The following is a 60,063-nucleotide window of genomic DNA, read 5'->3' on the forward strand; positions in this document are numbered from 1 at the left end:
CCCTGAAACGCGAAGCACCTGCCACCGGGTGCTTCTAGTGGGTGACAGGTCAGATAGGGGTCACGGTGGGAGGTGGGAGGCCGAGGAGGGCTGTCATCTTGAGTGCAGTGGGGCCTGTCCCTCCCACTCCCAGCAAGCCGAAAACCCTGCCCATCAGGCCTAGTGGGCATAATGTACTAATTAAGGGGGGGGGTAATTACCAGCCTGGATTGTTCACCAGCTCCACCCTGGCACCCACCTCAGGCCCAGGTGGAGCCGGGGGTTAGAATGTGTACCACCGTGGCTGCCCAGAGGCTCGGGCACCCAAGCTCTGTCCATGCTGTGGTCCTCAGGTTGACCGCGGCTTTGCGGCTTTGCGGGACAGACCTATCTTCTCACTCAGAAGGCCGAGGCCCTGGATCGGTTCAGAAATCTAGCCTGAGCTACAGGAAATTCTGGCTCAAAAGAGACACAGAAGTAAAATCACAAGCTTATTACCCCCAAACTTTCGTGCCATAGTGAGGCGGTGGTTTGTCACTCCAGCACTTTATCACGGAGGCGGACGGTCACCCCTAGTCCGAGACCGGCCGGGCTTACACATTTTACACGGTGGCCTTTAACCCCAGCACTTGCCAGGCCCATATCTGTAAATTCCAGGACAGTCAGGGCTGTAAAGCGAGACCATCTCTCGAAACACAAAACTCAAAACAACAAACCCAAGACCCAACTCCCATGCTGAGAGAGTGACTGCCTATCCTAACAGTTAAAGCAAGGCCCAGGAGCACACATGGTACTCCAGGACCCAGGAAGCAGAGCTAGGGTTGCTGGGAGTTCAGGAGATCAGTCTGGGCTACAGAGCGAGGTCCGGCCCCAAAGCATCAGAACCAGGGCCTTGGGGGCGGCTCTTAAAGGTGCCTGCGCTGGAAGCCCGACTCCCACAAGCTGTACTCTGACCTCCACAGGTGCGCTGCACACACACACACACACACACACACAGAGTAAAATGCAAAACAAACAAAACCGAAAACTTCAGGCCGAGGTGAAGCGGTCAGGCCTGTTACTGAAACACTTGGGAAGGGGAGGCAGGAGAATTGAAGTGAGTTCATGGTTAGTGGAGGTTACAGAATGGGACCCTGTCTTAAAACAACCCAAAACAAACCTTTAAACTTTTTTTCTCACATAGATAACAAAATAACCACAAAAACTGGCGGCTTCCTGGAGCCCTGACGGAGTGGACTCCACATAGCCCACCCTCAATTTCCCTTCTGAAAGACAGGAAGTCGGGTTTTAGGCATCTCTCTGAATGACAGGACGCAAAGCACTTCCAACAACTTCTGGGGACTCTCCAAGGGACCCCCCCCCCCCCTTCCCCATCCTGCCCTGCACCTGCCTGCCCACAGCCTGGCCAAAGGAACCCAGGCAGCCGCCCAGCCCCCTCAACGGGGCGTGGTCTGATATGAGCGTGGCCGCAAGGGGCGTGGCTTCTGTGCGGCCCGGCCCATCACGCCATAGGAGAAGTGCCAGAGACGAGGGCAGAGACCCACACACGATGAGAGCCGGTCAGAGAGATACAGTGAAGAGAGAGACACAGAGAGAGGCAGAGAAAAAGGAGGGAGAGAGGAGAAGCGGGCAGAATGGAGGAAGGAGGGGAAGAGAGACCAGGACAGAGTCCAGCACTCCACGCTTGGCGTGGTGACCCGGCCAGGCCGCGTTCAGACCCACCCCCATGACATCAACCCACAATGCAGCGCGCTGTTGTGCCTTGTAGCGAGCGTCGCCCGTGGCAACGGCGGCCGCAGCAGCCACGGAGCGAGGGCGTCCGGGCCCCCGCCCCCTCATACAAATCTACGACGTCACCTCGAGCCAATGGCGAACGGGGGCGGTGAGCTCATCGCGGGGGCCGAGGTTATAAGGGTGCGCGCCGCCGTCGCGGGGCAGAGCGGCCGGCAGCGGAGCCGGGCAGCACGGGCAGCGGACTGGGGGGCGCACGGGGCCCCCCGGGGAGGCCGCGGCCACTCCCCCCGCCCCGGGGCCGAGCGCGGCGGGGGAGGCGGGGATGGAAACGCCCTTCTACGGAGAGGAGGCGCTGAGCGGCCTGGCTGCGGGTGCGTCGAACGTCGCCGGTACTGCTGGGGCCCCCGGCGGTGGTGGCTTCGCGCCCCCGGGCCGCGCTTTCCCCGGGGCGCCCCCGACGAGCAGCATGCTTAAGAAAGACGCGCTGACGCTCAGCCTGGCGGAGCAGGGAGCGGCAGGATTGAAGCCCGGATCAGCCACTGCACCTTCCGCGCTGCGCTCCGACGGCGCCCCCGACGGGCTTTTGGCGTCGCCGGACCTTGGGCTACTCAAGCTCGCGTCGCCGGAGCTGGAGAGGCTGATCATCCAATCCAACGGGCTGGTGACCACCACCCCGACCAGCACGCAGTTTCTCTACCCGAAGGTGGCGGCCAGCGAGGAGCAGGAGTTCGCCGAAGGCTTCGTCAAGGCGCTGGAGGACCTACACAAGCAGAGCCAGCTGGGCGCGGCCACCGCGGCCACATCAGGGGCCACCGCGCCCCCCGCGCCCGGGGACCTGGCGGCCACTCCTGGAGCCACCGAGACCCCCATCTACGCCAACCTGAGCAGCTTCGCGGGTGGCGCCGGGCCCCCTGGGGGCGCGGCCACCGTGGCCTTCGCCGCGGATCCAGTGTCCTTCCCGCCGCCCCCCGGAGCGCTCGGGCCGCCGCCACCTCCGCATCCACCGCGGCTGGCCGCGCTCAAGGACGAGCCGCAGACAGTGCCGGACGTCCCGAGCTTCGGCGACAGCCCTCCGCTGTCGCCCATTGACATGGACACGCAGGAACGTATCAAGGCGGAGCGCAAGAGGCTGCGCAACCGCATCGCCGCCTCCAAGTGCCGCAAGCGCAAGCTGGAGCGTATCTCGCGCCTGGAGGAGAAAGTCAAGACCCTCAAAAGCCAGAACACCGAGCTGGCGTCCACCGCCAGCCTGCTGCGCGAGCAGGTGGCGCAGCTCAAACAGAAAGTCCTCAGCCACGTCAACAGCGGCTGCCAGCTGCTGCCCCAGCACCAGGTCCCCGCGTACTGAGCCTGAGCGCGGGGCGCATGCGCGGACTCGCTGCGGTGGGGGGGCGCCCAGGACTCCTCCGAGACTCGGCGCCTCCGGACTCGACAAGCTGGATCCCCCTTAACTCCGGGTGGGGACCCCGAGCGCACAGCCCCCGCCCTCGCGCCACCTCTGTCTCCCCAACCCCGCGCGTGTTGCACAAGCCCGTGCCCCGGCCGCCCCTTTGTGCCGCCGAGGAGGGGCTCCGAGGGGCGCGCAAGCCTCACGCTCTGCCTTTCCTTTTTTTTTTTAATTTTTTTTTTTTTTTTTTGCCTTTTGGAAGAGAGAACGGGAGTGTCCGATTCCGCCCTATTTATGTTTCTACTCGGGAACAAACGTTGGTTGCGTGTTGCGTGTGTGTTTCCTTGTGTTGGTTTTTTAAAGAAACGGGAAGAAGATTTAAAAAAAAGCCTCCCTTTCCCCTCCCCCCTCCTCCCTCCTCTTCCCCCTCCCTCCTCCCGACACTTGTCCCTCTCTTTTTGTTTGGTTTTATTTTGCTACGAGTCCACATTCCTGTTCCGTAATCCTTGGTTCGCTGGTTTTGTGTTTTCAGTAAAGTCTTCGTTACGCCAGCTTGGCTGTCCGCCTCCTTCTTCCCCCGCCGGGGCCGGTGGTGGGCAAGGCCTGGCCCGCTCCCATCCCCCCCCCTTCAGCCCCTTCCCGCCCCCCACTCCCCGGCGAGGCGGGAGCGTGGCGTGGGCGCGGGCCGGGACTGCAGGTCTGCGCGGCGAGCGCCACCTAGGTGCAGGCTGTCGGCTCTGGTTCAGGTGTCATCAGAACTGGGCTCCTGGGCTAGTCTCGCAACTTAGCTGGTATATCCTTCTGGGAAGAGGGCGATGAAATGAAGAGGGACGAAGGGGTGCACGCACGCTCGCCTTATCCTTGGGGCCTCAGTTCTGATCTTCGGCCTCCATTTCCATCCTGGTGTTTGGTCTCGCAGTCTGCGCTTAGAAGCAGCTTTTATTTGCCGTTACTGGTTTCAGGGGTACCTCAGGCCCACAGCCTTCTGTCCAAGATTAGGAGAAAATTGGCGCCTTAGGATCATGGAGGTGCATTTAAATATCTCATCGACACGCCCCCTTCTCCCACCGCCTGTTATCCCGTTTGAGGAAACAATGCTAAGCGATATTAAACACCTGACTTGAGTCACACAGCATTTTTTTTTTAAATTTTGTTTTGCTTAGACAGGGTCATTCTATGTAGTCCCGGCTGTCCTGGAACTTGCTATGTAGACCAAGCAGGCCTGGAGCTGACACTGCCTCTGCCTCCTGAATTCGATCAAAGGCCTTAGCTCCTCCCCCCCCCCTCCTTGAATGGACCTAGAGCACTTTTGGCAAGGTCCTCCTTCACTCAACCCCACCCACCTGCCTTTGGGTTCTGCCACCCCCCCTAGGGTGTCAGTGGGTGCTAAGATCCCATGGAAAGTCCTAGTGGGAGATGTGTCTGAAGCTGGCCTTGCGAGCCACTGGGTACTTGTTCCCCTTTGGCTACAGAAAAGGGGCTTTCTCTCCTGCTCCAATCCTGCCCACCCTGAGCAGAACTGTTTTGTAAGTCCAGCTTGGTGGTGCTGGCCTGTTGCCCAGCGTTTTCAGGCTGAGGTAGGGGGCTTTTCAGTCCTGTACAGCCTGGGCTACAGAATGAGACCTTGTCTAGAAAAACAAAGGCCAGTAATAAACAAGGAGCTTGAGCAGAGGTTTCCTGACCCGGGTTATGTAGTGGGGGATGGAGCCAAGGCGTCATCCATGAGGGGCGTTCTCCTGAGCCCAAGCTCCAGAGTTCCAGCTTGGGTACCATGGTGTGGCTTGCAGCCATCGGGCACTCCTCTGTGGGTCTTGAAGGCTGTGAAATGGGAGTGTCCTCCCCCCATCCTTTTCAGAATGGGCCAAGATTGGTGTGTCCCCCATTACAGAGAAGGGAGGCTTGGATTCCTATCTCACACACACACACACACACACGCAGTAGGAATCTGAACTCTCCCTTGGCCTTTGGAATGCTGGGATGCAGGCCAGGAAATCTGCTTTGTTTTCTTGCCTCTGTAGTGCTGGATGAGATCTGGGTCTTCATAAAGATTTGTCCTGTTGTTTGAGACAAGGTGTCACTCTGTAGACCACGCTGTCCTGAAACAGATCTGCCTGCCTCTGCTTCCTGAGTGCTAGGTTTAAAGGCGTGCACCACCACCACAGCCACTGATGATGTTGGGAGCTTTTTTTTTTCTAGTCAGCTGTGAGCTGCTGGGCACTACAGCCTGTGATTCAAGTCCCCAGGATGCAGACGCAGGAGGACTATGGAGTCCCAGGCCAACCTGGGCTGCACTGGGAAGCCCTGCCTCAAAGCACTCAGTACCAGAGCACATGCCAAGGGTGCCTCTATCCCCAGCACTGAGAGGTGGGGTCAGCAATTCAAGTACTTCTCTCTCTCTGAACCTCAGTTTCCCAATCTGTCACTCAGGCTAAGGCCACCTTACCCAAACTTCCAAGGAGACATACCAAGCCCACCAGAAGTGTTCAGAACAGCTAATGGTCAGAGAGAAGCGGGGACAGACGGGTGTGCTCCTTGCCATGGCAGGCTACATCGTTCTGGCTTGAGCTGCTGTGCACAGGCCAAGGTGTGTGTCAGCCTTGGCCAGTGCCGCTGTGGCTGACGTTGGACATTGGGTGCTAGCCCAGACTGGGGAGGTGGCCTGGAGCCTGGCCTCACTCCACCTACCCTTCCCAGAGCCATGGCTCATAGTCCATGCCCACTTTTTTGTTTTTGTTTTCTGTTTTGTGGGGTTTTTGTTTGTTCCTACACAGGACCTTGCTATGTAGCCTAGGCTGGCCTGGAACTCTCTGGTACCCTCCCACAGACTCCCAGGGGCTGGGATGGCTGCCGTGGGCAGTAAGACGTGTCCCACAGGGATGTCTCTAGGATAGCTTGTGGGTCCAGCAGATACCTGGGTGACAGACTTCTGTCCCGACACAAGAAGGGGAGATGTTGGGGGGTCACCTCTATGCTCAGAACCCTACGTTTTGGTATCGGCTGTAACCATAGAGGCATCTCAGCCCAGTCTGCCTTCTAGAACCTTCCCTTACACTCTGCTGGGGATTGGCCGGAACTCAGCTATGAGTCACAAAGACGTTTGCGTCCCAGGGTCCCAAGGCTGGCCAGTGGGGCTGGTGGCGTCAGCTCTGGGGACAGGTGAGTGGGTTGGTGGGGTGCTACTTTGTCACCCTGCTCTTGCCAAGACCATGTGTCCTCTGGGCTGTGGTAGCTCAGCTCCTCAGAGACAGTTTGGGGTCCCCCAAACCTTGATGGCACTGTTTCTTGGGCACCAACACTGGTGAGCTAAGATGAGGTGTGCTCGCCCTGTGTGACTCGCAGGGAAACAGATGTGCTCACAACTGTCCCAGCCTGCCCTGGGGCCTTCCATTCCTTCTTCACCCCACAGTTCTGTTCCTCAGTTTCCTCCAGTGCTCTCATCAGGTCTTGGGTCACATGGAGGCCTTTTAAAAAACTAGGGTCTCATATAGCTCAGGCTAGCCTTGAACTCAGTATTTGAGGATGACCATGAATTTTTTTTAAAGATTATTTTGTGAGTGTTCTGCCTGCATGTACACCTTCAGGCCAGAAGAGGGCGTTAGATCTCATCACGGGTGGTTGTGAGCCACCATGTGGTTGCTGGGAATTGAACTCATGACCCCTGGAAAAGCAGCCAGTCCTCTTAACCTCTGAGCCATCTTTCCAGCCACGAGCATGAATTTCTTATCCTCCTGCCTCCACCTCCTGTGTGCTGGGCTGAGAGGCTTGTACCACCACCACATCCAGCTTTATAGCCCAAGCTGTCCTGGAACTGGTGACAATCTTCCTGCCTCAGAAACCAACATGCCTGACTTTATGGGGTCCTAGAGAGGGAACCCTCTTATACATTCATTGCGGCTCTGTCACCCAGGGGACAATGCTAGCTGCTGCTTTCCAGTTCCCAGTGTCCAACTCCACTTTCCCTGTGCAGTTGTGACATGCATATCACCAGCTGTAGTGACAATTACTGATTGTGAGCCTGCTGACAGTCCCCAGTATGCTGGGGTGTCTCTCTCACAGTGTCCTGTACAGACAGATGAGTGGTCTGGGGTTTGGGTTGCAGAGCACGCAGGATGGGGGCTCAGTTGCTGAACCCATGCTGGCTCAGTGTTGAAGCCAGGGGTGTCTTGAGGGCCTGGGGGTCACAGAGACTGCTCCAGGTCTGAGGACACCCCTAGAACCTGTCCCTAAGGTGAGGCCTGGAAGTCACCCTGCTGACTGGACTTAGTGAGCCGGGTTCTGCTGTGGACGCTGCAGTGAGTGTGGACAGGTAAACCCCACTTCTTTGACTCAATTTCTTTTCTTTTGCTTTTGCCAGACAGGGTGACATTATGTTTGCCAGGTTGACCTTGAACTCACAGAAATCTGCCTGCCTCTGCCTCCCAAGTTCAGGGACCAAAGGTGTGCACTATCACACGCCTGCCCCCTTATTGTTTTTGGAGACAGGGTCTCACTGGCCTCTGGCTCAGTGATTCATCAAGGCAAGGTGGCCAGCTGTCCCAGGTCCCCAGCACTGGTTTATAACCATGAGCCTTAGCTCCTGTCTGGCTGTTGCTGTTGCTGTTTTTGAGACAGGGCTGTTCTGGAACTTGCTCTGTGGCCTCAGACTCAGAGATCCGTCTTACACAGCCAGCCTTTTTCTGGGCGTGCTCAGGATAAGATCAGCTGCATGCGTACATGCATACATGCGTACAGCTAGCACGGTGCTGGAATGCTGAGCTGCGTCCCCGCTCTGTCTGTTCTAATAATCATGAAGAGGCCTTTTAAAGCCCCCTCTACAGCTGCTGTGGTAGTGCACCTAGGGCTTGAGAGAGGGCTGCCGTTTAAGAGGACCTGAGTGGTTTCCATGCCAACGGCAGGTGGCTGCAGGAGCTCTCTCCAGTCTTCCAAGGACACCTGTGTGCTCATGGCATGGGCTTAGTGTTTCTGTAAAACACCATGCCCGAAGAAAATGGGGAAGGAAAATGTCTGCACTGTTTATCACTATAGGAGGTCAGGGCAGGAACCTGGAGGCAGGAGCTGGGCAGAGGCCATGGAGGGGTCATCAATCACTAAGAAAATTCCCCCAGGCTGGCCTACAGCTCGACCTCCCTGGGACATTCTCTCAGTTGAGGCTCCCTCCTCTCTGGTGACCTGAGCTTGTGTCAAGTTAAACTATTCAGTGCACAAATATAAATAACACTAAAAATAATTTTTAATGAAATTAAATGCTAAAGGGGGCTGGAGAGATAACTCAGTAGCTAAGAACCCCGATTGCTTTCCAAGCACCCACATAGGGAGCACAGCCATCTCTAACTCCTACCCTGGGGACCCGATGCCCTCTTCTGACCTCCAGACAGACACACACAAAAACACTCATAGATGAAATAAACTGCGAAAACCAAAACCAACAGAAGGTGGGGTGGGGCGACTCAGGCTTTGATCCTAGCGCCACAGAACCACCCGAGCACTCGCACACGCCTGTAACTGAAGCGTGTGCACGCATCACACAAGCACGCTCATAGATACTCATGTAAAACTTTTTTTAATTTTTTTTTATTTTTTTCGAGACAGGGTTTCTCTGTAGCTTTGGTGCCTGTCCTGGAACTAGCTCTTGTAGACCAGGCTGGCCTTGAACTCACAGAGATCCGCCTGCCTCTGCCTCCCGAGTGCTGGGATTAAAGGCTTGCGTCACCATCACCTGGCATAAAACTATTTTTAAAACATTACAGCCAGATGTGATGGCTCACGCCTTTAATCCCAGCACTCAGGAGGCAGAGGCAGGCGGATCCACAGAGCAAGTTCCAGGACAGCCAGGGTTACACAGAGAAATCTGTCTCACAGAGAAAAGTGAGTTAAAGCCTCCACCTGTGATTACGAATTGGCCTGCTTGTGTCTGTAGCACTGCTGGGTTTGCTTCTGTGTGGTTTGCTGTTAAGTGTGAATGAGTGTATTGTCACTTTGTGTCGTTTCTGTGGACAAGGCTGTGACGCCTGAGAACTCAAGCCCTTTGCCTGGTACATTTGTCTCCATTCATTTATACCCGGCACCCTTTGTGCTTAGACCGCATGTTTGGGGCTGCAGAGATGGCTCAGTGGCTAAGAGCACTGGCTGCTCTTCCAGAGGACCGGCTGGTTCAATTCCCAGTACCCACATGGCTGCTCACAACTGTAAACTACAAGATCTGACATCCTCACACAAACATACATACAGGCAAAACACCAATGCACATAAATAAAAACAATTTTTAACTGGGTGGTGGAGTTCCAGGATAGCCAAGGCTACACAGAGAAACCCTGTCTCGAAACACAACAATAAATAAATATTTCAAAGGCACATGTGTGGTAGTAAAATGGAATCAGGGTTGTGACAGGGTCATGCTCTGCAGCCCAGGCTGGCCTTGAACTTGTAGAGATTTACCTGCTTCTGCTTCCCGTGTGGTAGGACTGGAGGCGCGCCACCAGGGCTGGTCTTCTTTTCCCTTTTTTATGTGTATAAATGCTTTCCCTGCGTGTATGTCCCCACCACATGTGTGCCCGGTGCCTACTGAGGCCGGAAGAGGGCGTCATGTCTGCAAAGACTGGAGTTTCAGATGGCTGTGAATCATGTGGGCGCTGGGAACCGAGCCCAGGGCCTCTGCAAGAGCCACAGCGCTGCTAACCATGGAGCCATCTCTCCAGCCCCTGGCCTATTTTTTTGATTGACATGTATTAATTTGTGGATGTGCAGAAGGCAGAAGGTGACTGGCAAGGGTTGGGTATCTCCTCCCACTCTGGGTTATCCAGCTTGGCAGAGTTACTCCTCACACTGAGCCATCCTGCTCCTGTGGACTGCACTTCTGGCTGCATGCATGTGCCCTGGACGTGTGGCTCTGTTCTCGCCCTTCTAGACAATAAATACATAGGTCCCTTTTTCTCCCCCACCCCACATGTGTCCCTGTTATATAAGCCCAGGTGTTAACTGCCAGGCACCCCTTCCTGTGGGTTTCCTTCCTCCATCCTGCCTCCTGTCCTGCCCCCGCATGGTCCTCCCGACTCCATGCTCCCATGACCTGAGCTCATATTCCTCCCACTGTTGGCATTTCTAACAGAACCAGCCCAGAGCGCTGCTGTGCACATTTCTTGGAATGAAGAACTGAAGACGGCCTCCTCTTACAGGCCGGCTTCCAAGATTACACCTTCTTCTGCTCCTTTCCAACTCTATGACCCTCCAAGGTAAGGAGATGGCTGAGCCTGCCCTGAGGAGTGGCCTCCCATGCCCAGATTAAAGGTCCAAGGGCTGCTGGGTCTTTATCGCTTGCTCTGCTCCTGTAATCCACGATATCTCCAGATCGTGCTCCTCAGCTTCCCCCTCACAGTGACCCCTACCCACAGTGTGTTACCACCACGTGTGCGTCCCTACTGCTCACCCACGCTTCCTTCTACCACCCCTCCACACACACCCCACCCCACTAGCTCTCCATCCACCCACCACTCACCTGTCCGTTTGTCTGTCTGTCCATCTCCCCCTACCCACCCACCCCCCAGGCTCTGCCTCTCCGCTCAGGAATGGCATCGATGCAGCCAGCAGCCCCACTCCAGTTCCCAAACCTCATGTCACCGAGTGAGCCATGCCTCCCCCAGCCCCAACCAACAACCCCTGTTCATCAAGAGAAAGTGGCCAAGCCGTCTCCTCAGACCCAGAGTGATTCCTGTCTGCCGGAGGAGCCAGCAGCACCACCATCACGGTGGGTGCCCCACCTGAGGGCCGTGGTGGAGAGCCAGGCCTTCAAGAACATCCTGGTGGACGAAATGGACCTGATGGTCTCGCGGGCGGCCACCGTCATCCAAGCCAACTGGAAGGGCTACCGGCTGCGGCAGAAGCTGATCTCACAGATGACCGCGGCCAAGGCTATCCAGGAGGCCTGGCGCCGCTTCAGCACGCGCCGGCTGATACGCTCCCACAGGCTGACGCTAAGGAAAGCTAAGAAGGAAGAGGAGGACGACATCGACATCCCCTACCACCCTCCACAGCAGGTGCGCTTCTATGCCCCGGAGGACCAGCCACCAGTCATGCTGAGCAAGGAGACTCAGTTCCCGTCCTCCGACAACCTGGTCCCTTCACACAGCACAGCAGCCCCAGGTCCCTGTGCCAGTGGAGCCCCCAGGGGTGGCCTCGTGCCACAGCCGCCTGTGACTGGCAGATTCACAGGTCCCAAGTATCCACCCTGCATGTTGACCAAGTCTGTGAGGAGCTCCTGTCTCGTCAGGCACTTGGAAGGGGACAGCGTGAAGAGCAGGCATGTGGCTTCCAAGACCATCAAGTCGGGGACCCCAGAGTCAGCAGCGTCCGGGAGATATGGCCAGGCCATCTATGGAACCCTGAAAAACCAGACCCAGGTCCACATTGAAGCAGATGTCCCCACAGCCCCACTGCATATGTATCCGGTCAACAAAACACCTACCAAGGTGTGCCCAGTGGCTTCCACCCCTAAGACCCCGGCCACAGTGGCCACAGCACCCAAGGGTCCACTGCAGACCTGCCCCACATCCCCAGCGACAGTCATGAAGATGCAGTCCCCAGTGACCAGGCCCCTGGCTCATGTGCGACCCAACCCTTCATTCTCTAGCGCTCCACCCCAGGTGCGGTCTGTGGCCAGGGCACAGCCCCCAGGATCTGGTGTGACCTCCACAGGCAAGGCCTCACCACGCCTAGGGGTTTCTGTCAATAGGGGCCAACTTCAGAATGGTGCTGGTCCCGTGACGGCAAAGACTTCACCCCAGATGCATTCAGTGACCAGAAGTCAACCTCAGACATGTGCGGCTTCGTCTTCATCCAAAGCCTCCTCCCAGTCGGGCCCTACAGTCAAACCCTCACCTCAGACTCGCCTGGCAGCCATGATAACCAAGACCCCAGCTCAGATACGCTCTGTGGCTGCTGTGCTCAGGACCCTGTGTCTGGTCCCTACAGTGTCAGCCTCAAGTCCCAAGGGTTCACCCCAAACTCCAGTGGTTGCTAGAATTCCCAACGCCCCATCCCCGGTTCACCTGAGCAGCCCAAAGGCCAAGGTCACCGTGAGCACCAAGCAGACCACTGCGGTCGTCAAGGTGACTTCTCAGGCATACTTGGCTGAGGGGAAGGGCAGGTGTGGACTCCACAGACACCTAGGCACCGTAGCTCCTAAACTTCCAGCCAAGCCTCCATTGGAAGTAGAGAAGATGACGCCTGGGCCCCCAAGGGCACCCAAGAAGGAAGCAGCTCCCAAGACTAATGTGGCCATTGTAGCCAGGGCTCTGTCTTGGACAAAAGTGGCAGAAGACAGGAGCAGACCCTGGACTCAGACCCAACAGAAGGCAGAGGTTGTGAAGGTGCACTCCAGGGTGTATATGCCTGAAGAGATGACTGTGACCCTGTCCCAGGCCCAGCTGGCTGTTCCCCTGACCAAGGCTACCTCCCAAACCCAGCCACTCCCTGGCCACCCTGGGCCCCTGCCAGCCTCACCCCTTTCTAAAGCCGAATGGCAGTCTCGTTTGTCATCTGGGCTGGCCGTGGGCCTACCTGAGGGACAACGCCCATCCGTAGATCCATCTGCTGCTCTGTCCTCGCCACTGGCCGCACACCTGATGTCACTCACAACCCAGCTCCAGCCTGCTGGTGACCAGAACAGGCCCATGTCCCGAGCTCCTCTGGCCACGTCGTGTCCAGCCACAGGCTCCCCTCAGGCACGCTCCCTGGGGCTGACCTTCGTCCCCCCTGAAGGATACCCAAACACATGTCCGCCTGCCTCCACTTCTCAGTACTTTCACCCCACGAGAAACTCATCACAGCTGCCTCCACCTGCTGAGCATGCAAAGACCACAAACACCAAAATCACCAAGGCCACATGCCAGGTCTGGCCCCCAAGTAAACTCAGTAAGGCCCCATCCCTGGCCCAGCTCATCACATGTCTGGCCAAGGTTCCATCCCAGGCCCATCTGCCCATGGGGCTGGCGAAGGCTCAGTCTCAGGCCCAACTGGCCTCTGAAACGGCCAAGTGCCTCTTGACTGCCCACCCTGCCACTGACCTCAGTAGTAAGACCCAGTCACAGCCACTCCTGAGCACATCCAAGCCATCTGTCCAGTTCTGGCAATATTTTGGAACACTTAACACTGGACCCCGTGCCAAGCCAGATGACAAGAGCATGACCCAGCCCCAGCTCCAGAGCCACGCACAAAACAAGGCCACGCAGAACCCACGCTCAGTGGCCACAGACACCCAAGGTATGCAGGTACCTCTGCTGACTCCCTCTGGACGCCCTGTGTGCAATGGGGAATCCTGGGGTGACAGCGGACAGGCACGGACCCCACCTCCACCCCCTATGCCGGGCCAGGCCGTGTCCTGCCACGAAGACCTGGCGACATCCATTGCTTCCCTGTGTGCAGACCTGGTGACCATGCTGGGCTCCACCGAGGACCTGCGGACACTCCTGGCCAAGACACTTTCTCAGGGGGAAGTAAGGACAGCGCTGAGCCAGGCTCTGTCCCGGGAAGTCTTAGGGCCTTCTGTGGTCAAGGCCCTGCCTCAAGGCATGCTGGGAATGGCATTGATGAAGGCACTGTCATGGGGTGAACTGGGCATTTCCCTGTCCCGGGCCCTGTCCCGTGGTGAGCTGCTTCCAGAGCTCAGCAAGGCCACGCAGGGCAAGCTGGCTGAGGTTCTGTGCAAGGCCTTGACGGAAGAGGAGAGGGCCACACTCAGCCAGGCGCTGTGCCAGGGTGAGCTGGGAGCTGTTTTCACTCAGTCTCTGGCCCAGGTGGCCCAGAGGACAGGCAGCTTCCTCCCTAAGGCCACCTCGAGAACGGTGGGAAGCCGGATGACCACGGCGCCTGCCCCAGTGGAGGTGACTTGCAGCGGGAGTCTGTCAGTTGCGTGGGGACCTGCGCCCGGTCCTGTCCGAGCACGGTGTAGCAAGGTCAGGCTACTATGGAAGGGCTTGCCCTGGGGGCAATATGACGGGATCTTGTGGGGGGAAGGGGATGGGACTACCTTGGAGGGGTCACCCTGCTTGCCACAGCCCCCCATAGGCTCCTTTTCTGGAGGGATGGTCACCAGCACTTACCAGTGTCCCCCACTGTACTGGGAGAGGGATTTGGGATACTCTTCCGGTCTGTACCTGAGGCCATTGGATCTTGACCCCATGGCATGTGGCGAGGGTCCCCATGTCCCCAAGCGACCTTCCCAACAGCCACCTCTTTGTCCATGGCAGCCGCTTGTTGCTAACGGTGCAGGCCCAAGCAGCGACCAGCCATCAGTGGCTAGCAACACAGCTCCAAGCTCCCACCAGCCACCTGTGACCAGCAGGGTGTCCTACCCATGGGCGTCAAACCAACAGGGCGGCGTGGTAGCCAGCAAGCATTCAAGTGGCGTGGGTGGTGGGAAGCACCCCATGTCCCAGTGGCTCCCCGCCTTCTGTCAGAGCAGTGAGTGTCAGTGTGCGAACCTGGGGACACACAAGATGTCTCTCTGTGGCCGTTGCTCTTGCAGAGTCAAGAGTCGCAGTTCCTCACCCAGGCAGACCATCAGGCAGGCTCTGCCATCGGGTCATAGACTAGTGTCGCCACTGGGCCATAAGAAAATGGTCACCGTAGTGAGGAACATCACAGATGAAGAGATTGATGACGTAAATTCTAAATCACAAAACGTCTCCAGCACGTCCACCCCAAAACAGGAGAGATATCCCCAAGTGTCCTTGACCCCATCCTGTCCCCAGGGTCAGGCCACTGGCCATCACATGTCCCCTCTGGATGAGTTACTAGCCACTTTCCCGCAGCACCCGCAGATGGTGTTAGCCAAGAGCCACCCCAGGGGTTCAGCTGCCCACTGCCAGAACAGCAGCGGCTCTCACAGCTCCCTGCAGAGCGGAGACTCAGGCAGTCCCTCCTCGTCACCCAGCTTGACGCCTTCCGAAGTTCTGGAAGGTTGCAGGGAAGGTGACTTGCAGGAGGGCCCGCAGTCAGTATTGAAAGGGTCCAGGGAGGCAGGGCACAAGCCCCAGGGGCAGCGCCCATCCCTGGAACTTGGGTCCGTCCTCCTCCGTAGCACGAGCCTGGCCCTGAATGTTCACTGGGACTCAGACAGTGGATCCGAGTACAGCACTAGGGACCTGAAGGAGGTGTTGTCCTGGGACACAAGTGCTCCCTGGGGTAGGAGTCGCCAGGGCCACACTGCAGACCTGCAGCCCAATGGGGCCACTCGGCTGGATCCTCCCCTACCCCAGGACATACTGGCTGATGGGAGAGCCCCAAGCCCTGGGGAAGCACCTGAAGCCAGTGAGGGATCACCATGCCAAAGTCAACCATTAGAGGCTAAGGGGCTGTGTCCTAGCTCACCCCAGCCTGAAAAGTCCAGTTCTGTGTCCCCAAGCCTGGCCCAGGCATCCGTGGACACTGGGGTGGCCCCAAGTCTGAACCATCCACCTGTGGCTGCTAAGGTTTTCCCAACTTTAGCCCAGCCATCTATGGACACTGGGGTGTCCCCGGCACTGAGAGAACCACTGATATATTATGAGTTACCCACAAATCTTAATCAGCCATTTCTGTACTGTGGAGGGTCCCCAATCTATACCCAACCACATATGGCCTCTGGGGTACCCTCAAACTTTACCCAGACATCTGGTACTAGTGTAGTGGCCTTAGGCAACCAGGCAGTGAACAGTGGGGTAGCTTCAAGCCAGGCCCAGCTGTGTGCCACCACCCACATAGCCCCAAGTGTCACTCAGTCCCCTGTGAACAGCTGGCCACCACCTGGATCCTCTTCCATGCCTGTACAGGGTGCAGGGTCTCCACACTCAGCTCAGACATCTGTAGCCACCGGGGTATCCCCGAACTTTTTCCAACCATTTATGCCCTATAGCCTGCCATCAAATTTCACCCAACCTTGTTTGGCCACGATTGTAACCCCAAACTTTGTACAACCGTCCGTGTCCCACAGCATGTCTGCAAGCCTAGCCCAGCCTTTTGTGGTTAGTGTTATGTCCCCAACCCTAAGCCATGCCTCTGTGGCCAACAGGGCATCCCCAACCCTCAGGCAGCCAACCACAGCCAGCGGTCTGGTCCCTGGAGTGCTCCAGATGCCCCTGTCCAACAGGGTGCCCCCCAGTCTGAGCTCCCCACTTCTGGCTCCCAGGCTGTGCTCTAATCTTGTGCAGACATCTGTGGCCGCCTTGGGAACCCTGAGCCTGCTGCCGCCCACTGTGGTGTGTGGCGTGGGTCGTGGGAACAGCAAGTCAGCTTTGGGCCCCCAGCAGTGTGCATGTGAGGACAGCAGCACAGCTCAGAGCCAGCCCTCCGTGCCCTCTCCGTGTGTGAGCAGGTTAGGCCAGCCCTATCTAGGAGTCTGCGACAGCTCAGGGGACAAACAGATCAGAGGCCAGACCAGCCCTCAGGATGCCACTGTCCACTCTGAGCCGACACAGGCCAGCAAGGGGCCCCTAGGTCCGGTAGTGCAGCCCATGGCTCCTGCAGAGGATAGTGGCCTGGCCTTAGGGGCCAGTGTCCCATGTCAGACTTGGTTCAGGGGCATAGCTCCAGGGATGCCCCAGGGGCCTGTGGCCACTGGACTCTTGCTGAGTGTGTGCCAGAGGGAGAACCCAACCCCCATGGCTGTCGTGACTACGGGTGTGGGCCAGGGCCCGTGCCCAGCTGTGATACCCTCCGAATTCTTCCCACACCAGCTGGGCACCAGCTTCCCTCAGACCTGTATTGACCCCCAGCTCCTCTCTGTGGCCACCGTGGTCTTTCCAGATGCAGCAGTGGCTCCTGGGGGTGGGGCTTTGGTCCAGGGTTCTGTAGATGGAAACATGCCCTCGGCACTGGTCCCCAAGCCTGTGGTTGAAAGAGAGGCTCTCGGCTTTCCTCAAGGGTCTGTGATCAGGGGCATAGAAAAGAGTGTCCCCCCAGAGTCTATGGTGGATGGTGCAGCCCGGAGTGTCCCCCCAGAGTCCATGGTGTGTGTCAAGGCCCAGAATCTACCTCTAGAATCAGTGGTTAGTGGTGAGATTCGGAGACCCTACCTAGATGCTATGGCCGGTGATATGGCCCTCAGCCTCCCTCCTGGTTCTGTGGTCACTGGCATGGCCCCTAGTCACCCTCAAGAGACCAGTGGTGGTAAAGAGAAACCTTTGCCAAGGTCCCATCCTCCAGGCCCACACCCAGGCAGTGTGGCCAATGGGACAGGTCCTAGCATACCTCTGGGCTCTGTGGCTCCATCATCCATGCTGGCAGGCATCAGTCCACGGCCATATCAGGCAGCACAGGCTGGAGAGGGCTCCTGGGTTCCCTTCCTGGCACCCCATGTCAGCAGCCTGGCCAGTGTCCCGGAAGCCCAGAGAGTGGCCCAGGACCGACCCTTGCCCACAGTTTCGTTAAGTGCCTCACAATTTAGCCAAGACCCTGGCCTAACAAAGCTTGTGGGTGTTGCTAACCCGACCTTGCCGAAGCTAAGACACGTCGATGACACGGTGTCCTCGACCCTGGAGTCTGGCATAGACCCTGTCAAATCTGAAGGTCTCGAAATCATCCCAAGGACGGGCCTTGGCACCACGGGAGGCGAGAGCCATGAACTTGCGGCTTTGGCAGCTGAAAATGTCCTCAAAGACCAAGTGGCCTTGGCAAAGGAGGCTCGCTGCCAAGCTAGCAGTATCTCCCCAGTTCCTATACAGGCCCCAAGTTTAGGTGAGCACCCCAAAGCCAACAGCATCACCTCTGTTCAGCCCTTATCCTCAGAAAGCATTGGTGGTCCTCCCAGCATCCACCCTGCTTCTGGGCACCCGAGCCTGCAGGAGGCCCCTGTGGTTGGCAGTTCAAGCCTACCTCCAGCTTCCAATGCAATCCCAGTGCCACCACAGCTGAGTTCCGGCATTGCTGGCACAGCCAAATGGCCACTGGAGTCAGAGGTCAGTGCAGGAGACTCCAGCATTCTCCAGAGCTCAGGGGGGACTAACTTAGCACCTCCAACTAAAAATGGGGCTTTCAGTGTCTCTCAGATGGGAGAACCCCAGCACCATGCCACCGCTAGAACGTCCTCCCGCTCCATCCAAGGCAGCCTTGTCTCAGAACTTCTAGAAGGTTCCATGGGCAGACTGCTACCCTTCAGTAGCCCACTGAAACCAGCATCTCAGCTGTCATCCTCAGGGTTACCCACGGTGGGAGATGGGAGGGGACAGAAAGCACCCACAGGAGTTCAAGGGATGGCACCAAATGGCTCCCGGAGACCCCTTGATGAGGCTGCCCATGACACCGTCCACTCGGGCCAGCCAGGAGCAGGTCCGACCCTTAGCACACACCCAGGTCAGAGGCCTACTCTTGTCACAGGCCCTGGAGTTGGCTCTGATGGGGGCTCCCAAATCCCCACTGCACCTCATGGCTACAAATATCATGTCACAATCCCTAAAACTAGTTTTGATAAGGGTCCCCGAAAAGTCCCCACCATGCTCTATGGCCACAGACTTCAATATATCACAATGCCCAAAACAAGCCTGGATGGAACATCCCAGACCTGCACCACAGCCCACAGCCAGACTCCCCATCATGGTGCAGGTCCCCAAACTGGCTTTGGTCCGGTCTCCCATGCCTGCACCACACCCCACGGCCACAACCCCCATCTTGTCACACACCCTAAAACTGGCCATAATAAGGTATCCCCACCCCTCACTGTACCCCAGGGCCCCGTGGATGCTGGCCTGGCTGCTGGCCAGTCATGGAATTCCAAAGTCCCCAACGTATCGGCCAGAGCTGTGGCAAGTGCTGGGCCACCCCGAGGCCCATGGCATCCCGGCAGGGGCCACAGGCCATGGGACCCCTCGGGGGCAGAGGCAGCGCTGGACCACAAGCCCTCGGCTGAGCTGCTGGTATCAGTTCGAGCCATGGAGAAAATTGTCCTTGATGCTGTCATCACCATCCAGGCGTGTGCACGTGGCTACTTGGTGCGCCGCACTGTGAAGCTGTGGCATCAGTGGGCCACCGTCATCCAAGCTACGTGGCGTGGCTACCGTGTGCGACGAAACCTGGCAAGGCTGCTCAGGGCCACCACCGTCATCCAGGCAGCTTGGCGCGGCTACTGCACTCGCCGTGACCGGGCCCACCAGGTGTTGCTCCCTACGACATGGCCTGAGCACGGTGGCAAAGCCCAGGGGACCTCTGACACCAGGAACAGCTCGGAACACCGCTGCTTCCTGTCCTGTCAACCTAATGTTTGTAGTGTCTGCCAGGCCTTGGGTCCTCGGGTGGCGAGTCCCCCCAGTGTTGTGATGCTCGTGGGGTCCCAGCCACGCACCTGCCACGTGTGTGGCCACACACTGTCTACTCGTGTGGTGCAGGGCTTTGGCCAGGGCATCTCAGGCCAGTCTGGCTCTCGCTCGGCGCCTCAGCAGTGCCCCCTGCTCAGCCAGCAGCACAGAGCGGCCACCCTCATTCAGGCGGCCTGGAAGGGCTACCGGACCCGCCGCCAGCTGAGCCAGCAGCAGTCTGCAGCCAAGATGGTTCAGGCCACGTGGAGGGGACATTATACACGCAGCTGCCTCACCACAGATGCCCTCTTGGGAACAGGAGGCCCGTGGAACATCTCCAGGGAGACTTCACGCCGTACCTCGAGGGCTTACTCTTTGAACTGGCCTGGTGTCTAGGCACTTGGCTGTGGGCAGAGACTCTTGGTGGCCATGGTGTCCTATGACTCTTATGAATACAGTGCACTACAGCCTGCCCTGGTCATGTGTCTTGAGTTAAAATACAGTGGGAGGTCTAGCGTGTGCTGGAGGAGTGAGTCCCAGCGGCTCCTGCCCCTATGGGATCTGTAGCCAGGGTTGGGGAACCTCAATTATTTTTCAGGGTGTACAGGTCACTAGCGTGGAATCTTGTGTGTCACATGGCTAATAGCGTGGCTTCTCTGGGGCTAGCAAGATGACCCCTCCTGTAAAGGTGCTTGCTATTAAACCTGTCTTCCCCCATGACGGGAAGAACTGACGCCCCCAGGTGTCTGTCTGTCTCTCTCTCTCTCTCTCTCTCTCTCTCTCTCTCTCTCTCACACACACACACACACACACACACACACGCTTACACAGACACACACAAAGCGCATACATAACATGCATACACACACATGCACACAAACATACACACACCTGCGTCTGGCTGGGTGTGGTGGCACACACCTGTCACCTCAGCACCAGTGGTGGGGGCAGGAGACTCAGGAGTTTTCAACCAGCTTGGGATAGAAGTGAGACCTTATCTCAAAAACAAAGATCAACAACCAAACAGTGAGAACGCGCTTGGCCAGGCCCAACCCACTTTGACCTCCTCAACTCAAAAGCATACGTGAGAGTACCTCCTTCCGAAACCGCTAGAAGGTTCTAGTCGTATCCACCCACGGTGAGGTGAGCCCGAGAGAGACAGAGGCATCCTCAGCCCCGGTCTGGAGGATCCTGGCAGCCAGAGACAAGGGTTTTCGGCTCAGGTTTGGGATGACCTAAGAAGGGCTGTCCCAGAGTGGCTGGGGACAGGGTGTGTGTGCCCGGGGAGGGTGGGAGGGAACCCAGCGCCCTGCGAACCCGGCTCTCGCCGGTAGGGGGCGCGCGGGCGAGCTACCACCTGGCCGCGCACCGGCAGCCTGGGCGCTCGGCGGGAATGGCGGGTTCCCGGCTACTGCCGCTGGCGCTGGCCGTGCTGCTGCTAATGAGACCCAGAGACTCCTCTGTCGTCCTTGTAGTCACAGGTAAGTTGGTGGAGGGAAATGGCGTGACTCCGAGAGACAGCGGGGCTGGGGACACAGGGCTCAGACCCTTCCTTCCTTCCCCCTCCCTCCCCACGAGCAGGGTTGGTACCGACCCCTGAGGGACGTCTGAGCTGGGACAGAGGCCAGTGGCCTCCCTGACACTTCAGTGAGGACGCCCCCCACCCCCGGTGGTGGGAAGGGCAAGGGATCGGGTTTCAACTAGAAGTCAGTGGCCCCACAGCTACCCCTGAGACGGTTGAGTTTATTGTAGATGATGGTTTCATTTTCAAAAGTCCCACATTTATCCCTGGAAGCCGGGCTGGCTCCAACCTGTGGATTGACAGGGATTGCACCCGCCAGACTTCCATCTTGGAGACTGAGGGAAAGTCCGATGCCAGGAACACTGCCCAGAACAGCTCTACTCTGTGTGTTACTTTCAAGTAAACCGCGAGACCTGCTCAGTGCTAGGTACTTAATAGGCTCGGTGTTTGCCGCCACCTCTAAACTCTCTGGTTTCTTCAGTTCACCCAGGACCTTAATTTCCTTCAGAGTACCGGTTTGGATTGGTGTCGGCTATGGGGCTTGAGCCAACTTCACTTTCCCAGAGATTTCCCAGCAGCGACTGGCACTCCTAGATGCTTTTCGGCCAGGGAGACCTAGGAGTGGGAGGGCTCAGCTCAGCGTTCAACTCAGCGCTGCTCCCGGCACTCGGGGGCATCACAGAGACCTTATTTCCTTGTATCTACTGTGTGGGGTGAGGCTAGGAGGAAACACAGTGATGTCCTGGGCAGAAAGGGCATGGGAGTGGCAAAGCCACCATGAGTGACCTTGTGCCCCGCACACCTGGTTGGAGCCACCCGGATCTGGGAAGGAAGTCATAGTAGGGGGTGGATCAGGAACTCTTTCCATGGTCTCTGAACTCTCCAGGGAAGGGATGTGAACCAGAGAGCCTCGAGACACAGCGTGTGGGTCAAAGAGCTGATTCCTGGGATTGGCAGGGGCTGGGCTGTGTCTCAATGGTAGAGTCTGTGGCCAGCATTTGGGGCAGAATTCAAATCCTAGTACAGATCAGAGCTCCCCAGTTCTCAGAGCTCTAGAAACCTGGATGGGGGGGGTACCTGCTCCTGAGGAATCGAGCTGAGACTCAGTTTCCCGCTTCTGTAAAGTGGGAGTCACAGTCAGTGCTTGGGTCCTAACAGGTGGCATGCTGACCCAGATCTGAGCGTCAGGCAGATCAAACCAAAAAGCCAAGAAAGACAGAGATGAGAGAGAGAGAGAGAGAGAGAGAGAGAGAGAGAGAGAGAGAGAGAGAGAGAGAGAGAGAGAGCGCTGAGCAGGACTGAGATCAAACCATGAGCAGACCACCTCCCTCCACTACCCTAAGCTTCATAAACACCCCTCGTTTTTTGGTTTGGGTTGTTTTGTTTTTTCGAGACAGGGTTTCTCTGTAGCTTTGGAGCCTGTCTTGGAACTCACTCTTTAGACCAGGCTGGCCTCGAACTCACAGAGATCTGCCTCTGCCTCCCCAGTGCTGGGATTAAAGGCGTGTGCCACCACTGCCCCGCCTACCTCCATTTTTTCCCCTCAGGTGTTGCCTTTTCAGTATTCTGGGAAAGAGGAACAGGATCAGAAAACACAAGTCCAGAGTCCACGACTGTCTCCTCCACCTCAAGTTCAGAGTCCACATCTGTCTCCTTCACCTCAAGTCCAGACTCACCCCTTGCCTCCACCTCCCCAAGTCTGGAAGTGACATCCACTCCAGACTCCAGCTCCAGCTCCACAGGAGCAAACTCAGGCTCACCCTTCCCAGAACCAGAAACAGCCTCTCTCCCTAGCTCTGGCTCCCCAGGTTCCGAGCCGACCACCATATCCCAATTCACGAGCTTGCTTCCACAAGGTTCACCTACCGTGTCCAGCCCCAGCCAGGGTGAGTGGAGACCTGGGGGAAGTGACTGGAACCTGGCTGCAGTTCTGGCACCAGTCAGCAGAGGGCAACACAGACCTGGGAGTGGGTGGGTCGACTTCAACCCTTCTGTGCCTGCGTGTACGCATGCCGGCCAGAAGAGGCCGCCAGATCTCATTACAGATGTTTGTGAGCCACCATGTGGTTTCTGGGAATTGAACTCAGGAGTCTGGAAGAGCAGCCAATGACCTCTGAGCCATCTCTCCAGCCCGTTTGCGCTCTTATTAACTCACTAGTGTGTGCTGGCTCCTGAGGTCACAGCTATTTGCAAGAAAGACAGGTTTCATTATCTATTTGTAGCTGAGTGCGGTGGCCCAGTCCTGTATTCCTAACACCAGGAGAAGGCGGCAGGAGGATTACCTCAAGTTTGAGATCAACCTGGGCCACATGGTGGGTCTCATCTTAAAAAGAGAAAAACAAGAGCCGGGCGGTGGTGGCACACGCCTTTAATCCCAGCATTCGGGAGGCAGAGGCAGGCGGATCTCTGTGAGTTCGAGGCCAGCCTGGTCTACAAGAGCTAGTTCCAGGACAGGCTCTAAAAAAGCTGCAGAGAAACCCTGTCTCGAAAAACAAAAAAAAAAAAAAAAAAAAAAAAAAAAAAAAAAGGAAAAAAAAAAGAGAAAAACAAGTCAGGTGGCGGTGGTGCGCGCCTTTAATCCCAGCACTCGGGAGACAAAGGCAGAAGGATTTCAGTGAGTTTGAGGCCAGCCTGATCTACAAGAGCTAGTTCCACGACAGCCAGGACTGTTACACACAGAGATCCTGTCTCAAAAAACAAAGGAAGAAAAAAAAGAAAATAAATAAGAAAGAAAAGAAAAACAAATGAAAAAAATACCCCACATGAAATTATATATTTATTTACAAAATAATAGCATAGGCCCTGGAGTGTACCTCAGGAGTGGAGCCCCTGCCAGGAATCCCCCAGTGAGGGAATGGGGGCGTGGCTTTGGCCAGGGTGACCCTTTCCTCTCCCCAGATGCAGACAGCCTGTGGATCCCCACATCACACAGGAACCCGGGCGTGGTGATCGCTGTCTGTCTGCTTGTGTCTGTCTTGCTGGTTGGCTCTGTGCTCACTGCCGTGAGACACTGTAACCGAGATGCCGCAGCTTTTCAGAATCTGGATACAGTATCCATGGTGAGATCGGCGCCCTCCGGGGTTGGGCAGCTCCTTCTCATTAGACATTCACCTCAGTAAAGCCCTGTGGTGCTTAATGCTAACCTATGCCTGTTCCTCTTCTAGGGCAGCGTGAGCCAGAGGCTGCCGTTTGCCGACCACCTCAGAGGCCTGGAGATGGGGTGGGGATAACACCTGGGGAAAGTGGTGGCTGGGAAAGTCCCCACTGCACTGACCTGGGGATGAGCCTGCGGCAGGAGGATGGCTTCAGCCCAGGAGTTTTGGGCCAGTTTGGCCCACACATCTAATCCTCAACTCAAAGATCAAGTCAATCCAGGGGTACACCCATCACCCCAGCACTTGGGAGGTAAAGACAGCAGAGTCAGGTGTTCAAGTCCACCCTAGGGTACATAGGGGGCTTGAGACCAGCCTGGGCTACATGAGACTCTGTCTTAATAAAAGAAAAAATTGGGGAGCTGGAGAGATGGCTCGGTGGTTAGGAGCATTGACTGCTTGTGTAGAGGAGCGGGGTTCCCAGCACCCACATGGCAGTTCACAACCACCTGTGACTCTAATTCCGGGATCTGACATATCCTTTTAGCCTCTGCAGTCACCAGACTTGCCAGTGATAGATACACAGACATACATGCAGGCAGAACACATTTAAAAAATAAATATAAACTAAATAAAGTCCTTAGTGTTCATAGACGCTTCCATGAGACCAATAGTAATTAGCACCTATGCACCTTATGCCAGAGTCCCACTGGTGACCGTTTGTCTGCGCTCATGAGGGGTGATGGCTGGAGGGTGGGGGAGCATTTCAGATGGGACCACAGGGCGGAAGGCATCCTTTTGTGGCCACTCTCTAAGGAGGTAGATGACCTAAAGCTAATGGGAAGCAGCCTGGGGAAAGCCACAAACCCACATCACTTTAAGAAGCTCACAGGGCTCGAGCAAAGGTCCTGTGGTAGGAGATGCATGGACTTGTTTAACATTGAAGAGCACAAGGCCTACGTAGCTGTGAAGGGAGGAGGAGCTCCTGACGGTTGGAAGAAGATGAAGCTAACAGCGAGCCTCAAAGCCTCCTTGGGGCAGGAGGTGCCAACAGACTGCACGCAGGTCGGGCTCCCCACCCTGCAGGGGCTCCGGCTCGTGGCTGGGGACCCTCCAGGCAGCCAGCTTTTCCAACACACCACTGGTGACCTGTCCTTGCGCTGTGGGTGAGGTCCTTAATCAGAATAAGGAAGAAAAGTACCCCCACCCCCACCCGACAGGGGGTGCTCTGAGGACTGCTGGAGTAGCTGGAGGGAGACCTCATGGTCAGTCTGCGGGAGACTAGGGTGAAATATTAACTTGGTTCAGAGCCACAGATCAATGTGACCTCGGGTTCACTTTCCCCAGCCACAGTCCCTCTTCCAGCCCCAGCTCCCTGGGTTCCCCACTTGCAGCTGCAGCTCTAACTGTGGATAAAGTTTGACCTGAGAAGTCGCTAACTGTTGGGAGCAGCACAGCAGAGTGGAACAGCTCTCCCAGAGCCTTGAGGGCCTTGATTCGCACCTCTGAAATGCCGACTCTCAGGCTATTTCTGTCCTCCATCAGCCTTCTGCCTGGCCACTCACCACTCCTCCCTCCAACTCTGTCTCTGCTTCCTGGGGTCACACATGGGTGCTCACACAATTTCCGGCCCTTGTGGTCACCCTGCCCTACCCCCTCTTCCAATCCTGAGTGTGCCATCTGGCTCAGCTTGGGTCTACTGGGACAGGTCTGTCCTCTGCTCCTGAGGCAGTCACAGAACACACACGTGGCGCAGGTCCTCTTGCGGTGAGTACCACATCTGTGTCAGAGTGACAGAGTCTTCTGTCTGGGGAACTGGGGTCTCAGGAGCCCTGCAAGTCCCAGGCGGCTCAGGAGTTCTGCTGGAAGCTGACCTGGCACCATGGTTTCTAGCTCCTAGGGCTGTCCCGGGAGGGTGCTGAGGGGAAGGCTGTATGTCTGCACAGTCTCTCCAGGCAGTGTTGCCTGGCTGCCTGTGCCAATGTGGCTTTAAGCTCTGGGGGTGGACGTATGTCCTGGCAAGCTGGCTGCCAGGCACTCAGGGTCTTACTGACCCCTCCCCCATCTAGAGAAGCTTACATCATGAGGCAGAGTGGCACGCACAGTCCTTCCTGCTGAGTGAGATGAGAGCCTTGGTTGGTCTGGGCTCATGGGGGAACTGGGATCTGAGGTTCCTGCTCTGGAAGGCCTAGAGTTGCTCCATATGAGCTCATAGAGGGGGGACTACCCGGGATTCTGGGGAACCACTGAACCAAACCCACAGCCCGAATGCAAGATAGTTTTCATTTATTAATTTTTTAAAAAATTTCATGTGTATAGGGGTCCTGCCACATGTGTGCAGTGCCTCCTGAGGACATGAGAGGGTGTCAGATCCCCTGAAATGGGAGTTTACAGATGGTGTGAGCCTCCATGTGGTGCTGGGAACAGAACCACCGTCCTGTAGAAGAGACCAGTGCTCTTAACCACTGAGCCATCTTTCCAGACCCACCCACCTTCATTGTTTGTGTGTGTGTGTGTGTGTGTGTGTGTGTGTGTGTGTTTCCCCAGCAAGACAGGGTCTCTTGTTGTGCAGGCTAGCCTCAGACTTTCAGTGTAACCAAAGACGGCCTTGACCTCATGGTCTCTGCCTCTACCTCCTGCACTGAGATCACAGGCTGTAGTCGGTGTCTGAGGGAGAGCTGGAGGGAGGACGGGAAGATTTTCTGTGGAAGTCAGAAGGGCAGGCAGTCCAAGAGGCTGACAGGCTGGCCAGGTGCTGGCCAGAGAGCCTTTGAAGTTAGCTAAATTATCTATTTATTTTTGAGACAGGCTTTCCCAGTGTACTTGCTGTGTAGACGGGGGTGGGGGGAAGGAGGGAGAGTGGAGGGATGCAGGAGCGGCCCTCGGAAGGAAATGAGGACATAGAGCTTTGGGAGCCGTGGGGAGGGTGTGGCTTTTCTATTGGGGCTGAAAATCCTGGGAAGGTTAGGAACAAGCAAGCAACAGGCTCAGGGTGAATCTTATGATAAGGTCTATAGATTCCGAGAAAGGACCAGCACACAGGGACTCAGATGACAAGTTCAACACAGGCTGTTCCTTCCCCAAGGTGTTCCCACCTGAGCCTGTTCCCACCCCAGGCTGGTCCCCACCTCAGGCTGCTCCCTGCCCCAGGCTGCTCCCCGTCCCAGGCTGCTCCCTACCCCAGGCTGCTCCCTACCCCAGGCTGGTCCCCACCTCAGGCTGCTCCCTGCCCCAGGCTGCTCCCCACCTCAGGCTACTCCCCGTCCCAGGCTGCTCCCTACCCAGGCCCAGCAGCTTCTGCCTCTGGCCTCACCCCTCGCTAGACCTGGTCAGCACCTCTTAGAAACTCCCTGACTATTTTCCCCTTGTGGCTGAGGACCGGACCTCTGGCCTGGCCCCTCCAACGCTGGGCAGGGCTCACACGTTTCCTGAAGCTCTGCCAGTCCAGGTCTGCTCGGTGCTGCCTGACTCAGGTCTCTCCTAAGATTGTTGGAGGAGTTCTCACTGGTCCTAAGCCCTGATCACACTTGAATCCATGCTTCCTCTCACCATCTCCATCTCCAAACCAGGAGGAGCTCTGGTTAGCACGCTCCCAGCTCTGGGCTCCATTCCCAGCAACCCGTAGAGTGTGTGACCAAAGCAGCCACACCCTCCAAGGAGCACCCTAGGGGTCGTTGCGCGTCTAGTGTATACAAGGCTCTGGACAGCACAAAAAATCCCCAAATAATATTTCCAGAATAAAATACAGAACCTGAGCCCGGTCCCAAGGCCCTCCCCTGAGCCCCAGCCTCGACTTTTCTCTGAAACCCTCCCCATTCTTTCCCTGGGCCTTGTCCCAAGCCCCGCCCCCAGCTCTCCTCTGGGCTCCGCCCTCGACTTTTCTCTGAGCCCGCCCAGCTCCATCCCCGAGACCCACCCCGACTTTTCCCGGGCCTCGCCCCCAGGCCTTCTGCTGAAAATGGGGAAGGCTCTTTATAATGGTATTATAGAGAGTCTTAGAAGGATCAGATCGGGGCGTAAAGTAGAGAGAGGATCAATTCCGCCGGTGTGACCCGGACGGTCCAAAGCGGGGAGGAACCTTGTCCTGCGCCCCGACCATGGCTCAGCTGACCACCAGGCTCAGCCGCTGTCTGTTCTCGCCCTTCCCCACCCGTGGGCCTGCTCTGCCGAGGCTGCGTTTCAGGCCTCAGTTTTCCACTTTACTCTTATGTCTGATGCTGGAGACAGATCTTTGCAAAACTCAGGAAAGAGCGGCAGAGGACTGAGTCGCCGCCTGGTCCCCCACCGACCGCACCCTTCCCGGAAGGCTCCGTTTCGTGTGGCCCGCTGCGGTCAGCACTGGACAGCTCCCTGCCATCCTGAGTCCCAGAAATGGAGTGCGCCCAGCTCGTGGCTCCCATGGCCCTGTGTTCAAATCTCAGCATCCAGTGACCATGAGTGAGGGACAGGTTGTGGTCCTAGCACCACAGAAGTTTTTGTTTTGCTTTATTTTGTTTTGAAGTGTAGGATAGAGGAGACGCCTGAGTTCAGTTCCGGGGTCCACAGGTTGGAAGGATAGAACCAGCTCTTGATATTTGTCCTCTGACCTCTCTCTATCTGCGGATTGTGTAATGTGTATGCTCCCCACAAATAAATTGATAAAAAATTAAATGCAATAAAACTAACACACACACACACACACACACACACACACACGGACTGAGCTCAGGGAAGCTGGGTGCTGGTTCTGGTGAGAGATCTGTGAAGCTCACGGTCCCCTGGAAATATACCTGTACAGGAGCTTGCTCATGACATCTCATTGCCTCCCCAGCGAGTCTGGGAGCCCGTGGATTCTGGAACAGCCTCCACCAGCGCCCTAGGTGGAGGTATGATCCGGAGACGTTTCTCAGGGACCCTGCTGCTGCCCTCACTGTCCAGCCGCCTCGCGTCCGCAGGGGAGGCAGAGTCTGATGCCCATGTGGTTTTCACCATCGGAACTCGAGGAATCGAGAAACGCCAGGACCCAACTCAGAGCAGGTGAGGAGCCAATTGTGCCCAAGGAGTCAGAGTGTGCTGCCTGAGCCCTCACAGTTAGCTTGGGACAGGAGGTGAATGTCCACTGTGTTCCGGGGACACTCTGGGCTGGGAAAGAGGCGGCCATGCTCAGGTTGACCACAGCTGGTCTAGACGGTGCCAGAGAAACACTTGCCTAGCGGGTGGAGCAGAAGCTGCCAGATAAGTTTGGCTGGAAGAACCCAGGGACATAGGCAGGGGATGGACACCCCAAGACCTGGGGAGGGGGTGCCACAGGGCACAATTGGTGGCAACAATTTGACTATATTGGTATTTTTTAAAATCTCCAAACCAGGTGGTTTGCATGGTTGCTCTGGTCTATGTTCTCAGCACTTGAGAGACTGAGCAGGAAACAGGTGAGTCCTGCCCAGTTTGGCCTACAGTCTTCAAAAACGAATAAATAAAAGAATCTCTGAGCTGGCAAAGATGGCTCAGTGGGTAAAGGTGCTTGCCCCCAAGCCTGACAATCTGAGTTTGATCCCCAGGACTCACACGGTGGAAGGGAGAGCCAACTCTCACAACTTGCCCTCTGACTTATTCATGTGAGCTATGGCATGCATGTGTGCCTACTGCCCCAGAAATGACATCAATAGACAAATGCCACTTTTTATTTAAAAATTTAGAACCCTTCTTAATTAGGGTTTTATTGTTGTGAGGAACACCATGACCAAATGTAACTTGGAGGAAGGGTTTGTTTGGCTTCCACTTCCACAGCATTGTTCCTCATCAAAGGAAGTCAGGACAGGAGCTCACACAGCAGAGCTGATGCAGAGGCCGTGGAGGGAACTGCCTACTGGCTGGTTCCTCCCCAGCAGCCACTAGTTAGGAAAATGCCCCACAGGCTTGCCTACAGTCAGCTGTACGTGGCTCTTTCTCAGCTGAGATTCCCTCCTCTCTGTTGACTCCAGTTCACGTCAAGAGGACTTAGGACTAGCCGTGACAAAGAGCTCTAGGCCTGGGGCTAGATTTTGGATGATAAAGGGCTATAACTTAAACCAGGTGTGATGACATTTGGGAGGGGAGTGGAGGCAGGAGGATCAAGAGTACAAGGTCAGCCTCACTTCAGGGGCTGCTGGGTAGAACTGACATTCAGGCTGGGGTGAAAACACACCCAGGATTGGGCTCAGCAGAGTCTGGGTGGGGGCACCGGTGTGTGGAACAAGATGGGAGCTTGGCCTATCATGATGCACCCCAGTGAAGGGGGGAGTGTCACGGTGGCTTTGAGGGCTCTGTAGGTCACATGTGATATCTGTTTTCATCTTTGCAGTGAGGCCAAGGGGCATGGGAATCATACTTAACCCCCCACTTCCCAAAATAGAAAATAGAGCTTGGGGCAACTTAGCACTGTTACCTGGGATGGGATGGAAGGAAAGACTGAGGGACCAAGTGATGCTCAAAACCTCCAGGAGAGTCTGGGAGGTAGTTTAATCCCATCACTCAGAAGCAGAGGCAAGAGGATCTCTGTGAGTCTAAGGCCAGCCTGGCCTATATAGTGAGTTCCAGACCAGCCTGAGTTAGCAAGTGAGAACCTGTCTTAGTCACTGTTCTGTTGCTGTGTAGAGACACCAAGACCAAGGTGACTTAGAAAAGAAAACATTTAGTATTTGGTTTATAGTCTAGGGTAGTCCACAGCCATCACGGTGAGGAGCACCATCATGGTGGGGAGCATGGTGGCAGCTGGCAGGCAGGCATGGTGCTGGGGCAGTAGCTGAGAGCACACATCTGATCCTCAAGCAGGAGGTGAACAGATAAAGGCTGCACCTGGCCTGGGCTTTTTGTTTGTTTTGTTTGTTTAGTTTTGTGAGACAGTTTCTCACTATATAGCCCTGGCTTTCCTGAAACTCTCTGTAGACCAGGCTGGTCTTGAACTCACAGAGATCCATCTGCCTCTGCCTAAGCAATTCCACCAGCTGGGGACCAAGCCCTTGAGCACAGGATCCTGTTGAGGACATTCTCATTCAAACAACCACAGGTCATGTCTCAAAACCAAAACCCAACCAAAAGAGAGAGAGAAAGAAGGAGGAAGGAGAGGGGGGAAAAGAGAGGGAGTGAAAGGGAGAGAGAGAGAGAAAGTATTGCCTCAAGCCAACAGAACACCTGGCACACAGTGAACTTAGTCCTTTGAGGAAATTTGTTTGAGAGAGACAGACAAAGAGAGGGAGACAGACAGAGAGAGAGAGAGAGAGAGAGAGAGAGAGAGAGAGAGAGAGAGAGAGAGAGAGAGAGAGAACAGCACAACAGAGATTGTCTTTCTTTCACCATGTGGGTCTCAGGTCCTCAGACTTTGTGGTAAGTGCCGGCACAGACTGAACCTCCTGGCTGGCTCCCTGTGTCTTGGGTCTGGGGAAGGAGCAGAGCTGGAGATGGTTTCCAAGTCACATACCCTCATTCTTGCCAGTTCCTTCCCAGCACAGTGCCCTCTGGAGACTCCCTCAGGCCTGAGGCATGGCACTGCCCTGGCTATCTCCTCGTGCTCTACACTCAGCCCAACTGTGCTGTCTACACGCTTACACTTCTGTTATTAGGGTGGGAACTGTCCTCGCTGCTCTCCACCACTCTCCGGGAAATTCCCCCTGAGACTAGGAGGAGTGGTGAGTGGGAACCGGGAGAGTGAGACCAGGCAGGAATCCTGGTTGCAAGGTGGAGCCCTGGGGTGTCTTGGGGCCAATGAGATCTCGTGTCCTGTCGAGAGTCTGAGCGCCGTGGGGCTATAAAGACCCGGGTGTCTACCGTGTCCTGTTGGCTGCCCTGAGAGCGCAGGCAAGGTGGGTCTTCATCCAGCTCTTTAACCCCAGGGTGGGGACACGCTTCCCCTCTGGCCTCTGCCTTTAGTGCCTGGGATCTCTGGCCTGTGACCTTATGTGCACATGTCTGGGCGGTGTGTGTGTGTAGGGGGGTGGAGGTACCTCCAATTTTGCCGTCTTTCTGGGACCCCTCTTCCAACGGCTGGGGCTGGACCTGCAAGCCTGCCTCTCCGAATATGCTGAAGAGCCTGCCTTGTGTCTCCAGGAAACGGATCCTGAATCGAGGCTTCTTGCTCAAGAGGCCAGGAGCTTCCGTGACTGGTGGGGGCAGCCTCAAATCTGAGTCCTGTGATCTTTCCTGCCTGGCTTCAGCACCGCGGAGAGGGAGGCTCCTTGGGGTGGGATCCCGGCTCTGGACACAGACCCTCCCGGGGCCACCCACAGTCTCTCTTTCCTTTCCTTGGTTTTGGGGGGCCGCGCATGGAGACCCTGGGTGTCAGCCGCGCAGGGGTCCCACGGCCCCCGAAGCATTTGTGGAGGCAGCCACAGCGCCCCATCCGCATCCAGCGGCGCTTCCATTCGGACCCGGAGTCCAGCGAGTGGCCTGTGCTCGTGAAGTCCTGGCGCTCGTGGCCCAGCTCCTTCCACCGCCGGTAGGTGGTGGGGCGGAGCTTGACTGAGAAGGCGGGACATGGGGCGGGACCTGTTTGAGGAGCCGACACCTATCGAGGGGGAGGGGCCTGGCGCTAGTTGGCGAGACTAACATGATGGGCTTGTGTCACGGTTTGCGTGGGGGAGAGGGGGGATCAAGCAGCCTAGCTGCTATTAGAAAGTAGGCGGAGCCTAGAGGGGATGGGTGGCGCCTGCCTGGGTGCGCGTGGTCGGTGTCGGGTAGGGCAGGGTGTCAGAGCTGGGGAGGGACGCGTTGGGTGAGGGAAGGTCCTGGCCTTTAGGAAGGCAGGGTCGGTCGGGGGAAGGGACACTGGAAGAGATGGGGCGGGGTATTAGTGGGCGTGGTCTGCAGAGGACTGAGGGTGTTGTTGAGCGTATGGAGAGGTGTGCCTTGGTTGGGTGTAGAAGAATCCTGATCTCTCCAGAGGTATGGCAGGGGCCCGGCCTGAGGTTTGTGGGCTGGGCCAGTGAACCGGGTCTGAGCTGAGCAGCGCCTAATAGCGGTGGAGTGTCCGGGCTCCTCGGCAGGCGGGGCAGGGGCGTGGCCTGGAGGTGGACTGTGGGTCCAGTGTCTTCTGGGGGAGGGAATGGGCAGGTCTGAGCACCTGCTGCTGGGCGGCGTGGTGCAGAAGGGTCCGGGATACTCCTGCGGACTACATGGGAAGCCTTTGGTATAAGAAGCGCACCTTGGAGGAAAAGCTGTGTCTAAGCGAAGTGGCCTTGGTAGTGGGTGGTGGTGCATGGTTGAGTGACTCAGGGTGCCCAGTGCCATGGGCCCCCGGTGTGTCTGTGGCCCGCTGCCAGGATCCAGTCGTCTGTGTCTTTATGGGTCCCCACTCAAGTGTATCACACGCAGTTGTGTATGGGCTGAGTTTCCTTTTGGGTGGCCATTGTGTGTCAGCAGCTAGGTGGGGCTGTTCTTGCCAGTCCTCTGCCGGGCTTCAACAGAGCTGGGCTGCGATAGAACGTTGACAAGTGTTCAGGAGGCCTTGCAAACTCCTCTCAGCATCCAGGTGGCCTTTAAGTTGCTAAGGAAAGACGGGACCCAAACCGTGGTGCTGAGAAGCAGTTCATCATGGCTTGCCGCTTGCCCCCATCCTTGCGGGCCAGAACACAGTCCTTACACTTAAGAAGGATTAGGGAGCCATATGGGGGGGAGAGGGAGTCTCATACCTTTAATCCCAGCACTCCAGATGTAGAGGCAGACAGATCTCTGAGTGTAGGCCAGCCTAGTCTACAGAGTTCCAAGGCAGCCTGGACTACATATGAAGACCTTGTTTTAGAAAAGGAAGAGGTGGGGGTGGACCTGGAGAGATGGCTCAGCAGTGTCTCCCATGGCAATCTGATATTAACCCCACACATCTAATTTTAAAGTATTAAGAATAAACTATAGTCAAGTGTTGGTGGCGCACAACTTTAATCCCAGCATTTGAGAGACAGAAGCAGACGGATCTCTCTGAGTTTGAGGCCAGCCTGGGCTACAGAGTGAGTTCCAGGACAGCTGGGGCTATGCAGAGAAACCCTGTTTTGAAAAACAAAGCAAGAATAAATTACAAAACAAAAGGAGGAGAACCTGAGGCTGTGGCTGCGTTGGCAGCTCGCTGCCTGCCACACTGGCAGCCCTGGGTTCCCACACCTACCCTCTGGGCACTCCTAGCTGGAGGACCACCATCTGCAGCTGCACAGCCAGTGTGAGGCCAGCCTGGGCTATGGGAAACCCTGTCTAAGAAGGGAAAGGAACAGAGTGAAGCTCATGGACTCCTGCTTCTAGAACAAGACACATGAGATAAGACTCCACTGGGCACGGCAGTGTCCCCAGAGGACAGTGTGTGTCTGTGTATGGTGTCTCCAGCTGTGGCTGTGTCCTCAGGGCCAGGCACGGTCACCGAGTCCTTGTGGGTCTGGAGAGAGGCCTTTGGACAGAACAAGCTCCCAAGATGAAGCTCAGCCAAGGGAACCCAGGCCACATCACTGCCCCTCTGGGCACAGTTGTGCTCCTGGGCCACCCAGCATCACAGCCTGCAACCTGACTGTAGCACCCTGGGTCCCTCTGCGCAGAGCACTGGGTCTGTGCCTCCCGGTTGACCCCGCAGAGCCTGCCCCACCCTCTCCAATGACTCATGATTTTCCATTTTCAAGAAAGAACAAACACATTTCCTTTGGACCTCCTCTGATGTGGGGAGGGGAGACCCCACGTGCCTCCGCTGCTTCACACAGCTGTGGGGGGCTCACCCCACGGAAGTCAAGCTCAAGGCTGGAGATGGATGTTCTGACCCCTGGCTGAGCCTCCTCACACCAGCCGTGGATGGAGCAGGTGTAGGTAGGTCAGGACACCTTGTTCAGAAGTATTTACGAAGCACCTTCTGTTGGGCCACACGGGTAGCTTTGTGGGAGTCCCAGGGTGGGAGTCAGGCAGGAAAAAGGAGGACGTGAGGTGGTGTGGAGCAGGGGAAGGTGTGCCCTTCCCGGAGAGCTGGCGAGGCACTTTCCCAATGCCTACCGTCAAGGGTATGGCCGAAAGCAAGGCAGACCTGGGGCAGCAGATGGAGGAGAGGCTGGAGCCCAGGCTGCAAAGAGGACCCGGCAGAAGCTGGCTGCATAGATGATTCCAGCTGAGCTGGACGGGAGGCCATAGGACGCCCTGGAGGACAGGTGGCTCTGCCCTGTCTCTGGGCCTCCTGGTAAAAGGAAAGAGCTCTCCTGGGGGAAAGGGGATTCAAATAGAAAGCAATGAAGGCCATGGGGTGACCAGAGACTTCTGGACGCTCCCTGAAGTCACATAGCAATGTAGGTACAGGCCAGGATGAGGGTTGTGGCCTAGCTGGACTGAAGCCCTTTAAGCTCATGGGGGCCAGACTTTGAATGTCCAGTCCAGTCTTTGTGGCTTCTACTCTGTGGACATTTCTCTGTATTAACAGCTGTTAATAACACACGTTGGAGCCATTAATGAAACACAAATTTGACTGAACGAAGGAGTTATAGTACAGCCATTAATATAATGCTAGGCTGGAAGAGGCTCAGACACAAGCATCCACTGACCTAGGCTACTGCGAACTCACGCTGCCAAGTGACCCAACCTCTCCCCCCTGCCAGCATTTTGGCACTACAAAGATCACATTATTGTCTTCACTTTCTATTTTCCATGATTTTGAGGGTGGAACTGAATCCCTCTGGGACCACAGAGATCTTTCCTCAGGCCTGGAGTGATGTCAGGACTTTCTGGACCCTGCCTGGTGACCTCTGCCCCCTAGAGAATGGCTATAATTAGCTGTGGTCCAGCAGCCACATTCTCATGGCAGACTCAGTGAAGTCTGTTCCCAGCAGGTGACAGGTTGGGGATTGGCGGGTTGGAAGGACCTCCTGGCTTGGTGTCTGAGCCCCCCCAGTTGGCCCTGTGACCCATCTGCACAGTGGACATATCTCAGCTCCAGCCATGGTCACTTAGGTCCCCACTGAAGTCTTACTCCAAAGCCATGGACTTTAGATTCCCCCAGGGTGACTGGAAGCCTGGGTGTCACCTTCCTGGGGACATGCAGGGCAAAGCCTCAGATGCAGGGCGTGTCCCCCCACTCCATAGCCTTCTGTACTGCCTCAGCAGTACCAGGTCTTTCCTTTGCCTGTAACATGCGTGAGCCTCGGTTTCCCCTTTTGTCAATTGCGACTAGGCCCTGTGACTCCTGGAGACTGCACAGATCCTGTTTCCCAGACGGTGGGTCCTTCTGCTGGCAGGGTGGGGATCTGGAGCAGCCCTGGCAGAAGGCCCTGCCGGCGGATGTTTGTCAGGGAGACACAGCCTAGCTATTGAGATGGTCCAGACGCGGGACCTGGGGATTGTCAGAGCCTGTGGGGTCATGCAGGGACCTGGGGGCTGGAACTTCACTGCAGCCCCGCCGCTCACCGTCCAGGGAAGCCCGGTGCCTCAGTTTCCCCCACCTGGCAAAGGATTTGTCATTCCTGGTCCGATCTCTGGGGCGTCCTAACCCACGAATTGATCTGGATCACTGTGGCCTGTGGTGACCCCTACCTCAGGGATTACTCTCCCTATGAGGGGACATCCTCCCATCTCCCGCATGATTTTTTTTTGAGACAGGGTCTCTCTTTAAAAGCAGGGTGCACTTGAATTCCGCGGGAGCCACAGCGATGGAATGCCAGGTGTGACTCTGAGGGGCTCTCAGACCGACACCAGCACTTGGTGTTAACCAGGGCTTGGTCACATACATCTATCTTTCCAGCACTCGGGAGGCTGAGGCAGGAGGATTGCAATGAGTTTGCAATCAGCCTGGGCTGCAGAGTGAGTTAAAAATCAGCTTGGGCTACCTGAGGCCCTGTCTAAAAATAATAATAATTATTATTATTAAATAAATAAAGCAAAAAATATAATTAAAAATAGAGAATAGAGTCGAGGGTATGCTGTGCCTCAGTTTCCCCCAGAGGCCACGGTGGGAGACACATAGCGATGGGCGGGGCCTGGCCCTCTGCTCTGTCCTCGGCTCCGCCCCAGAGCGTCTAAAAAGGCCCTGATTCCCGGGTCCTGCCTCAGCCCCGCCATGCAGGGCCCCGCGGCGCCTGGCTCCCCCCGGGGGTCCCCACGCGGCTCCCCCGCGCTCTTCAGGAAGTTGGTGATGAACCAGAGCATCCGCCTGCAGCGCCGCTTCACAGTGGCTCATCCGCTTTGGTGAGGCGAGCGTCCGGGACAAGGAGTTGGGGGAACAAGCAGAAGCAGCGGCAGCCACCACGTTAGGCTCAGGCGTCGATCCGCCCGCGTCCCTCCTCTCTGCCCTGCTTCTGCCTCTCTCTCAGTTGGTGCCTGTCTGTCTGTCTCTGTCCATCTGTCCGCTCCATTTACCGCTTCGACGCACGCTGAGGGGACCAACCCATTGTGTCCCGACCCGGCTGACCGATGGCGCGCGGGGGAAGGGGGCGCCTGACCGAAGTCCCACCCCTCGGCGACCACACGGGACGCTGATAGATCTCGTGGGGGCCGGGGCTGTGGGGTCGGATAGGGGCTTCTGAGGCAGGGGTGAAGTTCCCAGGTTCCTTTCCGGGTTCGAATCCACGAGTTGTGACCTCGTGGGCTGCGCATTTATTTACTCAGAGTCAAGGAGACTCGGGGTGCACTGTCACCAGGCCTGTGCATTAATTTCGCGGGGACTGCTTGCCGGCTGAGTGCAGCAACAGAGACTGGCGGTCCCTCACCCAGGTCACACAGCCATTTAGTGACAGCTAGGGGGCGAGTGATCCTGAAGGAGGAGCCGTCCTGTTCTGGACCACGATGCGAAGGGAGTGCTGTTTGGTACCCAAAAGTGAGCCTGAGGACCGATGGCAGGTCCTCAGCAGGCTGGACCTGAACGTGGGTCGGTGCCTCAGTTTACCCGTCTGGCCCACCCGCCGGTGCCGTTCCCACAGTCAGAACATGGACCGGCGAGGTGCTGTTCGCGTCATGGAACGGTCGCCTGACCCCGCCAACCCCGGCTAAGTTTAGAGCAGAAAGAAAATCAGCTTCTCGGGCCCCAAGGAATCGCCAGCCAGTCCTTAACCCTCCGCGTCCAAGGGCTGGATTCGAATCCAGCACCCTGCAGTTGCCCCTGCCTCTATTTTTTTTAGTCGTCTCAGGGTGGGACGGGGAAGGGGGTCTCCAACCTCAGGCATTGGGATGACGAGTTTGGGGAGCTCACGGGGACCCAAGGGCGTCCTGGGCCTGGAGACACTGAAGACTGACGGAGCCCCGCCCATCGTGACGTCACGAAGCCTGACAGTGAGGTGCTCTGAAAAAACCCCCGAGGGAATCTGGCGGAAAGGACTGCAGCGGAGCGAGGCCGGACTGGGCCGAGGATGCACGAACCCATCCGAACTCGTCCAAACCTCGTCGGATGAATGGAGCCGAGGTCATCTGGCCAAGTGGCCAGGACCCTGACGGAATGACCTTTGGGTCACCGCGGGCAGCCCTTCCCAAGGTCGCCACCTCCCTGCTGCGCCCCGTTTCTGCCACACACACCTCTTTTTAAACGTTTATCTATTTTATGTGTATGAGTGTTTCGGCTGAATGTGTGTGAGCGCCACGTGCGTGGGAAGCCAGAAGAGGGCGTCGGGTCCCCTGAGAATGGAGTCACAGTTGTGAGCCATCATGTGGGAAGCGAACCCCAGTCCTGTGCAAAGCAGCCCGAGTTCTTAACGGCTGGGCCGGCTCTCCCGCACCCCACACCCTTTCTGACCTCTAACCCCACGAAGAGGAGCATAGACCGACCCGCTGTGTCGGGGGCCGGGGTTTGCAGAAGCTGGAGGCCTCGGCAGGGGGCGCGGCCGGCGGGTGGGCGGGCGGGGCCCGGTGGGCGGGGCCGGCTGCCCTAGGGCTCGCTTAGGCTCGCCTTAGTGGCCTCACCGATTGGCGGTGGGCGGGTGCGGGGCTCCAGGGAGGGTGCGACAGTCGACCGAGGCTTCTGCTCCCTGACTTTACCTCTCTGTTCCTGCCTTCAGCTTCGACCTGGAAAATGGGTTCGCGAGCTGCAGAGGCCCCTTGGACCCTCAATCTGGCCGCGTCCTCCAGCCCCCTGGCCAGCAAGGCCAGCGGCGCGAGTCCTTCCTGTACCTCTCCGACAGTGACCATGAGCCTTCATCGAAGGCTGTGTCCCGGAACTCCTCGGTGGCCAGTGATCTGTGAGGCCCCTTCCTCCTTTTAGAAAACTCTTTTAGCAAGTTCTTTCCAGGAACCCCCAAGTGAAGTTTTGGAGTTTTGAAGGAGTTTCCCAGAGTGTTTATTGTTAACATCCAGCATATAGTGAATATCAATGGTCTGTTGGGGACAGAGTGACACATTAATCCGTGAACAGTAAGGTCAATTAGCAGCAGCTGCACTAATACTTTTATTTGAGCTCCCTAGTAGCTGTGACGAGAAGGGAAACAGTTACTTCTGTCCTGACTCTTAGACCCCTACTGTCATTAGGACTCAGTTTCCCCATTTTAGATGTGGATAACCTGGAGGATTGGTTGGAGAGGTTGTAGTTTTCTCTGGGAGAGCCAGAACCTGAAGGCCCGAGTCAGGAATCATTAGAGGAGGGCTCTCTAAAGCCAGCAGATGTCCTCACTGGTGGCCTTCCTGCAGACATGGAGAAGACATGATTGTCACGCCCTTCGCCCAGGTGGGTGTCCCCATGGCCCTCTGGCCTCGAACACACAGGGGGACCTGGGCGGCCTCTTACAGCTTACCTTGCTCACGGCAGGTTCTGGCCAGCCTCAGAACGGTCCGCAGCAACGTGGCCGCCCTTGCCCAGAGCCCAGGCAGCACCACCAGGTACTGAGAGGGTGGCGGAGGGACGGGGCCTGAAGGTGTGCTATGCTTTGGGTGCTTGGGGTACAAGGGTGGGGAGAATGGGGGTTTGGATGAGTCTGGAGAGGTGGGCCCCCTCTGACGTCCTGTCCGCGCAGGCAGCCACTCTTGGGGACCCCTCCGTGTGGCAGCCAGCTGGCCGCCACCACAGGTATGCACCCCCACTTCCACCCCGAGGGCAGCTGTTGGAGTCTCTCAGCCTGCCCTTGGACTACTGCAGCAGCTCATTGTAAGCCGGCTTACCCCCAAACCCACCTTTGCACGGAGTCCGAGTCCGTTCCCTGCCACCCTCCCGCACAAGTTACAGGCTAGAGAGGGTTGTTGGCCTGTCTCACAGCACTCGCGGGAGCTGTGGAACCGTGACCCGGGGCTCCAAGGGTTGGGGTGCGGAGATGGAGGGGCACAGGCTCTCCACTGGCGGTCCCTCCCTGATCCGCTTGGCCTCCAGAGGACGCTGGGCTGCAGCTGGCGCAGGAGACGCTGGAGGAGCTGGACTGGTGCCTGGAGCAGTTGGAGACACTACAGACGCGGCGCTCTGTGGGAGAGATGGCATCCAACAAGGTGAGGACACAGCAAACCTGCTCGTCCCCCTCCCTGCTCATCCTCCTCCCTGCTCATCGTCCTCCCTGCCACCCTCCCTGCTCCACAGTTCAAGCGCATTCTCAACCGCGAGTTGACCCATCTGTCGGAAACCAGCCGCTCAGGGAACCAGGTGTCGGAGTACATCTCCCAGACCTTCCTGGGTGAGCCGCCTGGGCAACCTCCTGAAGGAGGGCAAGCAGACACCATTACAACCCTTGTGTGGAGGAGAAGGAGATCTCACCCAACACAGTTGGTCAGGGCTGAAGGAAAGAGATGAACAGGAACACTTTCGGGGGGAGAGGACATGGCAGGTAGTGTTCTGAAGCATGAGTTTGGGGAACCTGTGACTCAAGTCACAAAGGAAGCCTGCAGATGAGCTGCTGACCGAGGGAACAGGTGGGCTGGGATCCTGCTAGAACCAGAACTTGTGAGAGTGAGCCACCCGTCCCCTGCAGACCAGCCGGCGGAGGTGGAGCTTCCCAGGCTGCCCACGGAGGACACACCGCCCATGTCCCGGATCAGTGCCCTGCGCGGGCCCCGCCCCGCCAGCCTCCCCACAACTGCCGTCCCCCGCTTCGGGGTCCAGACAGACCAGGAGGCGCAGCTGGCTAAGGTCGGTCTCCCCAGAGCTACAGGCCTCAGTTTTCCTCCCTGGACACTGGGCAGCCGGCGACAGTGGAGCCGCTGACGCTACCTGGTCACTCGTAGGAACTTGAAGACACCAACAAGTGGGGACTTGATGTGTTCAAAGTGGCTGAGCTGAGCGGGAACCAGCCGCTCACAGCCGTCATGTTCAGCGTCTTCCAGGTGCCTCCCCGGGACGTTCGGTCCTCAGTTCTTCCCTGAAGCACGAGTGGGGCCGTTTAAACGGGGCGTTGAAGGACAAATAGGAATTTACTGGGCTTTATGGCTATTTTAGACAAGGCACAGCGCTGTTCTGGCCCTGAAAAGACCTAGATCGGAACAGCGGGTTCCCGATCCGTATTGGGGTACAAAGATAGAAGAATTAAAGGACATTGGAGGATGGATGGGAGTGGGGTGAGCTGAGCTGGAGCACAAAGCCACGGCCCTGAGCGGGTTCTGTGTCACACCAGGAACGGGACCTGCTCAAGACGTTCCAGATTCCGGCGGACACGCTGCTGACGTTCCTGCTCACGCTGGAGGCTCACTACCATGCTGACGTGCCGTACCACAACAGTGTGCACGCCGCGGACGTGGCCCAGTCCGCGCACGTGTTGCTGGGCACCCCTGCCCTGGAGGTACCATGCCCGGCTGAGGACAGTGGGTGGGCGCAGGGAAGAGTGCCACCCTCGGCCCTGACGCCCCGGACCTGCCCAGGCTGTGTTCACAGATCTGGAAGTCTTGGCGGCTATCTTTGCATGCGCTATCCATGACGTGGACCACCCGGGCGTCTCCAATCAGTTTCTCATCAACACCAGTGAGTGAGGTGACCATAAACAGCTGCTCAAGACAGCCTGGACCACCCTAGCGTGCAGACTCAGAGGCGTGTCCGGGGCTTGGATGGCTTTCTGCATGCATGAAGCGGCATTAGAGTTTGGGCTTCACCGCATACTTAGGAGTTGGCTAGTGACGTCCCCACCCCAGCTGTCTTTGGGTGGAGTGGGGTCCCGAGGCCTCGGCTGTTCCCATAGACTCGGAGCTGGCGCTGATGTACAATGACATGTCAGTGTTGGAGAACCATCACCTCGCGGTGGGCTTCAAGCTCTTGCAGTCAGAAAACTGCGACATCTTCCGGAATCTCAGCGCCAAGCAGAGACTGAGTCTGCGCAGGATGGTCATAGACATGGTGATGTCATGGCGCGGGGCGGGGCCTTTTTCACACTGCGTGCTGACCAGCACGGGTTACCGTTGGCCTACTTGATTTTATCCTACTTGGTGGGTTGTCGGGCTCGGGCTTTTGTATTTCCTCTATAAATTCAACGGGCTTTATTAAGCGCCTGTTGTGTACTTCACCCGAGGATTTTCCTTTGTTATTGTTTACATTTTTGGAATTCACGATCCCCCTGCCTCCACTTTGCGCCCACAGAAAGGTGGCTTCAGCTGACAAGCTGTCAGGGCGTGTCTCTGGGTCTGATGCCCCGGGGCCAGTGTCCCCTGGCCTGGGTGACCCCACCCCGCGTGTGTGTCTGTGGCACCACCCCTGGTGGCCCCCGAAGTTTTAGAGCCCAAATTGGATCCCGCCTCAGCTCTCAACCCAGCCACAGCTTCCTGTGCTCCGCTGTGCACAGCGCAGCTTCTCAGCTTCCTGCACTGGGGACTCTGAGGAACAGAAGGTCTCAGAAGTGCAGCATCCACTACTTCATGTGCCCCAGGTGCTGGCCACAGACATGTCCAAACACATGAGCCTCCTGGCCGAGCTCAAGACCATGGTGGAGATGAAGAAGGTGACCAGCCTCGGGGTCCTGCTCCTGGACAACTACTCCGACCGTATCCAGGTGTGGGAGCGGGCCAGAGCCTCAGTTTCCCCCTTTAGCTTTCTGAAACAGAGTCTCACTCGGTAGCCCAGACAGCCCGGGATCTCGCCATCCTCACCATCTCCTTGCATCAGCCTCTTGAGTGCTGGGATTAAATGCACACGCACACACATGCACACATGTACACACACGCACGCACTCATACACATCCATTTTCTAATTGGTGCATTTATGAAGCACTGACTGTTTACATTGCTGGAACTACCTGGTGCAATGCCTGTGCCTTAGCCACTCCTCCCAGGCCTCAGTTTTCCCACCTGGAAAATGGGTGCCCTGGGATATAGTGAGGTGGGGGTGTGGCCAGGCCCTCTGGAGCCCCCACTCTACCCTCTGCAGGTCCTACAGAGCCTGGTGCACTGTGCTGACCTCAGCAACCCCACCAAACCCCTGCCACTCTACCGCCGGTGGACTGACCGCATCATGGCCGAGTTTTTCCAGCAGGGTGACCGTGAACGCGAGTCGGGCCTGGACATCAGCCCCATGTGTGACAAGCACACTGCCTCTGTGGAGAAGTCCCAGGTGTGTGTGCGGGGTTTCGCCCAGCTTGGGGGTGGGAGACGGGGAGACCTGGTAGCCTGTGACCTCATGACCGTCGTTGCCTGAATTGGGTCTGTGCTCCACCACTGGGTGGACAGGGATTCTCTGTGTAGTCCTGACTGTCCTGGAACTCACTCTGTAGACAGGCTGGCCTCGAACACAGATCTTCCTGCCTCTGCCTCCCGAGTGCTAGGATAAGGCATGTTGCCACCATCACCTGGCTAGGGCAGATTCTTGATTTGGTGTTTTGAAGACAGCCTGGCATAGAACTCACTGTCTTGAGATCAGCCTGCCCCAGTCTCCTGGGTGTTGGACCAGAATAAGTTCTTTCAAGAGGGTTTTGAAGGATGAATAGGAGTTGAGCAATGAGCAGTCCAGGCAGAGGACACCATGCAGGTGACTGTGAGATTGGGCTGATACTGGGGTTCTCTGAGACTCACCTGTCCCTTCTGTGGTCACCCTAAGGTGGGATTCATTGACTACATCGCCCATCCGCTGTGGGAAACATGGGCTGACCTGGTGCACCCCGATGCTCAGGAGCTGTTGGACACTTTGGAAGACAATAGAGAGTGGTATCAGAGTCGGATACCATGCAGCCCCACCCACTCCGTGGGGCAAGAGCGCTGTGGTCCTGACAGGTTCCAGTTTGAGCTAACGCTGGAGGAGGCTGAGGAGGAAGAGGATGAAGGGCAGACTCAGCACTGAGCATCCAGTCCTCAGAGTCACCCGGCACTTAGCTTCTGTCCTCCAAGACCAGCGCAGAGCACAGGATAGACCTGACAAGATTTTGGGCTAGCCTAGCATGGACCATGAAGTCACAGACACGCCCTTTGGGCGCCTATGGATGCTGGAGACTTCCGAAGTGATTTCTGGCCGTGTCAGCTTCTCTTTTCACCCGTTAAAGAGCACAGCCGAGATTTACACATAGACAGATCTTGGGTTCCATTTGGAAGCCTGCGGCTGGGGTCCACTCTGACCTCAGGCTTGGCTGGAATGGGATTGGCATCTGGGCAGCGCCTCCTCTTGCCTCTGTCCGTCCGGCTTGTCCTGCTTCGGTTCGGTCGGCTTCGGCTTCGGTCTGCTAGGGCTGGGGCTCACTGTGTTTCCCTTTTTTTTTTTTTTTTTTTTTGTTTGTTTTTCGAGACAGGGTTTCCCTGTAGTTTCTAGAGCCTGTCCTGGAACTAGCTCTTGTAGACCAGGCTGGCCTCGAACTCAGAGATCCGCCTGCCTCTGCCTCCCGAGTGCTGGGATTAAAGGCGTGCGCCACCACCGCCCGGCTGTGTTTCCCCTTTTGTTTGTTAGCTTCTTTTCGTTGCTGAAGGTGGAAGCCTGGCGTCCCACGTGCTGTGTGAGCAGAGTGGCCCCAGCCCCACCATCATTATTTGCATCCTTTGATGTCAATAGGTGTGGGCTCCGGCCTCCAACCGTCAATCACAGACCTTTACTAGAATCCCCCAGGGAGAATCCTTTTGTAAATAAAGACAGGGAGCAGCCCCCAGTGAAGTCTAGTATCTTCCTGACACCGAGAGACTGCAAGACTCTTCACGGATATACTGAGAGGCAGGTGACCATCTGAGAAGACCCCCGCAGGCCTCCGGCTCCCTGTGGTTTGTTCCCACATCATTGATACTGCTGGTAGGGGTCCTGCCTGTAGCGAACCTGGGGAGAGGGAATGCCAAAGGGAATCAAACCAGTGTGGAGGGTCTCAGCATACTCAACTGTGGGTCCCAGATTCAGGAGGAGGAGGGGGAGGGTGCTATGTGAGTACAACAGAGCTGGGGGCGTGGCTGGGATGGAGCCCTCTTCCCCACCCCCCACCTAGAATCCCCCAGTGAGGGGCTGGGAGCATGGCTCTGCTTAGTACAGCTTTAGCATGTGGGAAGATCTTAGTTCCATTTCCAGCACTGTAAAAATAGATAGAGCTTCTCAAGGGGACATTCACTTGTAGGGAAAACTGAGTCACAAGCCACCCCTCATGCCTTCTAAAAGCTTCTATGCAGAGAATGGGCACTGAATGCGGGCGTCTTCTGGGTACTATATGACTGCCATGTGACTGTTTCCCTGTTTTACCGTTATTTTTTGGCTTTTAAGGAAGGGCGCCTGCTGCCTGCTCTGATGTCCAGCTCTATGAGCAGAGGACACTGAAGTGACTTTCTTGCCTCCACCTCCCAAGTGCTTGGCTGGGGTGACAAGCATGCATCATAGGGCCTTCTCCCTTCCCTGTTCCCTCTGGGAAGGCGCCAGGGTGGCAGGGCAGCCCAGGGTGGCAGGGCAGCCCAGGGTGGCAGATGATTTCCTTTGTAGACACCATGGTTCCAGCTCTTTGTCCCAGGGGGTCACACATGGAAGGCGTCTCTCCTCCAGATGTATTAGGGGCTACCCTTAGAGATTTTCTGTTAAACAAAGTAGTATGTGTTCTCTGAAGGAGAATTTTGAAATCACACAAAAATATAAATAAAATAAATTATTGGGCCAGCAAGAAGGTTCAGCAAGCCAAGGCATTTGCTCCCAAGCCCCACAACGTGAGCTCAGTCCCCAGGACTCTGTGGTGAAAGAGAGAACCAGCTTCTCCAGGGTGTCCTCTGACCCCCCAGCTTCCACAGGGTGTCCTCTGACCCCCCATGTCCCACACAAATAAATGAATGTAACTTAAAAGATGTGATAGCCTGGGTTGTAGTGGCGGCGCACGCCTTTAATCCCAGCTCTCAGGTGGCAGAGGCAGGCAGATTTCTGAGAGGTCAGCCTGGTCTACAGAGCAAGTTCCAGGACAGCCAGGACTACACAGAGATACCTTGTCTTCAAAAACTAAAAATACGATGTTTCCCTCTGCCTGTTCTTTCATTTTCCATTTCACACTCATACACACACACACACACACGCACGCACGCACGCACGCACGCACACACGCCCAAGTGCGCGCGTGTTTTTGAGGCAGGCTCTGTAGCCCTGGGCTTTCCTGAAGCTCACTTTGTAAGATCTGCCTCCTCTGCCTCCCAAGTGCGGCCGGCATTAACGGTTTCTGCCACCAAGCCTGGTTGTTTTCAGTGTCTTGATATCATGAGACAGTCTCACTTTAGCGGTCCAGGATGATGAACTCACGATCCTCCTCAGCCAACAGCAAATTGTGTCATCTTCCACCAAGTGAGCTACAAGCGCTCTAGTCCCTGAGCCTCTGCCCCTATTTTTTTTTTTTTTTTTTTTTTTTTTTTTTGGTTTTTCGAGACAGGGTTTCTCTGTAGCTTTGGAGCCTGTCCTGGAACTAGCTCTTGTAGACCAGGCTGGCCTCGAACTCACAGAGATCCGCCCACCTCTGCCTCCCAAGTGCTGGGATTAAAGGCGTGCGCCACCACCGCCCGGCTTCCTATTTTTATTTTTAAATAAAAGGCAGTAAAGGTAGCTCTTCCCCAGAGTTCATCTCTTGGGAATAAATCTAAGTCTGCCTAAGGGGCGCCCCAAGCTTCTCCCTGCACCCTCCGTCCTCAAACCCGTTCCCAGTCCCCACCCTAGCCCCCGTTATGGTCATTTTGTGTCTGTCGTTCTGCATCTCTCTGCTGCCTGGTGCTGGTGGGGAAGCAGATAAACAAGCTGCTCACGTGGCCCCAAAGCTAGCAGAGCTTCGCAGGCTCCTTGCGGGGGTGACTGAGCATCCAGGCGACTAGTTATTCTGGTCTGTCAGCGCCTCCGCAGCTGGCGGCGCTGTCTAAAACGGCCATACCGCGTCCCCAGTTCTGCTTCCTGCGTGACGAAGGCGATGGGGACCCTCCAGGGCCGAACGCGGAGGGACAACAAAGCACCCAGGCTGGGTCTGCTGCTCCCCGCCCCAAATTCTCACCTTGGCCGGAAGATTTGCAGGCATGCGTTGTGTTGCATCATAGTCCGGAAGACTGCATTTCTGTTCCCAGCTTCCCAGCACACAGGATCGCCTGGGCCCCAGTGACCACATCGTGAAGGGCGTGGAGTGGCCAGTGTTAAGTGTCCACACCGTGAAAGACAGAGGGTAGCCTCTCTGAACTGTCTTTGCTTCCTGGGTCTTCTATTGCAATTTTGGGACTCAGGGGGTCAGGACCCTTCTGAACCCTAAATGTGCAGGGAAGCAAGGAGTTCTCAGGGGACCCATCAATCCCTTTTTTTCTTTGTGTAGAATCCGACTTTCTTATTTCGTTGAGACAGGGTTTAATGTAGCACAAACTGGTCTCAAGACACTGTAGCTGAGGGTGATCTTGAACATCTATTCCTCTCCCTTCTGCCAGGTGTGAGGAGACAGGGAGACACCACCCTGTTATACTGTGCTTGGGATCAAACCCAGAGCTTTGTGCTGCTTTGCAGGCTCCCCACCAAACTGAGAAATGTCCTAGGCCCATTAAAAAAGAGACTTATGCTGGGCAGTGGTGGCACATGCCTTTAATTCTAGCACTCGGGAGCCAGAAACAGATCTCTTTGAGTTTGAGGCCAGCCTGGTCTACAAAGAGAGTCCCAGAACAGCCAAGGCTACATAGAGAAACCCTGGCCTAAAAATACAGAGGGGGGGGTGGGGCTGGGGGGAGGAGAGAATATGCACACATGCATGCCTGGAGCCATCTCTCCATTCCCCCACCAGCCCATTATTTTTTTAATCTAGAGGAGATCTTATTGTATCCCAGGTTTGCCTTTGTAGCCAAGGATGAGTGTAAACTCCTAATGCTCCCTTCTCGGCAAGTATGTGTGTGACAGGGATTTGCTTGGTGGTGTCTCTTTATTACAACTACAGACACCTTAAGACAGGGCCCGGCCTTTACAGTTTGGCCCTGTTGGTAGGATGCAAAGAGGGCACCTGCACACCAAAACTGAAGTGTTATCACTTCCTTCACCCAGCGCATTGGCGAAAAGTTTAGCCACCCCAAAGGCAGGCATTTCGGGGTTCCAGGGCGTAGCCACCCAGGGCCCTCAAACCCTGGTGACATTTTGCAGCGTGGTCACATGATCTACGTATGATGCAGCTACAGCTCTGTTCTCTCTTTCTGCACACACGCCCTCAGGCCTGCACACGTGTCTTCCTCTCTTAATAAACTCTTCAAGTGGATTTCGTTGTGTGTCTTGTGATCCCTTAACTTCATTGGTGCCTTCATTATGGACTTGTTGAAGGCCCCCATCTCCCCGAGGCAATAGGAATTATTCACTGTTGTTCTCATCAGACTGACAGCCCCACTATCTCCAAGGGAAATAATCAAACTGACTACACAGCCAGGACAGCTGCATTCCAGAGCCCAAACCTACCTCAGTCACCTCAGGGGTTCGTATAGTACAGCCAGCATTCTTACAGACGCCCCCGACACTTGGCAAATTCTGTCCGACCTACATCAGCTTTTCCATCCTAATAGCCAGGCTCTGTCTCCCTTTGTCAAGGCTCACCTCCAACCCACCCCCAAGGACTTAGAGTTCTTAACAGCTATCACTCACTGCCTTTTGTAAAATCTATCAAAATCCAGGTCCCAAGTCCAAATATCATAGTTTCCCTTTTCCCACCCCGCAGGGCAGGGGTCCCTTCTGGGGACTGATTGGCAACTAGATTTTACTCACGGTCAGATGGGTTAAATATCTCCTGCTTTGGGGACACCATGTCTGGGTGAATTGATAAGAGGGCCCAGACAGTTTCTGATCTCCTTCTCCTGGAAATTATCTCCGGTTTGTAATCCCAACCTCTCTTCAGTCGGAAAGGCCCCAGAGCTTTTTCATGTCCCGTATCATCCCCAGTCCGCAGGGAAGGTAGAATGAACTAACTGTTCCCTAAAAATTACTCTTGTTAAGATGTCACAGGAGTTTCACCTTGACTGGACAAAGCTTTTGCCTTTGGCTCTGTTCAGGCTCTGGGCCCTCCCCAAAAGCCCCCTTTCCATCTTGCCCTTTGAACTCATGTATGGGCGGCCGGTTCTGACTCCCAACTTCTCACCTGAACCCTCACCCATCCCTGATCACCTCCATTCCCTCTTATGGGACTTTACTGAGTATTCACTACCTCAGCCATGCATCAACCCCCGTCCATCTCCAGTTAACATCCGGGACGAGGTTCTTCTCCCCCCCACCAATGCCTCTTATCCCTTTCCCCTAAATGCCAGGGTCCCTTTAAAGTAATTCTTGTAACTTTGACAGCTGCCAAGCTTGAGGGCTTTCCTCATTGGATTCACCTATCTCATCTCAAATATTTTACTCCTCCAGCTCAGGACACCCCTCCTTGTATATGCTAACTCAATCAGGGCCCTGTTCTCTTAAGTTCCAGAGGACACCAAGATCAGCTACTTTGTATCCAGTTACGCACCTCTCCTGTACCAGGAACACCATATGCTTGCTCTCCTTCCCGATTCTCCCCCTTTCCTCCTTCTCCTTTACCAGTTTCTCTGTGTTGCCAATGTCATACTCAAATTTCCAGTTAACCATTCAGCTGTTGTTACAGGGACCATCATTAATCACAGAGCTGGAGGTGCAAAGAGATGCCCAGGTGGTAAGAAACAGAAACAGTCTGGGGCATTCACAGCTCCAGACTCAAAAGGGAGACTCAGGAAACAGACTTTAACATAGCAGGTTTATCATTGACTGCAGCAGTGTCTCCTGGATGTTAGGTGATACTGTGATGCTAAAGAGAACAAGTGCCTTAAGATTTGCTTCAGGCAAAACATTAAAAGTTCTAATAATTCCCCTTTCTTCCCCTCCCCCCTCACTACACAACTATCCACAATCTTCTATTCCAACACTATACTACCATAACCACAAGCTTTTAATGTGTCTAAAATTTATCTCTTTTTATAAATTCTAAATATTCTCATAAGCTCCAGAAAGCCAAATTGGACCCACTTAAACAGACCAGACTTGCCCAGGATAAAAGTCACTTAATTCTTCCCTGGCCTCGGGATCCCTGGGAAACTCCCTCCTCCATTTCGGGAACCCTGAAACACCCCCTCCATCTTTCATCCTGGGACCCTCCTCCCTCAATCATCAGGATCTAAAATTTCCTACATAATCTTCTGCCTTGCCAGCATCTGGTCAGGTCCAAACTGCCAGCTGGACAGTTCCACAGAGCCTGGGAAACACTGAAGTAACCAGCTACCCCAGGATATGGCCAAGCACCCCAACTCTCTGACACCCACAAGTCAGCAGGAAGTAGCCTCCAAGACCCTACGCCCCATTTCCACCAATCGGCCACCCCAGACCCCCAAATTTTTTATAATAAACAAAAGGGTGAAATGATATCATTTCCTTCACCCAGTGCTTGGCCAAAAAATCTAGCCACCCAAACGCTGGCGCTTCTGGGTTCCGGGGCCGCGCATGTATCATCGAGAGCTCAGGCAATTTACGTAGCCACGCAGGTCCCTCAAGCCCTACGTGACATGTGCAGCGTGGTCACATGATCTATGCATGATGCAGCTCCATCAGCCCATGCATGCATGCATGTGCTCAGCAGCCTTTAAAAGCTGGACAAAGCTGCTCCACTCTCTTTTCCTGCACCCACGTCCTCAGGCCTGCGCACGTGTCTCCTTCACTTAATAAACTCTTCAAGTGGGTTTCCTTGTGTGTCTCGTGATCGTTCTCGCTTGTGCCCGGTAACTTCAAACAGACATCACTTTACCTGTTCTTTTACTACTCCTCCTCTTTTTTCTTTTTGTTTTTGTTTTGTTATTCCATTACACTGACTGTGTCCCGGGCTGGACAGGAACTCTATGTCGACAAGATAGGCGTGGAACTTCAGAGGTTCGCCTGCCTAGGCCTTCTGAGAACTGGGATTAAAAACTCTGTTTGGCCGGGCGGTGGTAGCGCAAGCCTTTAATTGGATCTCTGTGAGTTCGAGGCCAGCCTAATCTACAGAGTGCGTTCCAGGAGAGGCTCCGAAGCTGTAGGGAAACCCTGTCTCGAAAAACAAACAAGCAAAAAACCCCAAAGAACAAACAACACAAAAATACTTTTATTCTTCAATTTTGAGCCCTAAACTGTGGTAAGCGAAGTGTACACCTGCCATCCCAACACTTGCGAGGTGCAGGAATTCAAGGTCAGCCTCTGTTGTTTGGCAGTTTCGAGGCCAGCCTGCAACAAGAGACCCTTTCTCAAAACAAAACTGATCTCCTTGGTGCCACCAGGAATGGGTCCCGCGCCTTTCGAAAGCAGGGGCTAGGCCACCAGTTCTCGCTTGGGGCTGGGTCCTGGCCTCAGTCTCTCCGCCCTTCAGACACCTGGCTGTCACCATTGGGCCGCTCAAGACGTAACGTAGTGTTGATTGGTCCTCGAGTCCGTCGCTCGACAGCATCAGCCAATAAAACTTTCACGTCTCGTCAGACTCCGCCCTTCCAGAGCCAACTCTGGCCAGTGGGACCCCGCGGCCGCATGCTCGGCCCCGCCTTTGACGTCACAGTTCGTTTGCATAGAAAGGCCCGCCCCTGGCTTTGCAGGACGTCTGCGAGGACTGCAGGGGCCTGAACCTCCGCCGCTGCCTGCAGTCCGGCAGCCGCTCCTGGGGCCCTTTGTCAGCGCAGTCGCCAGGGTCGCAGCCGCCAGCATCATCTCAGCTCGGAGCGGACAAGGTGAGCTCTGCCCAGGGCCCCACGCCGCGGTGCCCTCGTTTGATTGACTGCTGGGAAAGAAGCAGGGTGCGCGACTCGGGTGTGGCGGCTGTGGGTCTCGCATTCAGCATCCCGCTTTCCGCAGCCTTCATCCTTTACCCGGCACTGGAGCTCCGGCTCTGCGACAGAGGGGGAGGGGAAGGCCAAGCCTCGCGGGAGGCTGGTGCGTGCTCGTGCTCGTGGGGTGAACACGCGTGTGCGCGCCCGCCGGGCATGGATAGGCTCGCGTGACCTCAGGACGCGCACCGCACAGCCGGCTGTGAAACCTTGTGCGTGAATGGTGCGCGTGCGCGGTGTTTGTGGATCCGAGTTCAAGTATGCGCTCACATGCGTGTGGTTTCACGCGCGGTGTGTCCTTGCCAATGGCCAGGTGCACACGAGTACCCTGGCTGGTGTAGGGGAATCTGCGTGTGCAGTCGCACATGGGTGCAGTGGGCTCGCAAACATCACGCATGTTTGCTTGTTTCTCCTGCTAGCCTCTCTTTTGCACACAGGGCAGGAGTTTAGATCGGCCTGTCTTGGGTGCTTCATTGTGTGTGCATGCGCGTGAGGGATTTTGTGCATGTGAGCCTGTGTTCACCCCGTCTATCACGTGATGTTTCTAGCTCAGGGTGCAGGAGAGAATTAAGGATGAGGGAGAACTGGGGATCCTCGTGTACTCATGCTCCCGCGTGGGTCTTTTTAGGGTAATGAAAGACTGATGGGAAGTGGGCCGCCTCAGTTTCCCCTCAGGGTGCAGGGAGGTTTGGGGTGCCAGGTGAAGTTTCTGCACTCAGACAAACCTCTCCGCCGATGCAATAATCCAAATCAGACCAAATCAAACCGAATTTAAAAAGCTCAAGTTAAATGGATACCAGTGCTCCCAGGTGACCTTCCTGCCCCCCAGAGAGGAGACATGGAAGGAAGACCTGGGGTGCGATTTAAATACCCTGTGGGGTCTTGAGCATCTTTGGGGAGGGGTCTTCCATTGGCGGGCTTTCTTGGAGGTGGAGTATGGACCGAGGCAACTCCCAGGGGAGGGACCTAGGGATGGAACTTCCACCCAAACATTCCAGACTCTGGACCTAAGGATGCTGGTGGCTGGGGTATGGCTTTAACCCAAACATTCCAGACTCTTTGGGTATAAGGATGACAGGCTCTGGGGTGACACTTCCAACCAAACACCAGGGACCTGCAGGGGTGTTCACTCCACAGCCTCCTTGAAGCCTTGGGCCTGTCAAGGTCACAGCCCAGCCTATGCCGGGGGTCCTGGTGGCTGTTCTCCACCTGGTGCCCTTGTGCAGAGCCCATCCTGTGCGCGTGTCCTGTGCGTGTGTCCGCTGCATGCCTCAGGCTCTCTGTGCCCCGCCCCCACAGATGGCATCAGCCACAGACTCGCGCTATGGGCAGAAGGAGTCCTCCGACCAGAACTTCGACTATATGTTCAAGATCCTGATTATTGGAAACAGCAGCGTGGGCAAAACCTCCTTCCTTTTCCGCTATGCTGACGACTCCTTCACGCCGGCCTTTGTCAGCACAGTCGGCATAGACTTCAAGGTCAAAACCATCTACCGCAATGACAAGCGGATCAAACTGCAGATCTGGGTTCGTGGGGCCGTGGGGGAGAAGTCTTCCTGAGCCTGGCGTGTAAGCGGGCAGGTCTCAGACACCGGGTGTTCCCAAGTCCTGCGCTGTGGACTGTGGTCAGGTGTGAGCAGGCAGTTGGGTAGCTCAGGATGACCCGAACTCCTGCTACCACCTCCACAGTAATAGAATGACAGGCTGCCTTCCCCTCAAGGTTTAATTTTTTAACGTTTTTTACTTTTTTTTTTTTTTGAGAGTGTCTCACTGTGTAGACCAGGATAGCCTCGAACTCAGAGACTCACCTCTGCCTCTGAAGTTCTGGGATTAGAGGCACACACTTGGGACCCATCAAAGTTCTGATATAACATCTCATACCCCAGCACAGCAGACCTGGTCAACATCTGGCTGAGGTCACTTGTGGTCAGGGTCTTTTCCCTCACATTGTGCTGTCCTCAAGAACATAGAGTTCCTTATTTTATTTTTTTTGGGGGGGGGGGTGTTGGAGACAGGGTTTCTCTGTGCAACAGCCCTGATTATCCTGGAACTTGCTCTATAGATCAGGCTGGCCTTGAACTCAGAGATTGCTTGCCTCTGCCTTCTGAGTGCTAGGATTAAAGTCGTGCACCACCACCGCCTGGCATGAGTTTCTTGTTTTCTTACTAGCCCTGTGAATCCCCACTTATGGATGGCATAGGGTGTGGCACAGGGCATTTGGGCAGCACCAGTCTGTGTTTAATGACTGAGTGATGTCACAGTGACCCCCCTGGGTACAAAGGCCGCCCAGCCCACTTTTCCTGCCCTCAGAAGGGCAGCTGTGAGGTCCCATTTGACCACCATCTCCTCTTTCCCCAGGACACAGCAGGGCAGGAGCGGTACCGTACCATCACCACAGCCTATTACCGGGGTGCCATGGGTTTCATCCTAATGTATGACATCACCAACGAGGAGTCCTTCAATGCAGTGCAGGACTGGTGAGCAGCTCGCCTGCTGATCCACGGTGGAACGGGTGGAGTACTCCTAGCTCAGCTGAGAGTACCTGCTTGGCTTGAGTTCCACCTCAGAAAAACAACCAAGGCCAGCAGTCGGGTGGGACAAGCCATGTGGGCTGCTTCCAAGGGTGGGGTTGTCAAAGGAACACAGGTTGACCCTCAGGGAATGGTGGCTCAGGTCCGTGGTCCCAGCTACTTGGGAAGCAGAGGACTTGTCGCTGGCTGAGCACCTGCCTATCATGTGCGAGAACATGAATTCCACCCGCAACACCATAAACCTGCGGCATCTCTGGATTTGGTGTAGTAGGCATCCCAACATTTGGGAGCCCGAGTAAGTCCAGGACAACCTGGGCTCACGAGAAAAGCCTATCTCGGTTTCCTAGGGGCAGGGGACTTAGGGACAAGGGCTGGGTCCTCTGACTTTCTCCTCTGCCTCTGGCTGCCTCCTGCAGGTCGACTCAGATTAAAACTTACTCATGGGACAATGCCCAGGTGCTGCTGGTGGGAAACAAGTGTGACATGGAGGATGAGCGTGTGGTGTCATCAGAACGCGGCCGGCAGCTTGCTGACCACCTGGGTGAGTACCCAGCAGGACTGCAGCCCTTATCAGGCTGGACCAGGACCCTGACCCCGGACACCACATACCCCACAGGTCAGGGCATGAGCCTCAAACCAGGTGGCTTGCACTTGTGAAAACTAGCCACTCTGCAGGTTTGGCAGTGGGTCTCGATGGGCGTGGTATTTGCCATGCACTCACTCATGGGCTAGCATCTCCCACGTTCAGTCATGGGCTAGCTTCACGATGTCTGTGTTTTTAGACTGAAAAGAGAAACCTGGGTGGAGGAGTGCATGCTGCGAGCCAAACCATGCTTCCTGGGGCAGGCACATGTGTGCTGTGGGGAAGGGTGCTGCAGACTAGGGACAGCTAAACCTATTCAGTTGTGACAATGGAGCATGTTTGCCCTCTAGAGAAAATGTGTTTGTGTGAGCTACCAAAAGTGTTGGAGGCCTGAGGAATGGGACTCTGGAGCCCGGCTGGGTGGCAGGTGGAGGAAGGTGTGTCCTACCAGGGCGGGCCATCTCCTCTGGAGGAGACTCACCCTCGTGAGCACCCTTGGGCCCCGGAGAGTGTGGCTGAGGTTACTCCTTCATTCCCCAACGCAGGGTTTGAGTTTTTCGAGGCCAGCGCCAAGGACAACATCAATGTCAAGCAGACCTTTGAACGTCTGGTGGACGTGATCTGTGAGAAGATGTCGGAGTCGCTGGACACTGCTGACCCCGCAGTCACAGGCGTCAAGCAGGGCCCGCAGCTCACTGACCAGCAGGCACCTCCTCATCAGGATTGCGCCTGCTGAGCCACCCCCACCAGGGGCAAACCCCACCCCATCACCCTATTTATTATCGTAGCTATTTATTTATTTATTGAGGGTGTCCCTGGACACGCCCCTCACCCCTCCTGTACATATCCTCACCCCGCTCTGCTGTGGTGTGTTGTGGTCACTGCCCCAAGACCCTCCTTTTTGGTTTTCTAAGCCACCGCATCCAAAGTTGTCGGTTGTGAAGAGGGGACCAGATGTCACTCTGAAGCAGGCTGATGGGAGATGGCAGGGCCTGCCAGCCCCGAGGCTGGGGGATTGCCTAGTGGACCACTGGGTTGACAGGCTGGCATCCTGCTTGTTACTTTATCTTTGGAGAGACAGGATGTGGGGAAGGAAGGGAGGATCTATTCACCTTCACTGCTTTGGGATATCCCCAAACCTGTTCTGATGTCATGAGTGTCAGATGTGTCCCCCACTTTCCTAGAAGTTATGAACACTACACACAGTTCAATAAAGTGAATGGACCTTGCTGAGTCTCTGCAGCCCCACCCCCACCCCACACCAACCACTGGCAGCCAGCCTTGTGATTAAAGAGAATTTAATGAAATTTTCACAAGGCTGCCCAACCTCGCATGAAGTTTTCTGAGGCCAAACCAGATCCCATTCCAAGGCCGTGGGGGCCGGTCCTTCTGTTTGTCACCTGGGGTCCAGGGAACCTCGGGGACTACTTGGGCCAGAGTTGAGCCAGGGTTGCAATTGCAGGTTGGCTGAGAACTCCTGGGTCCAGCTGGAAAACCTGGCGATTGACAGGTGGTGCCGGAGGCTGGTCCATGTGGGATAGCTGCTGCAGGCTCAGCCTGGAGTGTGGACGTGGCCCAGGCTCTGACCTGCTCCAGAGCCTCCTATGGGAGTGTGTCCATGGGCCTATTTCTCCTTGGTGCTTCCTGCTCAGTCGGCACAGCCAGGAGTCGGAATGGGTTCCGGTGCCTGTGTACAGCGGAGGGAGGGTCACGGCAGGCATAGGGCAGGGCCTGCACTCAGGTATTCTCACCCAGGGGTTAAGCTCACCCAGTACTTCAGGTAGGACAGATACGTGTCCCAGCCCAGTGTCAGACCGTTGATGTAGGTGACTCGGAAATGCGGCGGGATGAAGAGGAAGTTCACCAGCTGAGCAGCTGGCCAAACACACCAATCAGCCTGCGGGAAGGCAGGGGCGGCCTTGAGCAAGCTAGGAAGGTGGGCCAGCGAGGCCGCAGGGGGGTGGAGCTACGGTAAGGGCAGCATGGGCACGCCCACCTTGTAGAAGTCCCAGAATTTGGCCCGCAGCTCCTGGCAGCTCTCCTCCAGCGTCTGGCCTTCCAGGCTGCCAAGGCCTGGGAAGAAGACCAAGCGGTGAATGTGGAGGCTGAGGTGGCCGCTAGGCAACGGAAGCAGCAGCGCTGGCTGTGGGAGTGACCCGGGCAGAGAAGCAAGGCCGGTCAGGGCAAGTGTGTGGCTGGTGTCAGGGAAGAGGCTAATAAGACCCGAGCCTTGCGCTCGGTCCAGTCTCGGCCCTGCCCCTGCCCCTCAGGGTTCATTCTCCACGGGTCGGCTGACTGCAGTTTTGCGTCCAAGCTGCTCCTACGTCCCTCAGACCCCGGCCTTGCCACCCCACCTCTCCCCACGGTCTCCTAGCCCCTTTTCCTCTCATGGGTTCTGTCCCATGCCCACACGATCCTGTCCCCATTCCGGGGACACTCTCCCAACAGGTGCATATAAAGTGCAATATGGTTGGGAGGCCGAGGCGCCGGGGCTGCACAGTGAGGCCTTCACTGTCAGCTTGATTCAGCCTAGAATCAGACGAGAGTCTCCAGGGACTATCTACGTGGTGGCCTGTGCTATCTCTGCATAGACTTGAGTTAACTGATGTGGGAAAACACAGCCCACTGTGGGCTTCACCATTGCCGGGGCAGAGGGTCTTGGACTGGAAAGAGAAGCTGAGCACAAGCGAGCAGGCATGCAATTCTTTCACCCTGGATGTAACCTAACTAGCACTGGGAGGCAGAGATAGGCAGATCTCTGAGTTCGAGGCCAGCCTGATCTACAGAGTCGAGTTCCAGGACGGCCAAGGCCACATAGAGAAACCCTGTCTCGAAAAACCAAAATAAATAATAGATTAAAAATCAAGGAAAAAGAACAACCCCCATCAGCATTCCTCCAAGCACGAACCAGGCTCTACCCACCGCGAGCTCTGAAGACCACAGTCCCCGCCGCTGCTTACCCAGGAAGTACCAGACGCCCAGTATGGGAGATGCCACCACCTGATCCACCAGGACCTTCTTCATCACGCTCGGGAGGCTTCGCAGGCCCGAGGCGGGGAGGAGGCGGTCCAGCCACAGGTACCAGAAGTGCAGGAAGGGGCCCATGCTGCAGCCCACCGCGAACATGCTGGCTGGAGACACAGGGAGTCAGGCGCACCCTCCTGGCTGCCGCCCGGCCCCCAAGATGACCGACAGGTCCCGCTCACCTGAGCGCCGCGCACTGAATCGCTGTCCTGGCCGCGCGCGCACCTCCCAGGCCTGTCGCGCGCCGTCGCCCGCCGCCATGAGCGTGCCGCAGCCCAGCGTGTTGATGACGAGCAGCGCGCGGCCCCGGAACAGCGGCCGCCCCGCAGCCAGAGCCTTCCGAGCCCAGCGCCAGCCGCCTTCTGAAGCCATCGCCGCGCACACCGCCGAGCCTCCGCCGCCACACTCGGGAGCCTCCGCGGCTCGCGTCCCGGCCCGGCCCCCTGCGCGCGCCAATCACACGCTTCGACGCCGACCCCTCTACCCAATCGCATGCCGTGCCGCGGAACCGCCCTGCTCGGCACGGACCAATAAGAAGCCGTAATTCCCGCCTCTCGGCTGCAGTAACCATTCGCCAACAAGCATCGTGCCTCGTCACCGCCGGGAACACGGAAGTCCTCCGCAGCGCACCACAGACCAGCGGACGTACGGCGGCCAATGGCAGAGCCTCCTGGACCGAACTGACCAATTGTGTGTCTTGCTCCTCCGGCTGGGCAGGGGTGGGGACGGATGGAGAGCTCCTGCAACGCTGATTGCTCCTCGCCCTCAAAGTCTCCTCGGGGTGGGCGGGGCGCTAAGGAGCTTGACCTTGGCGTGACCTCTTCAGTGGGGACGCAGTAGTCCTGAAGAACACGGTGTAGGGGCTCAGTGCGTGGACGGGGTCTAACCCCAGGTGTTGCAAACCTGTTGCCTTCTAGCCCAGGCTGGACCTGAACTACTGCCTCCACCGCCGTGCCCCGTGCCTGGTTCATTCGGCAAAAGACTAATCATGTATTCTCTTCTCCACAACTTTGTGTCCCTGCGGAAACATCCTTTCCTCCTTTATTCTTTGCTTTTAACTGTTCCACAAACCATCATGTTGTTCTCTAGCTCCCGATTATCCCGCCTGCCAGTACATGGTCCCCTAACCCTGGAACCGTGAACACATTTTTCCCTGGATGAAGTCTCTGCTCTATCCTGGGACTTGTAGTCCGTGTGTGGCTAAGGAATGCCTACTCAGTCTTCAAAATCTCGTTCTAACTTACAAAGACCCTAACCCAACACATGTCCTCCGGGTGCTCATCCCTCCCCTGGTCCTGGTTCTGCATTTCCGGTCAGGGGACTGCCAGCAACTGGTCCCTGTCCATCTAAGGAAGGTGTGACGTCAATACTGTCAATCAAACAGGATCTAGAGAGTCACCTTAGTGACAAACTTAGAGCCTGAGAGATGGTCTAGTGGTTCTCAACCTTCCTAACAATCCTTTAATACAGTTCATGTTGTGGTGACCCCCAACCATAAAATTATTTCGTTACTGCGTCATAACTGTAATTTTGCTACTGTCATGAATCATCATGTAAATATCTGATATGCAACCATGAGGGGTCGCGACCCACAGGCTGAGAAGAATCACTGGGCTAGCCTGGGAATTGAGGTGAAATAATACCCTCCGAGTGTGGGTACACCAGCCCCAACCCACTTCCCAGCTTTGGGTGCAACATGACTTCAAACTTCTGCCTCTACCCTGCCTCCCCCCAGCACAGGCCCTTCCTTAAGTGGCTTTTGGATTTTTTCACACACACAATGAAACAGTAACTAATATAGACTGGCATTTGCGGGCTTTTCAGATGAGGCATGAACTCCAGGGTCCAGGGCACTGCTCGGGCATAGTGAGCTGAGCACCCGCAGAGCCCTGGCTTACACACCCACA

At 56.2% G+C, this 60,063-nt stretch overlaps 6 protein-coding genes and 1 long non-coding RNA gene across 8 annotated transcripts; 5 read left to right on the forward strand and 2 right to left on the reverse strand.

The window, feature by feature from the left end:
- The first annotated feature begins 1,904 nt into the window (after positions 1-1,904).
- On the forward strand, positions 1,905-3,651 carry Jund (JunD proto-oncogene, AP-1 transcription factor subunit). The gene has a single exon (XM_038327245.1). It carries the CDS (start codon positions 2,036-2,038, stop codon positions 3,059-3,061), a length of 1,026 nt encoding a protein of 341 aa, XP_038183173.1. The 5' UTR covers positions 1,905-2,035; the 3' UTR covers positions 3,062-3,651.
- A 7,011-nt stretch (positions 3,652-10,662) lies between these two features.
- Iqcn (IQ motif containing N) lies at positions 10,663-19,755 on the forward strand. The gene is made up of 3 exons (XM_038324722.1): positions 10,663-13,062; positions 13,102-14,046; positions 18,796-19,755. Exons 1-3 carry the CDS (start codon positions 10,663-10,665, stop codon positions 19,753-19,755), a joined length of 4,305 nt encoding a protein of 1,434 aa, XP_038180650.1.
- A 956-nt stretch (positions 19,756-20,711) lies between these two features.
- On the forward strand, positions 20,712-24,111 carry LOC119811569 (uncharacterized serine-rich protein C1E8.05-like). Its single transcript, XM_038325482.2, has 4 exons — positions 20,712-20,840; positions 22,429-22,767; positions 23,780-23,940; positions 24,046-24,111. Exons 1-4 carry the CDS (start codon positions 20,753-20,755, stop codon positions 24,109-24,111), a joined length of 654 nt encoding a protein of 217 aa, XP_038181410.2. The 5' UTR covers positions 20,712-20,752.
- A 4,800-nt stretch (positions 24,112-28,911) lies between these two features.
- On the forward strand, positions 28,912-44,477 carry Pde4c (phosphodiesterase 4C). 2 transcript variants are annotated; one of them, XM_038327568.1, is made up of 17 exons: positions 28,934-28,989; positions 29,321-29,381; positions 32,035-32,422; positions 38,916-39,095; positions 39,541-39,577; positions 39,659-39,729; positions 39,864-39,916; positions 40,214-40,326; positions 40,415-40,508; positions 40,803-40,960; positions 41,056-41,154; positions 41,442-41,606; positions 41,686-41,785; positions 42,000-42,154; positions 42,681-42,803; positions 43,179-43,361; positions 43,845-44,477. In XM_038327568.1, the coding sequence occupies exons 3-17, from the start codon at positions 32,250-32,252 to the stop codon at positions 44,082-44,084; spliced, it is 1,944 nt and encodes a 647-aa protein (XP_038183496.1). In that variant the 5' UTR covers positions 28,934-28,989; positions 29,321-29,381; positions 32,035-32,249; the 3' UTR covers positions 44,085-44,477. The 2 variants fall into 2 exon arrangements, with proteins under 2 accessions (XP_038183497.1, XP_038183496.1); XM_038327569.1 differs by lacking the exon at positions 41,056-41,154 and having other exon boundaries at positions 28,912-28,989; positions 29,321-32,422.
- On the reverse strand, positions 39,198-42,107 carry LOC119812713. Its single transcript, XR_005285117.1, has 3 exons — positions 41,451-42,107; positions 39,645-41,189; positions 39,198-39,534 (listed from the first exon to the last, which is right to left on the reverse strand). It is a non-coding gene; the product is annotated as an uncharacterized LOC119812713 (long non-coding RNA).
- Positions 44,478-51,792: 7,315 nt separating the features above from the next.
- Positions 51,793-56,361, forward strand: Rab3a (RAB3A, member RAS oncogene family). The gene is made up of 5 exons (XM_038326507.1): positions 51,793-51,922; positions 53,318-53,545; positions 54,377-54,495; positions 54,966-55,090; positions 55,678-56,361. The coding sequence occupies exons 2-5, from the start codon at positions 53,318-53,320 to the stop codon at positions 55,866-55,868; spliced, it is 663 nt and encodes a 220-aa protein (XP_038182435.1). The 5' UTR covers positions 51,793-51,922; the 3' UTR covers positions 55,869-56,361.
- Positions 56,362-56,413: 52 nt separating this feature from the next.
- Mpv17l2 (MPV17 mitochondrial inner membrane protein like 2) lies at positions 56,414-58,578 on the reverse strand. The gene is made up of 5 exons (XM_038326508.1): positions 58,339-58,578; positions 58,093-58,263; positions 57,129-57,205; positions 56,901-57,029; positions 56,414-56,819 (listed from the first exon to the last, which is right to left on the reverse strand). The coding sequence occupies exons 1-5, from the start codon at positions 58,526-58,528 to the stop codon at positions 56,781-56,783; spliced, it is 606 nt and encodes a 201-aa protein (XP_038182436.1). The 5' UTR covers positions 58,529-58,578; the 3' UTR covers positions 56,414-56,780.
- Positions 58,579-60,063: the final 1,485 nt, after the last annotated feature.

This window comes from Arvicola amphibius, chromosome 4, assembly GCF_903992535.2.
Source record: "Arvicola amphibius chromosome 4, mArvAmp1.2, whole genome shotgun sequence".
Lineage (NCBI taxonomy): Eukaryota > Metazoa > Chordata > Mammalia > Rodentia > Cricetidae > Arvicola > Arvicola amphibius.

Bases quoted from the DNA above. Each gene is read 5' to 3' on its own strand.
- Jund (XM_038327245.1), top strand. From the start codon at position 2,036: ATGGAAACGCCCTTCTACGGAGAGGAGGCGCTGAGCGGCCTGGCTGCG.
- Iqcn (XM_038324722.1), top strand. From the start codon at position 10,663: ATGGCATCGATGCAGCCAGCAGCCCCACTCCAGTTCCCAAACCTCATG. The intron at 13,063-13,101 runs GCCCATCTGCCC...GCTCAGTCTCAG, and splicing joins TGGCCAAGGTTCCATCCCAG to GCCCAACTGGCCTCTGAAAC. The intron at 14,047-18,795 runs GTCAGGCTACTA...ACTGTACCCCAG, and splicing joins TCCGAGCACGGTGTAGCAAG to GGCCCCGTGGATGCTGGCCT.
- LOC119811569 (XM_038325482.2), top strand. From the start codon at position 20,753: ATGGCGGGTTCCCGGCTACTGCCGCTGGCGCTGGCCGTGCTGCTGCTA. The intron at 22,768-23,779 runs GTGAGTGGAGAC...TCCTCTCCCCAG, and splicing joins CGTGTCCAGCCCCAGCCAGG to ATGCAGACAGCCTGTGGATC. The intron at 23,941-24,045 runs GTGAGATCGGCG...TTCCTCTTCTAG, and splicing joins ATCTGGATACAGTATCCATG to GGCAGCGTGAGCCAGAGGCT.
- Pde4c (XM_038327568.1), top strand. From the start codon at position 32,250: ATGGAGACCCTGGGTGTCAGCCGCGCAGGGGTCCCACGGCCCCCGAAG. The intron at 40,961-41,055 runs GTCGGTCTCCCC...GGTCACTCGTAG, and splicing joins AGGAGGCGCAGCTGGCTAAG to GAACTTGAAGACACCAACAA. The intron at 42,155-42,680 runs GTGATGTCATGG...CATGTGCCCCAG, and splicing joins GCAGGATGGTCATAGACATG to GTGCTGGCCACAGACATGTC.
- Rab3a (XM_038326507.1), top strand. From the start codon at position 53,318: ATGGCATCAGCCACAGACTCGCGCTATGGGCAGAAGGAGTCCTCCGAC. The intron at 53,546-54,376 runs GTTCGTGGGGCC...CTCTTTCCCCAG, and splicing joins GGATCAAACTGCAGATCTGG to GACACAGCAGGGCAGGAGCG. The intron at 55,091-55,677 runs GTGAGTACCCAG...TCCCCAACGCAG, and splicing joins GCAGCTTGCTGACCACCTGG to GGTTTGAGTTTTTCGAGGCC.
- Mpv17l2 (XM_038326508.1), bottom strand. From the start codon at position 58,528: ATGGCTTCAGAAGGCGGCTGGCGCTGGGCTCGGAAGGCTCTGGCTGCG. The intron at 58,264-58,338 runs GTGAGCGGGACC...CTGTGTCTCCAG, and splicing joins ATTCAGTGCGCGGCGCTCAG to CCAGCATGTTCGCGGTGGGC. The intron at 57,206-58,092 runs GTAAGCAGCGGC...TCTTCTTCCCAG, and splicing joins GGGCGTCTGGTACTTCCTGG to GCCTTGGCAGCCTGGAAGGC.